General features: G+C 37.1%; 6 protein-coding genes across 7 annotated transcripts; 4 read left to right on the top strand and 2 right to left on the bottom strand.

The window, feature by feature from the left end:
* The first annotated feature begins 37,498 nt into the window (after positions 1-37,498).
* Positions 37,499-39,978, top strand: LOC106657229 (reticulocalbin-2). The gene is made up of 4 exons (XM_014378620.2): positions 37,499-38,109; positions 38,246-38,393; positions 38,464-38,919; positions 39,003-39,978. The coding sequence occupies exons 1-4, from the start codon at positions 37,884-37,886 to the stop codon at positions 39,172-39,174; spliced, it is 1,002 nt and encodes a 333-aa protein (XP_014234106.1). The 5' UTR covers positions 37,499-37,883; the 3' UTR covers positions 39,175-39,978.
* A 926-nt stretch (positions 39,979-40,904) lies between these two features.
* Positions 40,905-42,388, top strand: LOC106657215 (tigger transposable element-derived protein 4-like). The gene is made up of 2 exons (XM_014378597.1): positions 40,905-42,268; positions 42,385-42,388. The coding sequence occupies exons 1-2, from the start codon at positions 40,905-40,907 to the stop codon at positions 42,386-42,388; spliced, it is 1,368 nt and encodes a 455-aa protein (XP_014234083.1).
* A 963-nt stretch (positions 42,389-43,351) lies between these two features.
* On the top strand, positions 43,352-45,697 carry LOC106657234 (chromatin modification-related protein MEAF6). Of its 2 annotated transcripts, XM_014378627.2 has the most exons (4): positions 43,352-43,589; positions 43,901-44,104; positions 44,180-44,216; positions 45,231-45,697. In XM_014378627.2, the coding sequence occupies exons 1-4, from the start codon at positions 43,512-43,514 to the stop codon at positions 45,560-45,562; spliced, it is 651 nt and encodes a 216-aa protein (XP_014234113.1). In that variant the 5' UTR covers positions 43,352-43,511; the 3' UTR covers positions 45,563-45,697. The 2 variants fall into 2 exon arrangements, 1 of the variants encoding a protein (XP_014234113.1); XR_002763465.1 differs by lacking the exons at positions 43,352-43,589; positions 45,231-45,697 and adding an exon at positions 43,632-43,779 and having other exon boundaries at positions 43,863-44,104; positions 44,180-45,109.
* A 1,150-nt stretch (positions 45,698-46,847) lies between these two features.
* LOC106657243 (28S ribosomal protein S15, mitochondrial) lies at positions 46,848-48,221 on the bottom strand. Its single transcript, XM_014378637.2, has 4 exons — positions 47,882-48,221; positions 47,683-47,816; positions 47,219-47,414; positions 46,848-47,143 (listed from the first exon to the last, which is right to left on the bottom strand). Exons 1-4 carry the CDS (start codon positions 48,106-48,108, stop codon positions 46,894-46,896), a joined length of 807 nt encoding a protein of 268 aa, XP_014234123.1. The 5' UTR covers positions 48,109-48,221; the 3' UTR covers positions 46,848-46,893.
* A 198-nt stretch (positions 48,222-48,419) lies between these two features.
* Positions 48,420-66,539, bottom strand: LOC106657216 (midasin-like). The gene is given in 25 exon segments (XM_023459317.1): positions 48,420-48,859; positions 48,932-49,172; positions 49,253-50,226; positions 50,297-52,616; positions 52,691-53,211; positions 53,297-53,724; positions 53,795-54,494; positions 54,574-56,199; positions 56,276-58,310; positions 58,407-58,618; positions 58,700-58,920; positions 59,002-59,149; positions 59,226-59,354; positions 59,430-59,651; positions 59,741-60,159; positions 60,236-60,320; positions 60,322-60,811; positions 60,971-61,939; positions 62,002-62,375; positions 62,450-62,957; positions 63,054-64,428; positions 64,531-65,600; positions 65,698-65,937; positions 66,005-66,231; positions 66,300-66,539. Coding segments are annotated over 25 exon segments (15,795 nt in total). The 5' UTR covers positions 66,378-66,539; the 3' UTR covers positions 48,420-48,676.
* A 3,679-nt stretch (positions 66,540-70,218) lies between these two features.
* Positions 70,219-71,457, top strand: LOC106657242. The gene is made up of 4 exons (XM_014378635.2): positions 70,219-70,355; positions 70,441-70,808; positions 70,889-70,996; positions 71,072-71,457. The coding sequence occupies exons 2-4, from the start codon at positions 70,441-70,443 to the stop codon at positions 71,346-71,348; spliced, it is 753 nt and encodes a 250-aa protein (XP_014234121.1). The 5' UTR covers positions 70,219-70,355; the 3' UTR covers positions 71,349-71,457.
* The last annotated feature ends 329 nt before the right edge of the window (positions 71,458-71,786 follow it).

The raw sequence follows: 71,786 nt of genomic DNA, 5'->3' as shown, positions 1-71,786 counted from the left end.
GAGCTTTGTGGCCCTCTCGTTAGATGGAGCCTTGTAAATCCGCAAGCCATGAAAATATTTACGATTTGTACATATTACGCTTGTTACTTCTCATGGAACTACGGATGGAAACCATCCATAGTTTTGAAAAGACCGACGCACGAGCAGACGGATTTTGACATCCTCATCCAAATTGTTCTCAAGAAAAAATTGTATCCCGAATGAATGGTTTTTATTGTTATTAAATTAAAATCATTATAATTAAGTAACTTCATTAATTAACTTATTTGATGAATATAATTCATTATGAAAAAGAAAAAAAATCATGTATTCAATCAATATAGATTATATATAGATCAATATATATAATAATTCTAAAGGATAAAATTTAACGAATAGTTAAAAAAAAAAAGGAAAAATAGCACGTAACTTATATAGATGCAGCACTGAGCGGTTAGTATCGAGTGTCTGTCGCGCTGCATCTGTCAGTAGTCCTCTTTCGTTCGAGCTAATGAGCAGCCACGCGCGCTAATTATACCTTATGTCTCGGCATACCAACTTAATCTTGGTGATATCAATTATTTACCACCCTCGCCCTCTTCCCACGTATCGCTCTCAATTGATCTACTCTGCCTCTTCGTCATCATAAATATTTCTCTTAATAGTTGATCGAGTTTTAAATTGTCACGATATTTTTGTCAATTCGCATTGTGAACCCAGCGCGTTTTGAGCAAAGAATTTTGTCCAGCTCACATCTCCACGTAATTCGCCGTTCAAATGACCACAGGTATATCGCAAACGTTTCATCCACTATCTGCACGACTTCGTCTCAATTCGACCTTTCTGGCTGGCTTCCATCGACGATCGAGACCCGCTCGGTGTTTGTGTCGAAGCGCGCAAAAACAAAATCATTGCGTGGATATAAAGTCAAAACTCGCGTTAGTCGCTTCCACCTGCGAGTCGTGGGCTCGTATAAACTCGAAAAATCTTGTTCTTCCGCTCGATCGCGCGTTTTTATTGTTATTACGATTCGCTCTAGTATTACGCGAATCCGCATGTATGCCTGTCATCGACACGTTTGCGCAGCGTATACAAAGAAGTTATTGCACGCAGCAATGACGCGGTTGCTCGAAATTTCGACCGAATGAATGAAACGAGATAAATATATCTTCCTCCCAAAAATTTTACAATTCTCGTTGCCATAAAGTTATTTATAAAAAAATATACGAATGAATTTAGCATTAACGCTTCAACTCGTATTTCTGCGGACATCCAAAATGAAACTGATTTCTCGTGATAATAATATTTAAATAAATATATACGATTAACACCGAGGCGCGCGATGTGAGTCAATTATGCAGAAGATACAAAAATATGACTTATTCTGAATATCGAAGGAATGAAAAAGTAGCGCACATACGTCGAGGGGTGAATGACCTCATATTAAACGACTAAAGTTAAAGATTTTTGCTAAGGTGGTTGAAGAAATTTAATCATATTTTTTTAATCGCGAACTAATAATAAGAACGTAAATTTTTCGATTATTTCGTTTTTCATCACTTTTTTCTAACGAAGATGAGCTTTTCATCAGAGAAAACTACAATAGCTACTTACAATACAATTCAGGTGCAAGGACAATGGCTGAAATATAATACAACGTGAAGCCGATGTTGAATAAACTACAATTGCCACTGCTCGATCCGACACTTCAGGAATTTATATTTTTTGCAAATAAAATCAATGGCTTATCTCGATTATCGGCTCGATTTATAATAGGATTTACGATTCTCTCGTTGTATACACTTGCTGGACTGCAGGAAATATCGTAAACGCCGCGTCGCTCGCTTCACTTCCTCCACGAGTTTTCTATAATACTTTTATTTTGTACAGAACAGAAAAAGTAATAGTCATTTATTTATCGTCGCACTCAGTTGGCTTCGAAGATGTGGATATAATGAGGAAAAATCAGTGTACACCTGACGATCTATCGGATTGCTGGGAAGAATCTCGATCGTTGCTCGATTTCAACTTTGTGTCACGTGCGCAACAAGTGTGCCGCTGACGCAGCCAAGTAGCCCATCATCGTCATCGTCGCGATTATTATTATCGATGCTGCTTCGCCATCGTGAGTTGGTAATATTAAACATTTATAAAATCTTCTTATGTATTCGTTGAAAAGCCGGACGCTGTGTATGACACTCGAGATCCACGGGTCTCGTATAACCCCCGTGAATTCTTCCAGTGCCATTGACAGAATCCAAGCTTACGTAAGCGCGTAAGCTGCGTTTAAAGCTCTCTTTGTCTTTCTCTCTTTTGGAGCCGGAGGCATATGAATTCGATCCACGGCGATGATTCTCGGGCTCTGAAATGAATGCACATACTTGTTGTGAAAAAAAAACTTGAGATATAATTCAAACGTATGTATGGTTGTCCGTTGTACCAATTAAAAATCTCCGAGTGATCTCTGACGGAGGAAATTTACTTACGTTGTGTTACGTTGGTCGCACTAAGCGAACAACAGCTAACAACAGTATCGACCAAAATATATTATCAATAATGATGATAGTGTGACAAGAATACAAAAGATCATAACCGTATTGTTCAATTCAAATCAATTACTGAATAAGTTACAGAACTCGTGATCCCACGTCTATTATATTCGTGTGTGTAGAGTGCAGTGCTAATCAAACGCTATAACTATATCTGAACTTGTAGATAGAAATGTTCAAAATTAATACTGGCTAAGATAATAACCATTTGAAACTTTTTAAACTAACCAACAATTACGTTACAAAAAAGTTTTCAAACACTTTGAATACAATAATGCAAGCCTCCGCCGTTAGATGGCGAGTACCTCTTTATCTGTAAATCTGCAAGTGGCAAAGTCAAAATAATTGTATATAAAGTCGACGGCTATACAATTCTATCAGCCAATGGTTCTACGTATGATTTGCACTATTTGCGTCCATGTCCAAGAAAATTTTTCGTTGGTTTGAAACTAACTGTGGCACAAAGTGCAAAAAATAGTATTAAAAAAAATGCTCACAATACAGCTACTACTACGGGCAGCGAATCTTTCATGATTCGACGTACCCGACGCAGGTAGGGGTAAGAAAACAATTGAAATATAATCACGACGCCCGCGAGCGGATGTCACACGCGCACAAAACGCGTCGAAGATAATAAGACACTCGCAGCGTTACGCGGCGTGAAATAAAAAGGCAGCCCCGGAGCCGAACCAAGGCGAAAAATATCCGTGCGTGCACACGGCTTGTGCATCGTGCGAGTCGAGTACAGCAACATTTATACGCATGCACGGCGGTGGCTTTGGTGTATTATATGCGCACGTGAAAAATTCGCACATTCATTACGTCTACTATATACGCAGCTTTTTACATTATAATACGCGAACGTGTGAATGGAGTTATCGCGAGCGCAGGGAGTAAAGGGCGCACACGGAGCAGAGAGGCTCGCTGCGTCGCGAGTCACAATTCCACGATAAGGCCGCGCGCATAATCTAAAAAAAAGTCACTTTATATCGAGGTGTAATAGTTAGTAGGTACCTCGAGCTTGTAAGCGCTATATGCCCAGATTGGTCGCCGATAACGGCCCCGACATCGACGTATGCGTGCGTGTGTGCGAGAGCAGCAGCAGCAGCAGCAGCAGTGCAGGAGAGGAAAACGAAATTCATCGTGTGCGTGCGAGTGCGATATACTTGTATTATACTACGTGCAACATATACCATACATATTTATACATACGTTGCACATGCAGACAAACAGACACGAGGGCAATGCGAGGCACACACACACACACACAACAATCTAAAAAAAAAAGTGAAGAAGTCTGTGTTTCTCGTCGAGGAACGATGAAAATTTCTCATGGACTTCTCCTCGTCGACCGTGCGTACTATATACTCACTCTCTGGCTTGCGCTTTGGAATGCGAGCGAGGGACTGATTGAGGGGTTGCGAACGAACGAGCGAGCGAGCTACGAGCTCTGCACAGACGAGCTGCTCAGCTCGGCTGTACGGCAGGAAGAAAAGTGCACGATGGGAAATATACACGCTCGCTGCACAGGTAGGTAGGTAGCACTTTCGAAACGGCGGAGAGAGAGAGAGAGAGAGAGAGAGAGAAGGAGGTAAAAGAAGGATATAGAAGAATAAAAAGAACACCGATACAAAACTGCCAAGAGAGAGAGAAAGAGAGAGAGAGAGAGAGAGAGAGAAACCAAGAGAGGCGAATAAATGCTTCGCTTGAAGGATTTCTGGTTATAACTCTTCCGGTGTTATGTACTCTCTCTCTAGCTCTCGAGCTCGGCTGCCTTTGGGCTTTGGACGAGCTACTCTATATATACTGTACATTGCCCGTAGCGCTCGCGACTTTGCGCGTCAACGCTCGATATAGATATAGAGTAGATAGTAGTCGCGCGACGACGAATGACTTTTTCATTTTGAGCGATATAATTCAAATAAGAGGATTGCGATTGTAGTACAGCAGCGGCGTCGCGTCAAGCTCAACCGTGTCAGAGAGCCGAGAGTGGAAGGCTAGAGAGAATACTTTTTATTACTATGATTATTATTGTTTTAATATGTCCCCCGATGATGAGAAAATGAGAATTTACATGGGTAGCAGCAGCAACAGCAGCAGCTCTCGATGACTAGAGCTATTTTACGGCTCGTTTAATGGCCGAGTTTTTGCTCGCAGTATAGTAGAAGTAGTGGTAGAGAGAGAGAGAGAGAGAGATTGGACGAGTAGCTGGAGCTCGACAAAGAGAAAATTCCTCTCGACCAAGTCGATTAAAACGCTTCCAACGGAAGAGGAAATAGGAAACAGAAAAAGGAACCCGCGAAAGACAGAGCAAGAGAGGAAGATGCAGTGGAGTAAAAACGGGTATTTTTATTTGATATATTTCACGCGAACGATGCTCGTGCTGCGACTGTTTTTGCTTAGCTCTCATTTACTGTCTCATCGATTTGAGTCACTCATCCCTGCCGCGAAGGAAGAATAATTATAAACTGAATCGTAATCGAATTTACCCCGCGACAGCTTTTCCAAAAATTTGTGTGATAGATCGTGACTTACGGTCTCGTTGTTAACTCGATCCAAGTATAAACGGCGAGTCAAGTTCCTCGAGCTTCGCGTAATTTGAAATAATTAAAAAGATAAGAGAGGGAGAGAGAGAGAGAAAAGCGTGGGTCGAGACTGAAATAATGCGCACCTTCAGCACACATCCAAGATACAAGTCCAGAATAGCAGCACTGCGCGGCGGCGAGCGAGCGAGCGAGCGCGGGGGATGGTAAAAGTGCGCATAGCTTCACGTGAGGAAGCTTACAGCACGCCAAAAAAAAAATAAAAAATAAAAAAAAATAAAAAAAGGACGATGATGAGATCGCGCAAGCGAGCGAACATATATACGCCGACGAGAAAACCTGTTTAAGGAATTACGAGGCCTCGTGGTGTACGTACGTACTATATATATAGCCGCCGCCGCTGCTGCTTCTTGACTTCAAAAGCCACGACCTTCGCGATAATATGTATACATACACATACATACAAACTCGTTCGCTTCTCTCTGTGTATAATGCGATGATCGGCATACATATATATATGAGCTGCAGACACGCGCGCGTACCCACGCAGTTCGCTTTACATACTTATGCTCTGCGTGTCTCTGTGTACGCTGCCTGCGTATGTAAGTTTTAAAGCACCGAACGAATCTCCGATGACCGATCTCCAAAAAATGAGCTACCGATATTTTAAGAGGTATTTCGGCGACGTCGGTGCTTTATAATATATATCGCTTAAACGTATGCATCGAGACTCGTTTACAAAACGCTTGGAAAATCGAACCGATCGCTTCCTTACTCTGTATATCCTTCTTTGCTTACTCCTCTTTTAATTTACATTATTATATAGTTTGAAATCATCGCTACTCCGCTTTGTCTCTCACGGCCCGTGGAAATACATATATATATAAATAAAAGCGAGCATCGCGCGAGTCAAGTTGATCCTCGCAATTGGCATGCGCTCTGAACTGCAACGGATTGGCAACAACAACAACGGCACAACAAAAAAAAACAGAATCGGTTGTACGGTTTTACTTCATCCTTTCGCTTTCCATCTCTCTCTTTTCTCTCGTAATCGATTATTTCTCTTTAGACTTGGATGAGGTTCTCTCTCGCTCTCGGTCGAGCGTGGGAAGAGCTTGATGCACTGCCAGAGCGCATGATGCTCTATATATAACGTCGACTCGATGAAAAACTCGTGCGAGGCGCTGCCAAAGAGCTATGTTTTGTATATATAGTAGGTATAACGTGCAATCCCAAAGCCAAAAAACGTGAGCTTTGAGAAAGAGTAAAGAGAAACAGAACGAATGAGGCTCGATTCTCTCTAAGCCTTGTGTTGTTTGTGTGCCTTCGAGTAAAGAGTTATATACATAAAAAATGGCATTGATGAGAAAGAAATATATCGCATGTAGGGAAAAATTGGCATTTCCGCGAGAAATCGAGACAGAGATCGAGTAAATTTAAGGGCCGATTTGTAGATGGATTATTCGAATGCAGCTGCGCATCGAAATCAGAATTGTTTGCGCGATATCTGTCCAAAGTCAGGGAAATTAAGTTCCGCTCGATTTTCATACGACTCTAGCAAAAAAAAAAAAATAATCACCGCGACTGGGACACAAGATTTGGGCACGTTTTCGAGTATAATGTCTAGACCACAATCGTTGCGCAATAATAATCGTTGCGCTCGCGTGTACGGCTCGAAATATGCGACAACAAAGAAACGTACTTAAAAGCTTCTGAATCGAAGCGTCGATGTATATTGTATACCCCATACAATAGTTGCGCTTGGCCGTGACGGATCAGCTGCAGGCAGGCGCGCGCGAGTGACGCAACGAAACGCGCGGGGCGCGCGCATCATCCTCGAGCGATCGAGCGTCACTCTTATGTATGGACCCGAAAAGCTCTCAGGCCTGAAAATGACTCTATATCGTTCAGAGATATAACAACACAATACGTCGTTTTAACTTGGCGCTCTCGAGTCTAAATGCCCGAGTCAAACTCGACTACATGAGCTACACTAGTGCGGCTAATGCGCGCATACGCGAGTATTATAACGGCATTTTCTCGCGATGATAATTACGCATATACACACAGACACACACACGCACACGTCTAGTAGTATACGCAAGAAAGTCGAGCGCATTTTTCACACCGATCAATGTCACGCTTCGTTCCTGTGAGAGTATATATTGCAGCCTATCTAACGGTCATATATTCCATAGTAATATCGTCGCTGTGTGCCCCTATTGCGCGGAGGGCTTAATTAATCCTTCATAAGCGCAGTACGTGCCACATAGTGGATCGCAGCGATCGATGCTAAACCATTATAAAGCTTATGTAGACAATGGATTATTACTTAAGGGCACAGCAGCAGCAGCAGCAGCAGCAGCAGCAGCAGCAGCAGCACGGCAGCATTGACTCTAAGCTTCACGACTGCTACGCGTACACGCGATTATTTATAAATCCGCCAAAAATCGCCGACGCTTATAAGGGATATTTGCGAGACTCGATTGCGACCAAAGACACCAAGCTTTGTATGTAAGCACACGCGTGTTTCGGAGCGTTCAGCAGACTCGTGTATGTATACAAGTGCGCGCTGAGAGAGAGAGCGAGAGACACAGAGAGGAAGCGATGACACGTTTTTTACACAATGTCAAGAGATAAACGCGGAGCAGTTAAGAGAAGAAAAATAATAAAAAATAAAAATAAAAAAAAATTGTCGGCGTGTATAATACTTCTCTCTGTCTCTCTTTCGTGGCGAGAAGTAGGCTGGGCTGCTGCTGCTGCTGCTGCTGCTGCTGCCGCTGTTGCTTCTCTTTTCCTCGTATTCGCGGAAGATATCCGATAGCGTGTATGCTGCAGTAACAGCAGCAGCAGCAGCAGCCAGAGATTTCGAAAGTCACGCTGGCTGTTACTGCAGCCGCATATATATATATAGTCCCGCGCGCGCACGAGATGCGCTGCAGCGAGCGCGGAATTATTGCCCGAGAAACGTGAGAATCGAGCGAAAGAAGAGAGAGAGAGAGAGGAGCTTAGTGCGCTCGAAGGTCCTGCGAGAAATGGGCCTCTGTGTATATGTATACGAGCGACGCGGGGTGCTGCTGCTGCTGATCTCTGTCGAGCTTTTTCTTAGGCCTGCTGATCTCGCGGCAGCGGCAGCATACATGGATAACAAAAAGAAGAAGAAGGAGAAAAGAAAATCTGCAGTCATCGGCGCGAAGGTGTTGAGATCGATGAGTCACGAGAACAAAAGCCGCAACGGCAGCAGCATCTCGCTCAGCACTACATAACTGCGCCGAGATCGCGCTATATAGCGACGTATTAAAATTCAGTCGTAGCGTCGCGTTTATGCTAATAGCCCCCCCCAAGCGCGGCCCACTATACAACCGCTGCAACGATCATTATAAGTAACTGTCCTTGCGCTCGTAATATAGCTCTGATTTTAGGTAATTTGTCTCTCGACAACAATGACTTCTTCGCGTTCCTCACGCGGAGCCTTTAAACACAATCGCGTGCGTGAATGATTCATTTTCGCGCACCCATCCGTCAGCGATTATGATGATGATGAGCGAGCGAAGATGCTTGGGATTTATTACTATACGCGCGCATGCAATTGCACTTTTACGATCGCAGCGCTGCACCGAGATGTATAGAGTTGCGCTAAAAGGTTTGAGAACGATCGATTTCCAAGTTAACAGACACAGAGAAGATAGAGCGAGCGAGAGAGCGTGGGATCACAATTTTAATCGTTAAATCGAGAGTCGAGATTTTTATACACAACTTATATATCGAATCGTTGGCTCATAAAGTGTCGGTACAGTGTATCAGCGATGAGTCGCTACAGTTCGCACAGAAAAATGTGCGGCAAAGGATTGTCAAGGCGCACCGAAAAACTTGCGAGTCGCGCAATCGAGGACGGAAAGACGATGAAAAAACAAAAAAGTATTTGCTCTCTGAGCCGAACCGATATCCCTTTGTAAATGATCCTCGGAATGACCAAGGTAATTTCATCGAAAGTCGTATAGTTCGAGAAGCTCCAGCCTGGCGGCGGCGTCGTACCTACAGCAATTGCACATGATTTTTTCACACTCTCTCTCTCGTGGCTTGAAGAAAAAGCTGCTGGCTAGCCGCCGCCGTTGATACGCTTTCGTCGTATAACCGAGTCACCGACGTCGTCGTTGTTGCCGGCCGTGAGGCCGCTGGCGTGGAACGATTCTCATGCGCGCCCGCGAGAGAGTCGAGAGAAAATGACTCTCTCTCTCTCTCTCTCCTATATATAGAGATAGATAGAGAAGAGGAAGAGTAAGATATCCTGATGACTTAATGTATATAAGGGAGAGAGAGAGAGAGAGAGAGACGTAATAAACGCGATCGTTGCGCGCCGACGTTGCGCAAAGAACGCGAGAAGAGGAAAGAAAAAAAAGGCCGAGCAGTGCCTCGAGGGGGTGCGCATTTTTATATATAACTTCGTTTATGCCATTTATATAGTTCAACTTGTGGCAAGAGAGATAAAAATCCATTTAGTATGGTTGACAATTATACAAGAGCCGGGGAAACTTTTTCTCAGAGCGAAAAAAGTTTGAAAAATTACGTTACGATCTATGGGTCAAAGTGTATCTAGCCCTATTTAAATATTTACCGGACCTAAGAGTGACACGCGCCATCGGCGTCCAACTTGCTGCCGGTACGTCCAAGATTTTTGCGTCGTTACACGATGACGGGCGTCCGGTAATACAGCAATAATATATACTCGGAGACTCGAGAATCGAAAAAACCGAAAAAATCTCGACAACAGCGGAATCGCTTCGAGCAAATATTGGTTCGCTCTTCGGTGTATACGTATACGCGATCGGTATTATTACGAGACGACGATGGCACAATATATATATAATATTTTCCAGTAAACGCAAGTGTGGCTTGTTTTTTTGTCATACACGCACAAGTCACTTTGTACTCCGAAGAAAGAGAGATAAGCTGTCCACGCGGCGTGCGTACACGAGCGAGCTTTTATTTTTTTCGCGAATGTATACTTTTATTTTTATAACAGAGAGAGATCGCCCCGGACGATGAACTTGAAAAAGCAGCGCCGATCTTGAATGTCACTACGTAACGCGTCATCGTACGAGCTTCCGATTTATCGAGCACGCACCTTGTTTCTCAAATGTTACGAAAATTACGTTCGTAGCTTACGCGATGATGCGTATTTAAGCTTGTTGACGCCGTACGAAAGAGAAATAAATGTCCGCAACAACGTATTATCAGAAATTAATGGCGTTATATACACTCCATCTTTAGCGTCTCTCTCTCTCTCAGCAGCTATCGGTGGAATACATACTATATATATTTTTCATTGAGGTCAGTCACGCGCTTTCAGCCTTCGGGCAACGAGCTAGACTTGAAACGGATATATATATATACATATACATACATAAGCGCGTTGGTCGGTTGGTGTGCACCTCTAGCCGCTGCTCCAAATGTAAACCGCAGCAGCTCTCCACGCTGCTCCGCGTAAACGACTACCGGAGCAACGAACGGAATAAAAAAAAATACATAGGAGAAGAAGAAGAAGGAAAAACTAGCGCGATGTATGTAGGAGCGAGGAGAAAAAGTCTGCACTGTGTAGTCGTATACAGTGGAATGCGCCTGTCTATATACCATACCGATCGAAAGCCGCAGTACACGATTCAGCAGCAACGGTGGCGTCGATCGTCGATATTTTTATTAAGCTCGAGCTGCCGTTGGCTGGCTGGCATTTTTCATCGCTGTACATATGGAACTTGGTTGTGCGGTTCAATATCACGTGTATCGTATACCTGTACTGGTTGCCGATGTGGCAGATGCCTCGTATACACTGTTGCTCTATGCGTTTTCTAGAATAAATAATTTTTGCGAGCCAAGTTCAAAGTAAATTAGAGTTGCGATAGGGGAAAGCGCAGCCATCGTTGTATCAAGAGGTGGGGTAGCACCTAGCCGGCAAAGTATAAAAAAAAAATGATAAAAAAATAATTTAAAAAAAAATTTATTTAAAAAAAAAAATCTCACTTACACGATTATAATAACTAGAATGTAAAAAGGCGCGCGTACGCACGACGATAAAGAAAAAAAAATAAAATAAAAAATGTATATATCGTCGCTTACGCACGTACGTACATAGGCTCGTGACTCAGCTGCTGCAGGCGTGCGCGAGCATTATTGCTAAATTCACTTATCCGCGTGCCGGCACGAGGCTCACGACGCACCAACGAGTACGACGAATTAATAAAAAAAGAGATAAACAGAGCGCGAAGATTCATATAAGGAGCGCCGATGGTCGAAAAGAGATCAACAGCAGCGGCAGGCAGTTGCGAGAGCTGAGGCTAAATGCAAAGTATCCGCTCGCGCAAGGTGAGACAAACGAATTACGATCGCACCTTGCGCTCGAATATACGTATATATAAGGAAATGCGTACGTATGGGTGAAAAAAAAATCGAAGCTGCTGCTGCCACATATGCGTGCGCAATGGCACGCACGGACGCGAATATTTACATCGTGCTGCAGTTCGCGGACTTATGCAACGGCGTACACGCAGCGATGCCGAGTCCTCGGCGGTGGCGCGGTGCAAGTCCCCGCTCCTCTTCCTCCACTGCACCTCCTACTTTGAGACTCGGTACGTCACTGCACGTTCGCAGGTCGTTTTATATATGTATATACGCGTATTTAGCATGCACACACACATGTGTATAATAATAAACACAAACACACTCGGACACTCGGACGACGAGAGCTGTAGATATTATAGCTCTGCCGATGATGTACGCATGCACGTGCGCGGCGGCGGCGACCATGTTCCTCTTCACACACACACACAGCTATTCGTATGTATAATAATAATAATACGGCAGGTGGATTTTTAAGCGGGCCACGCAGTAGGTATGTATATATAATGTAAGAGAGGCTTTTGGCGAGCGCCGCCGTCGCTGCGGCGATCCTCGATCGTTTCTCTCTCTCTCTCTCTCTTTCTTTCTCGGGCCGCGTGTGTACGTGCATGCCGCAGTTTTCTCTCTCTCTCTCTCTCTTAGGCGATCCTTTCGCCAGTTTCCTGCGCGTGGATACACACACGCACACGCACTAACTCACGCGGACAGACGGTATTTTTCGCTCTTACAATTTTGTAGGTCGACGAGTCGAACTAAATATAGCGCGAGTCTCGCTCTGTTATATTTCGCGGAGCTCTATAACTCCGAAACAATAGCCTGCCGATCAGCGGCACTCGTGCAGGATTGCGCTTGGACGCACTTCTTCTTGCGATGTAACAATGAGGCAGCGCGAGCTCGCACACACGTTTTTGTCACATATAAGCACGAGTCGCGCATTAAAAATAATAAAGCCCCGAGCGATAACAAAAAATTCGCGTTCACGCTTACTCGAGGGAGCTAATGTAATAAGTAGATAATAAAAAAAAAAAAACTGACGCGCACGAGAGACGTACAGACAAACCATTGCGGAGAGAGCTATACATTGCGTTGTGTCCCGCGTGTATATATAGGAACGATGAGACGGTCAAAATAGCGATAAGCACCAGCAGCGAGCAGCGGAGCTCAAGAGCCTGAGCCGCATGCATAACGCGCTCTGCTCAACACAATATATAATAATATGTATAAGTACGCGCGCGCGCGCGACTTGACTCACGACTCGATTCGACTCTCTACCTCGCTCAAGTGTTGTCTGTATGCGTACTTATACACGCGTTGAAAAAGAAAAATAAAAAATAAAACGTCGTGGTTATCATCACGAACAAACATACACTCGAACGAACGCGAGACGCGCGCAAATACAAGAGACATCGCACTGGCAAAAAAAAAGAATCGAGTTAACGTAGCTTATACTTGCGCCGAAAATTGCGTATATTCGATTAGTCAAAAGATCGAGCAAAGTTAAATCTACCGTTCTATGCGAGCCCCGGCGCAACGCAAAACAATAAATGTGCAGCTGTATCATTATGAAATTCTTCTCTTCTTTTTCGAGTCTCCAGTGGTAATAGCAGCAGCAGTATGTGTATGCAAGGAAAGACAACTACTATTGGCGAGTCGAGTCGAACGAAGCGAATATAAATATAGCGAGCGCCGAGAGCGATTAAAGCTAAGGAAAATCGTTTTGCCAATTACCTGTTTCATGGAATTCCCCCTTGAGAGCAGTAGTATAGCAGTCGCAGCAGCAGCAGTAGCCGATGTGTATAGCTATGTATAATATAGTAGAAGCAGCGGCGGAGTCCGCTACAGCCGCGAAGATCGGCGATCCAAAAAGTCCTCTCTATATACACTTCTCTCGACTCCTTTCCGGCAGCTTGACTCTGGATGCACGGGCTTAGCTTGGCTTCAAACTTGCAGAGTGTATATACAGGCCTCTCGAATAACGGCAGACAGCAGTGGCACGAACTCGTCGTCGACGACGTCGGTGTACATTTTTTTTTGCGCGTCCGTCTGTAGCCGCTGATGCAGCTATATGTACAGCAGCGATCGCAGTCTGATGTAACGGCGCCACGAATACCTGCCGCGCGCGATTGCAGCCGATTGATGCCGTATGTGTGTGAGTTTGTGTATCTGTGTGTGTGTGTGGACTTCCGCGACGCTCGGTATATACTCTCCCCCTCTCGCACCCGTGTGGCCCCAACGACGACGACGACAGCTATGTGCTGCGATATCGTATATGACTCGACGACGACGACGATGGCATTATGCAAGTGCCTGCGCCGCGAGACAAGCCGCCGCGCGCGCGAGATTATGTGAAATATCCACAGAGAGAGAGAGATAACGCCCGCAACGACAACAACTTTGAAGAATATAGGTGCACGTACACGTACAGCAGCGGCGGCGACGACAGCTCCGAAAATGCGCGTGACTCACGAAACGATCGGTGTTGTATTATTATTTAAAAAAAAAAAAAACTTTGAAAAAGAAGCGAGCAGAGGTAGAGAGAGAGAGAGAGAGATACGAAAGAGTATAGAGTACGTGTGTATGCATATGTATGCCGAGAGAAGAGAGAAGAAGAAGTTAAGGTAAGAAAAGGCAACCGGTTGCTCGGAGCGCCGCTTCTCAACTAACCGAGCAGGCCGGCAGGTCAGACCAGGTAAGAGACAGCCGCTGCCGCAGCCGCCGCTGTAAAAAACCGAGCCAAGCCGAGAGAGAGAGGAGGAGAAGGTGTACGTGGAGGTGTATTATATGGTAGTAGTTGTGGTAGTGGCTGTGCTGTGAGCTAGCTTATATACATGTATACCTATACGCCGGTGATGGTGGTGGTGGTGGCCGGCACCGCTCGAGCTCACTCGGTGCACGAGCCCGTGACTCTCGAGCTTGCCCGTATAATACAGCGAGCATGCAAGCCAGCCATAAGGCTAGCTATCTCTCTCTCTCTCTTCTCTGCTGTGTGCAGCTCCTGTGACTCTCTCTCTCTCTCTCTCTCTCTACCTACCTGCCTGCCTGCCTACCTGTGAGCCAGTATATAGCACTGACAAAGGGAGAGAAGGGCTCGGAATTAGAGAAAGAGAAAGAGAGAGAAGGGGCAGCAGCAGCAGCTCATTCTGCACACAGGAGAATTAGAAAAGAATGTGAAACACAGAGAGAGAGAGAGAGAGAGAGAGAGAGAGAGAGAGAGAGAGAGAGAGAGCCTAACGTAGGTAATGAGAGGTGTGCAGGATGTGTGTGTGTGTGTGTGTGTGTGTGTGTTTCACGTACACTGCACGGAGCTCGCGCGAGCTTCGGAGTCGAGGAGTTGTAGAGAGAGAGAGAGAGGAGGGAAATGCTTATATATACCTGCACACACACACACACAGGTGGGGATCTCACTCTCTCACTCTTTAACATACAAGTTCAAAAGAGAGACAAAGAACAATGTGACTCAACGAGCGCAACAGGCTGCACGTATATACATACATGCAGCACCAACACTAATTCTAGCTCCACAAGTTGTGTGCAGCAACAGCAGCAGCGCGTGCTAGGTATATAAGCTAGCTTGCATTATATACCCCCTTCGCGCGGAGTCGAGCTTAGCTACTACTAGTACTACTACCTACTAGGCTTTTTATCCATGGATGCTGCTGCTACTGCTATTGCTGCTTTTAGAAAAACATTTCTCTCTTTCTCGTGTGCTGCAAGGTGAAAAACCGTTGAGTTATGGTGCCCGTGTAGAGCAGCAATTGTCTTCTTCGTCCGACACGATGTATCGAGAGTCGCTTCTCTTTACCATCCCTTTTTGTTTATTATATCGATAGTTTTTTGCAAAAGCTCGCGCATGGGTCAAACTCGAACTCGAATCGAGCGATACGCGCTGCAGCTCCGTAATAGTATGTGTCGTTGCTAGATTTTAGGGAAGCGATAAAACCTTATACGTTTACTTTCTTTTATTTTCAAACACACATATTCAGCAGCGACGACGAGGAGGAAGAAGCGAAAGGTGAAATTCACGTATAAACATAACACACGCGTGAGTCCGTGTATGGTACGTGACACGAAAGTGGATGATGGCTGCATTAACGTAAATACTTCAGACAGTACACGAGGCTACGAGGCTTCGTCGATTTTGACTCTGCTTATAGAAGACACAAAAAGTTTTCGAGGCTGAGTGCGACCCCCGCGCGAAATTGTATTATTATTAACGAATTACCACATTCTCAACCACATGCCAAGATGCACGCCAAGTTTTCGTCATTTTTTATACTCGCACCGATAAGAAATACATGAGACGATTAGATACTCGAACGTCACGACAACTTCAACGATATGTGCTTTGAATGTCGTTATGAAAAACTTCGAGTTTAAAAAAATGTTTCTGTCTTGGCAGTGGTTATGCTTTGATTCGTTTGTTATTGTATCGATTGGTCCAGATTTTTCAAAATAGAGCAATGCGATTTTCCATTTTAGGCGACTAATCTTCGAGATTTCTCTTATTAGAACTAGCATTTTTCTACGAAAAAAAGTATGTGAAACTACGTTACATCGAGTTATTTTCCAAGCCGCCGCAGCCTCGACTCGACCCGAGACAAAAAATTTTACAAGTAACAAAATTACACTCATACTCGTAACTTTCCAAGCACATTGAAAAAAAATAAATTATAAACCGCGCGCCGAGGCTCGAGGTGCAAAATTTATCGTTGCCGAACCATCTGTATTAACAATTACAGAGCCGCGAAATGATTAATTGTTTTTTTTTATTCATATTTTACGGTTTGAGAAACGATTTCAATAGAATTAGGAAATGAGCAAAAAAGAGAGAGATAGAGGCCAAGAGAAAGTTGTTATTGTTTTCGTATAATATGTAAGCATCTGATGCATTTAAATTCATACAAGACTTGAAATCTTATTGAATAAAATTATACATCGCTAAATGCCTTGATTTCCCTTTACAAACAATGAATAGAATTGTAGCTGTTACAAAATATTTTAAATACTCTAGATGAAATTCACGGTGTCCCACGAGGGTACCAAAATAATTGTTTTCATTTTTATGCTTTAATTATCAACTATTTCGACAAATAAATTGACTGATCCTGGTCAATTAATTTTTTTAAAAAGTATACGTATTAATATGCAATTACGGAATTATTCTAAATTAACATTTGATTAATGTTTGTTTTTATCTTGACCAATTATAGAGTACCCGAGTGATTCGCCGTGTTGCTTATCTGTTACAAAATAATAACACTAGACTTTTCTTCGCAGCTTAGGCATGAAAATAATAATGGCTGTGTCTGCGTCTGTTCTGCATTCGGACAAAAAATGGGAGAAAACAATACGAGAAAGTCGACGGGTATCAGGTGTAATATATGGAACACAGACACTTGTTTGGGGCCTTTGGCCACGGACGCTTATAATTTCACATATTATTGCGCGGTTCGAAGGTGAGGCGTATACTCGAGCCAAAAAAGTCGCAGCTGCTGTATATACGTACAGGTACTACACACAGTCGTAGCAGCCCTGCACGATGATATCTTCACACACGCGTGACGCCGCGCACCGCGCGTAAACTCAAAGTCGACGTCGTTCTTACGTACACGTACTTGTACATTCAATTTGCTTAATAACGATGAAAAAATAAAAAAAAGGCGAAAAGAACTTGTGAAAAGTCACGATCGATTGCTTTTCATCCTATCCGGGAAATTTAGAAATTGGTGTGAAAAAAAAGGCGAGCAAAGTTATAACTGCTTGACTGTACAGTTATATAGCCGCCGCCGCCGACACCTGTTTCCTGTGTTGTTCGGTTGATAATTGACAATGGCCTGGGAAAAACGCGTTACTACTGTCAGAGCTGTGTACTGTAACGCTGTCGAACGCGAGAGGTGAAGAAAAAAAAAAGGATACTTATTGAGCTCTGTATTAATGTCCGCGCGCGGAGGTGTAGCAGCAGCAACAGCAGCGCAGCACTTCAAAAGATCGAGGCCTTTGCTCTCTCGCGTCGGGATCTTTGCAAGTAGATCACGACTCGCGCGCGTCTATGCTGTGTATGTACGGCGGTAGCAGGAAAAAATAGAAAAAGAATAAACGAAATCGAGCCGCGAGCGAGCGAGTATACCGATAATTCATGGTGGCGATCTGTTTTTTTCGAGTAAATTGTAACACCTTCTATGTAGATTTCCATTAAGAGAAGCGTCGCTCGAGGAATAATAACACGAGCACGCGAGTGTTGAATCACTACACACACACGTACAAACACATGCGAAAGTAAACAGAAAATATATACAAACGTGACTTTTTGCTAGCGCGAGTTTGAACTCGCCTTAACTTACTGTATTGATGCTGCATATAGGGTATGGCAGCATCGTATTGTCTATAAGTCGTGACCGCGAAAATCCGCGTCGGGTAAATAAGATAGTTCTCGATATAATATAAAAGTCGTTTAAACCTTACTGCTGAATAAGCACATATAATACTTTTGAGGACGAGCGGAGCATGATGTTTAGCCCGTGTTGCAGCTCAGCTTATGTAGCTGCTTATATATTTATATGGGTCAAAATAATACTTTTTTACAAAACCGTGCGCACGTATGTCACCGATCTTGACGCGCTTTTGGTATGTTATAGTACATGGTAAATAGGTCCCAAAAACAACATTTTATACCCCCTCCCCCCCTCCTACCCCCCACTTGCGGTATAAACGTCCATTTTCGATCTATATTTTTTCTGAGGACATGAAGTGATTAAAAAATCTGAAAAAATTCATAAAACATTTTCACGAAAAGGTTATCTCAAAATCCACATCGATTCAGTGCATAATGGTATCAAATTTGCATATGTGATTTATGTGGAAAAAAATTTACAAGTAATAATTATATGAAAAAGCACATTGATTCAGTACATAATGGTAATACACATCCATGCGATATTTGTCGAAAAAAATTTTCATCGAAAGATTATCTTAAAAATCACATCAAAGTGGTACATATGCGTATTACACATGCATGTGATATTTGCGAAAAGAAATGTTCAACGAAGAGCAATCTCAAAGTCCATATTACTGCGGTGCACGATGGTGTCAAACATACATGCGATACTTGCGGAAAATCATTTTCAACAAAAAATTCTCTTAGAATCCACATTGCAAAGCATATTGGTGTCAAATATGCAATCAGTATACGCCAAAAGACATTTTCGTAGAAGAGTAATGTCGGTGCATAGTGGTACCAAACACACACTTGACGAATGTGGAAAATCCTTCACACAAAAGAATAAACTAAAGGTATAAAAAATAAATGAGTTTGATGATCAAAGATATTCACACGAAAGAAACTTATTAAAATCTAAATTAGTATGTCGCGCATCACTTACTAATTGCGTATTATTGAATGCATAATACACTCGGCAACAAAATTATCGCAACAAAAAAATTCATCGAAATTTTGTCGATTTTCAAATGCTTCTATCTTGGGCTAGATTTATCATATCGACATGCTTTTTTTTTTAATTTCTTGGAAATTTTGTCCTCTTTAAATCCATATAAATTAAGATAAGATTTGAGTTAATGTTGAGTTACCAGTAGTATTTGAGCGTGACCCTAAAAATTACTGAAAAAAAATGACTGTTTGAACGTGTACCAGTACCACAGTGATTTTTTCATCGAAATCTAACATACACCATCGCAAAGTGCTCTTTTTAACGACCTACAGAGCGTTAAAAAAATCGTAGAGAGGTCCTTTTTTTTTAAATGACTCGTTAAAAAGAGCACTTTGCGATGGTGTATGTTAGATTTCGATGAAAAAATCACTGTGGTACTGGTACACGTTCAAACAGTCATTTTTTTTCAGTAATTTTTAGGGTCACGCTCAAATACTACTGGTAACTCAACATTAACTCAAATCTTATCTTAATTTATATGGATTTAAAGAGGACAAAATTTCCAAGAAATTAAAAAAAAAGCATGTCGATACGATAAATCTAGCCCAAGATAAAAGCATTTGAAAATCGACAAAATTTCGATGAATTTTTTTGTTGCGATAATTTTGTTGCCGAGTGTATTTCAATTGTGCCAAAAATTACAATAAACGCTCTAATCTTCATACGATTTTTTTATAAATTATTATCATTATTCACCACTGAAAATCATAACGAAATTGTAAGAAACTAAATACCATATAAATCATAATTTATATTACTACAATAAAAATAGTTTCGATGAAAAAAGTACAACAAAATCACGTAGAAAATGCATTAAAAAAATTAAATATGATTGTAGCAAATCGATGAATGAAATTTAAATTATGAAATACAATGGTGGTAATATTTTTACACTAGAATTAATTTTTTTAAATTATATTTTTAAGAAACACTTAATTCGTAATAATAATAATCTATTAATATTTTACAATGTTCATATAACTCTGCTGTGTCTAAAGCGCAGAGTTAAAATGGGATTTATAAATAAACAATTTTATAAAAAGTAAAATTTAAAAAAAGAACTGCTTTTTCTAGTTGTAAACACTCAAAGTTTACTGTAACGAATTTTTCCTCGTATAATTCAAAAATTATCTTTAAATGTTCATGATATGACAAATGAGTCTGATTTTTCGAAATTAGATCATAATTATATAATTTAGCAATAAACAATAAGTTCGGTGCAAACAGTAATCTATTTAAATTGAGGCCAGAATATTGGTACAGTCATCCTGTTTGATTATGAGCTTTTTAACTTCATCAATAGATAGAGTATTGTAAATTGGTAAGTGCCAAAAAGTTTTTCGTAGGGTATATAATACAAAACATTTGTCGGCAACGACAAATATATAATGTAAAATTAAGACTACTTCTAATGAATTTATTCTATTTTTTTCTGAAAATACGTTTAGTCGGACAACGAAGTGCCAAAATATTCTTATATTTAATAATAAACGAGCGCCTTATGATTCTCAATCATCACAAAATAAAAGCAAGCAAAGCTCGAGCGAAGCAATCGAATTACGAGAACGATATTACTAAACTGGCTCGCAGTACACAAACACACGAACGCCCAATCGTTATAAAAAGTCTTTCTTGGAAGGTGAGTGCTGCAGTGCACGCAATACTGCGGCCGGCGCATCTAAACCGAGCTTTTGTCTCTCTGCGAAGCGCTTCGAAAAATCTCTCGATTGGTTTTTTTAATAAATAGCCGGAAAATTAAGTAATGAACTTTTCGGTATTCTTTTTCGCGCTAAGAACGAGTGCGCAAAATAAATAATTTTGTATACAAAAACGAATGTGTATGCATTTCGAAGAATTATAAAAAAAAAGATCGGCTCAACTTCAAGGAAGCATATAGAGAGAGAGAGAGAGAGAGACTGCTCGAATGCCTCGAACATAGTTCAGTTTTAATTAACAGAAAAAAAGGAAGCACGAGAGATTATTATTTATATTCCTTACGCGAAGACATAGGCGCGCTGGCGCGTATATGTTCGTGTGAGTACATTATGTAGCGGTAACAACAACAACAACAAGAGCATCGCGATAGTAATTCATTAAATTACAATTACCAAGAAAAACCGTAGCCCCGTGCACTAACGCGCACATACACAGTGCACACTCACATAGAACACACACACACGCATAATAATGTCTAAGAGAGGCGCGCTGCAAGTGCAGTGCTGCTGAGCTGCTTGCAAGCCTGCATATAGTATAGAAGTAGAAGAAACAGGAGCAGTGCTGCTTGTATAAGGATTAGTAAGACATGTCTGTTTCGTCTTGGGATATATCGCAGAAGAGCGAGACCCTTTCGTGATGGGCATCGGACAGGCGCGACGACTGCAGCGTAGATTCTTTACTAAGTCTTGGAAGCATCTGTGATGACCTGGTAGTAATGTTCAACGTTTTGTGGCTAGTTTATGGCCAAGGATAAAGTTTCTCGGACCTAAGAGGGCCATTTTAACTGTGTTAACTCTGCTCAAAAGTGTCAACAAATTTGTTTTTTTCTTTAATATTTTTGGCTATATGATGCTCCAAATTTCTGTTTGTCATAAAAAATTCATGCGAATTACCATTTGAACATACTTTCAATAGTTATTATATATTAACCCTTTAACGCCTGAAATGACCATTTTTGGACAACATTTATAGCGATGAATTACACCGACTAGAAATTGTTTGAAAAAATTTTCAGATATCATTTCTCACGTAAAATTTAACTCAAATTTTAACACGGAAAAAAGGTTCGCTCGTGCATCTCACGCATATCAATTTGGTCAATGGCTTGTATAATTTATTGTAAAACAGTTATAATTACGAAATTCAAAATGGCGATCATAAATTTGACTCCCGGAGACCTGTATGTCATAAAATGATTTCGGCAATTTTTAACTCGATAACCATCAACTTTACAAGAAAAAGTTGTAGTATAAAAAGTGTTTAGAATTGATCAAAGAACACGCCTGAATTTTTTCAGAATTTTTGCAGTGATTGTTGGATTTTTAAAAAAATGGTGTTATCCAGAAATCCAAAAATCGCTGCAAAAATTCTGAAAAAATTCAGAAATGTTCTTTGATCAATTCTAAAGACTTTTTATTCTACAACTTTTTCTTGTAAAGTTGATGGTTATCGAGTTAAAAATTGCCGAAATCATTTTATGACATACAGGTCTTCGGGAGCCAAATTTATGATCGCCATTTTGGATTTCGTAATTATAACTGTTTTACAATAAAATATACAAGCCATTGACCATAATTTATATGCGTGAGACGCACGAGCGAACCTTTTTTCCGTGTTGAAATTTGAGTTAAACGAAATATTTTTCTCGAAATTTCATGTTTTTTTATACAAAATTGTTTATAACTTTTTATTTAACAATTTTTTTTAGATTCTGACCCTGGATTCGAAAAGTAAATTAAATTTTACGTGAGAAATGACGTCTGAAAAGTTTTTAAAACAATTTCTAGTCGATGTAATTCATCGCTATAAATGTTGTCCAAAAATGGTCATTTCAGGCGTTAAAGGGTTAAGTATAATATTTTTTTCAAAACCTTGCTTTGACTTATTGCACTTTTTACTTACTCGCACAGCGCGGCACTCGAATCATTGACATTAAATGTTGTTTATCAACACTTATTTATCAACTTTTTAATAGGATTAAAATTTCTAAATTCATACTTAGGTATGTACTTTCAATTAAAAATGATAAATGTACAAAATTCATTGTGCAACATTTATTATTTTGTACATTTATCGAATTTCCCATGTTATTTCGTCAAAATTGCCCTAGTGCGCTTGTACAGAATTTCGCCACTACGCGGCGTGACGGTATCATTCAGTCCTCAATACAATTAGTTTTACTCTGCCACTTGCGGATTTACAGATGGAAGTAATCGCCATCTAGTAAGACTAGACTGAAGCATAACGACAAAATTTGCTTGAAATTTCAAACTTTTATTATGCGTTCAGGATATATTGCAAATTAAATTTATCAGTAGTTAGCGCGATACCTTTTATTTACATTAAAACTGTATATTTTAATAAAATTTTTATAATTATCGGAGCTCACAGAACTTGCGATATGGAACTCCCAATGCTTATAGTAAGTCCGTGTTACTATTGAAATTGCATAGATGACTGATTTTCTAACACATGAAAATCATCAAGTTCTCTTCAGTTTTCAGTTTTTATAATTTATTGCAAAAAACCATATAGTTAAACCTTTCATCAAATTCTCTAAAAAGAATGATTTGACTTATACAATTAGTTTTACTTTGTCACTTGCAGATTTACAGAAACTAGGTACTCGCCATCTAATGGTGGAGGCTCGAAGCTATGTTGTAGGGTTTAAAGTAGTAGAAATAGGTTTTCTTATATCAATGTTGTTAAGTATGTAACACTTCGTCAATGAAAACTAACATCGATATTTATTTTACAACGAAAATTAACATATTTCAAGGTTCTTTGTAGAAAGTAAACACCATTCAGTGTTGTCTAACGAAAATTAGCTCGTTGAACAATATTTTCAAAAAAATTTTTTTGTTCATTTATGAAGACAGTTTTAATAATTAAAAAAACTTAAATTTTCAATAAGCACGAAAAATGTCTAGCAAAGCTCTTGCGTGGTGTTATTTAGTCCAATCAATTTATATATTGCTATAAAAGTACTTAAATGTGTCTAGATAAGAATATTAACTCATGATTTCGATGGGACAAAAACGACGTTTATTCTTTCTTTTTATGGCACGCTAACCTAAAAATCGCAACTTCGCCGCTACTTTTAGGCTTTTGTACCATAAAATATTGTATGCAACTGATACGGATATGCTTTTCCAACGAAACTCGTTACAGCCCTCGCCTTCGGCTCGTGCTGCAACCCCTCGTTTCGCTGAAAAAGTATATCCGTACCCGTTGCATAAAGTACTATTATGCTGTATCTCATAAAACTGTTTGAAGTGTTCCCTAAAAAATACCTATTCCGATGAGAAATTTTTGCTCTATCGATCTAGATTACTTTAAAAAATTGTAAAAATGAAGTTTTTGAGAATTTAAAGGATTACCGAAGATTTTCCCAGAATTTGTAAAAATTTCAGGAAATCTAACTTCGCCGTCAAAAAGCTGAAAAATTTTTTATCAAATTAACTGCATTCAGATACTTATACAGCGAGTTGAAAACTGAACGTTTGGACTAAATAATACCGTGCATGCGTCAGGAGTTTTGACGTAAAATGTCACATCAGCTGAGATCGTTTAACTGCAGATTTTGGACACGCAATTCCATTTTGTATGACTAATTCGTGAAAGTTTTTTTACACCTTCACAGCTCAAACGCGTTAATTATCGGTGTGTATTTGGAAAGGAGCCGGTTATCGTTTGGTTTCTTCCACTTTATAGGTGTTTACGTCATTTTAAAACTCCCTTATAATTTTCACACAATTGTGCTAGGAAAATCGCTCAAAACAAACAAATTCATTTTTATGTATTTCAAAACATTCCAAATGATTATTCTTTAATCATTAGTCCATTATTAATGTCGAGCATTTCTACGTAGATCGTACCTACATCGTAATTTTCTCATGTTTGCGTTTTACCACCAAGAATCCTAAATCTCGAGCTTCCTTCGTCCTGGGTGAAAGAAATACTTGTACAGATCTAGCTTCTTTTCCGAAACTGCTGAATTATAAATTTAATAGCCGAGAAGATCTCGTTCGGTAGATCGCGGGGAAATATCGCACGAATATATGTGCATCGGGGCTATCTCTCTCTGTCTCTCTCTCTCTCTCTCTCTTGGAGTTGAACATCGACACCCCCTCTTGACCGAGCAACAGCAGGAGCATATACAGAAGATATATACAGGCTAGCATCTAGCATATATTACGAGGCAAAAAAAACACACACGAGCTCTCCTGCTGCATGACTTGGCTTGGCTTCACAGCACCACAGCCAGATGAATAAACATAGAATCGGCCCCGCGCGCTCGCGCTGAATTTCCTTATCTTTGGCGCGTGTATATGTGTGTGTGTGTGTGTGTGTGTGTGTGTGTGTGTGTGTGTGTGTTAGCTAGCTAGGCTGCACTTCTTCTTCGTGTGGCGAGGAAAATACGCCTTGAGGAGCACACCGAGCTGCGGAGCTAGCTCCTCTCTTTCTTTCTCTCTCTCTCTCTCTCTCTCTCTCTCTCTCTCTCTCTCTCTCTCTCTCTCGGATGCGCACGGCTGAGTCCTGACTCGCTCTCAAAGGTCAGCGACTCCTAGTTGCGCTGCTGCTGCCTATGTACTCGAGAGCTGCGCTCTACTAACTCGCAACTCCACTGCCATAGGCCAATGCGCGCATTTATATATCTATGTATATACTGCACACAGCCATGCACTGCTTCCTCCTCGACGCCACCGCCGCCGCCGCGGTCGCCCGCGCGCATCTATGAATTGATGAACGAAGCGCGGCGGCGAGCACCGAGGAAGAAAAAAAAATCAAGGGCAAGAGCGCGCGGAGCCGTCAACGCGCGCGTCTCGAGTCTCTAATGCAAAAACGAGCGAATATATATATAAGAAAATGAGAGCTTCGATGCGGCGGTGTTGTAGATGAAAAAAAAGCTCTGCCCTCCTCGCTCTGCGCACCCCGCGCGCTGCCGCTCTTATAGCTTGACCGTATAATATATAAACTATACAGGATATGTAAAAGAAAATATACTTTCTTATACATATAATACACGGCTAGGTATACACCGAGAGGTTGTTGACTGCCGTGCACAGATGCGCGATGTCTATAGATATATATATTATGTAGCCGTATGCTGTATGTATACAGTGGTATACAGTAAAAACCTCCCGAGCCTATGTACAGGCTGCCGTTAAGCTCTGGCTTTGCTCGCGGCGCAAAACATCTCTTCGTGTGTCCAGGATCCTGCGCGCGTCTCGATGCACGTTACGTACTTATCGAGAGAAGATTGTAACCGGGAGCTGTTTTTCGATGAATAATTAGAAAAAGTGAGCTTGCGGTTGAGCTTTTATTCGAACGTCGCGGATAATTAAAGATGCGATTATTTATATGGTATAATTTAAACAATGATTCCCAATAATGAACATTTTCATTGGAAAATTTCATTGATATTAATAAATGATTTCAAAGTAATGAAAAGTAGTGTCACCTACACCTGTTGAAAAAATTGTAAGTCTCCCTGATAGAAATGATCGATAATGTATGGCTATTTTTTGGCTAAGGGGAAAGTTTTTTGAACATATGAGGGCCTTTAGCATAAGCAGCATACGAAGGGATACATCTAATTATATTAAAGCCGTGCTTCTATTTATACAAATATTTTTACCCTGCCACTTGCAGATTTATAGAATCAAGTAACTATCCATCTAGTGGTGAAGGCTCAAAGTAATATTATCGTATCATAAGGCTTGAAAACTGGACTATATTTTGGAAAATAATTAAACTGTAATTTTCACTTTATTCAAAATGCGCTGAATATTAATAACAAAATTAAAACAGAAAAAAGTATTTTATTAAATATTTTAAATTACAAGCTTTTGGGAATCAAGTTATTGTTAAAGTTGAGCGTTTCTACGAGTAGCTTTTAAAGAAAATTTTCACGTGTGCGACGTTTGTGCACGTATACGTGGGTATACCCAGATACATCGCAACGTCTAATTGTAAAGCTCAACGGGGAATTACTCGTAAACAATCGGTGTTGCTGTAGTGCGTGTGGTTATATCAGCGTCGACTGAGATCTGCGAGAGGATCGCAAAGGAAGCTATAGAGATACAAGAAGGAGGGGGGCCCACAGGAACGAGGAGGTGCATCGCCGGCTGACCGTAGGGACAATTATTTTGCGCACGGCCGAGGCTCTTTCCGCAGGTGCATTAACCACCGAGGGGAAGCGTGACGGAAAAGACTCTAGGAAACATAGCTGCGGTCGCGACTGTACCTTCATACGTGTGTTTAGGTGCACATCGGGCGAACGATAGGAGCCCCCCCCCCCTCCTTTTTCCTTCTCGTTTATTTTTCTCTTGGTACCGGCAACGTCATTCTTTTTCACGCTTTATATACCCATTGTTTTCCTGTATCTTTCTTTTCTGCCCTTCAGTTTTGTTACATAATAATTCGTTGTATCTTTTAGATTTTATTTATCTTAAGTATCGATGTGGCAGAGGTACGGTGTAATGTCATATTACACAGAGCTCAATTGTGATGTTTATTTATAGCATCAACTTTAACGTGAACATCATTCAATGATCGATTTTACAAAATTTGAGATTTTAACAATTGTTTATAGAGCGTTGTGTTTTAATCTTCAAAACTTTATTATTCATAGCTTACTGCTCTCTTTTGGACTTGAAAATTCCAACTTTTTTAATGGTAATTTGAAACTAAACTTACGTGTGATTAAAAATTATTATTATAAGTTGAAAAATATAAACTAAAGCTTCTAAATCATTGTTATTTTCTTTTATGAGAAGAAAATAAATTGTGGTTCAGATTTCGTAACTATAAAAATAAAATTATGCTTTCATTTTTTCAGGCGGTCTTATAAACGAGTTTATAAATGGTGTAAATTTTGGATCACTATTGGACCATTTCCAACCCTGGTAGAAATAGTCAAGTGTTGATGTAACTCAAAAAATGATCACTTGAAATGTTATAAAATCTAGCGAATATTAAAATTACTTTAAATTGTTTCGAAAAATTCAGTACAGTTTTCAACCACTTCTAATTCGATAATTTGAGCCTCGTCTGGTTAAAAAAAATTTGAAAAATGAAAATCCACTTTTTGAGGCCCTGGATTTTCATTTTTCAGTGTGTTCTTTAAAAATATATACATAGTTTCAACTGAATTTTTTAGACACTTTTGAAGTGGCTTTGTCCAAATACTTGGTATCCGAATACAGAAATCCATTTCGTTCCCATTTGAATTATTTTAAACGCGGCTCGCGACAGTATAATACAATTATCGATTGCAGTGCTCGATGATCATGCGAGTAAGTAAATGTAGTAGAGAGAATTAAAGTAAAAGTATATATTTTGTAAAAAAAATTATATTTAGAACTAATTTAAGAGATACTTACTGTTAAAGATGAATTTTGGCGTGATTTAGCCCAAAGCGGTGCCTAGTGTGATTACCGAAAATGCCCAAAAATCGAGACAATTTTAGCTAAACGAGTAATGCTTTTAATGCATATCTTAAATTATTTATACTTAATAAAAATTATTTCTAAAATCAAAAAAAAATTTAGATCATAATTTACATGAATATTCTTTTATAGTAACCCATAAAGTTACCTAGAACATTTATTACGAAAATCAAGCTAAACATTCCAGTCGAAAATCCAGCTAAAATGTTTAACAGGGTTCAAATGTACAAATAATTGTGTAAAATTCTTCGAAGGTTACTAAAATATTTGTCGGAATATAAGTATGAGAGGTCAAATTTCGTCTCGCTCTCGCATTTATAAATCGAGAGGTATACATATACGAGTCATTTCACGCTCGAAATGGTCCATTCAATCTGCTCAGGTATAGTCTACGGAGGACCTATAATAATATACACATGCTGTATACAAAATGGTAAAGCTCGTCGCATAGGCAGGGCAAGCCTCGCGGGTATCTAGCTGGTATCTTCTATCTGATAAGGCAGCACAGAAGCGCGCATGCAGCAGCAGGGAGCTCTGTACGACGTCCGTAAAGCTTGTCCGCGCGCGCCAGAGAGAGCAAAGCGACGTTTCGCTTTGGCTTCGTTTTATTTTATTTTCTGTTTTGCCCGCACGAGAGAGAGAGAGGCACACGAGTGCAGACTGTATATATGTGCAGCAGCCCCGCGAGAGCTTAAATGCATCTCGCTCTCGCTTTCTCTGTCCCTTACTGCCGCTATATTATACGTAGGAGCAGCTACCTATATATATGCTGCAAAATAGTACAGCCACGGTAGCCATGAGCTAGGCACGTATGTGTGCTCTATACGACATACATAGTAGTAGATTCTTCTTTCTGCTGTCCTGCGGCCAACTCCGAGTCGCGGCTCTTTACACATTGTATCCTATACGCGGCGCGAATTTCGTGCTGTCGCGCCGTAGCCGTATTCATATAATGGCTATTTTACACACACACACACATTCACAAACACATTATAACTGTACGCGCTGCTAATTAACATTGATGCAATCAACTTTTGCAAAAACGAATTCGACGTTTCGAGAACCAGAGACAGAGAGACGAAAACGTGTCGAGCAAAATAATCAAGCTTCGTTATTGTTCTCGGCTCTATTATCGGAAATTTACCGGTTCTGTGAACGCGTTACACTTGTCCATTCATGGTTACGCTTTTGTTTTATTGACGAAAAATTAAAAAAATAAAATAAAATTACGAAATATTCCGAAGAAGCAGACTCTGACGAATCGTTTTGAAAAACTTTGTACAATGGAATAATCGAACGATACTCGACATGATGATGTTGCAATATATTTCCCTTATAAAAATTTCCTATGGGATCTCGCGAAATTCCTACAAGAGTCCTACAGGATTCCAGTGAGAATTTCGCCGGATCCTATAGGAAATTTTTATAAGTGTTGTTTAATGAAAATTAAAAATTCAGTTTTGTAAGAGCCATGAATTAGATATTATATTAAACCCGCATGTACTCCCTGTATAAAATAAGCCGTTGCCTCAGTGAAGAAGAAACTTGACTATTTTTATGACCATGCTTGTACCATTATTTTTACGTTGCCACTTGCAGATTTACAAATAAAGAGATACTCGCCATCTAATGGTGGAGACTTGAAGTGGTATTACCGATTATTTGAAGTGATTGAAAACTAGTCAAACAGTTTCTCATGTTTGTAACATAACAGAATAGTCACCAAAAACAAGCCCATTAATAGTCATGTATGAATGGTCTTACCGGAGTGAGAATTTTTACGTTGAAATCTACCCTTACTGGAATCCTATAGGACTCCTGCAGGAATTTCGCGGGATCTTATAGGAAATTTTTATAAAGGTAAACACGAAAAGGGGTGGATTCCACTTCTATAACATTTGCATTAACGTTGATTTTTTTCAAATTCTTAGGTTGAAATATTTGTAGATTTCCACGTGGAAATACAGCTGTTTGTTTTTAGTAACATTTTTTAATTTATCTAAAAAAATGTCATTATTAGTGATATTCAAGATTTAGCAGTACACTTAGGTATGAAATGAATATTGAGTCATAGTAATTATTACAAAATAGAAAACATTTATTTTGTAAACAGTTCGATAAAAAACCATTAATGTTACAAAAATACTATCATAATTAGTTAAAATTAACTATTTTATATTTCATCAAAATCTAGTTGGAACAAAATAAAACATAATTTTTTTCTTTTCATGCAAGTCTTTACTGTCATTGTCTCATGCCCTTGATAGATACATTTTTTCCACACTTGACTTTCATCTACAATACTTGTTAAACAATTAACAATATTGGCCTTGACTTATACACTGTCAGAGACAAGTCTCTTGTGTAGACGACTCGCCAATGGTCTTGGCCATCTAGCGGTTGAAATGGAAACTTAAGAAAATAATGACTGTGATGAAAGCCATAGTTATCATTGCATTTGATATTTAAGCTATGCCAACAATAGCATCCAGTACAAGGATAGAAACTGCTCGCTCAGCAGGTGTCAGGCGCGTGGCGTACTTTCAGTAGTATAGTTATTTGAATCCTTGATTCCATGCTGGCATTGGGTCTCTACGCAGGCGCGCACAGGGGGAACGTCACAAGCACAAGTTTGTGCAAACGTATAAATATCTGCTTGTACTACATCTCTCTCTCTCTCTCTCTCTCTCTCTCTCTCTCTCTGCTCTGCTCTCTTATAAACATTTAAGCACAATATATTATCTGCTACAATATCGGCATGGAAAAATCGCTACAGCTCGCAGCTCAAATTTTGCGCTCTCCTCGATTGATAATAATACATTCGCAGATCGGGGGCTCAGATTACGCATTGACGCGTGTATTCATTTATACAAGCGCGAATGTCGTGTCGCGCGCAGCTCACACAAGGGATAGCGCGGCGCGCTCCGATTAATGGGTAATTAATGGACGTACATATACGAGATGTGCAGCTCTGCAGCTAGCTAGGAGGAATCTAACTGCGCAATCTCGCGCCGTGTACTACATTCTATGAGCGAGCCTTGATTGCAGCTGCTCAGTAGCTGCAATCTTAATTAATGAATAATTAATGTAACATCGCTTTAACTCGGTGAAAATTTTTAGCCAACGGAAAACTACGAAAACAGCGACTATCACACAAGTTTATCGTTGTTGTGTGGAGGGAGATGTATATATTAAAAAAAAAAGAATCCACAAGTCAAGCATCAAAAGCGTTATAAGTATAGTACGCGGACGAAGTTATATTTGCACAAGAAAAGACAAAGGGCTGACCTGAAAAAAAATAAAATAAAATAAAAGGAAAAAACTGCCTGCCTGCCAGCCGCGAGCTGCTCTGTACAGCAGCAACGGCAGCTATATAAGTATATGCACGAAGGGGCATAAATACACATGGAAATGGAAATGTCGTGGACTCTCTTTTTCTCGTTCGTACTACCGCGAGCAGCAGCAGCAGCAGCAGTCACCGCCGCTGCATGGGCAGCAGCATAGGAGACACGGTTGGCTGTGCACTTCGTTTCTTCGCTCCGGCGATTTTCTCCCACCCAGATTGTGCACCTTGCCCTTCGCCGCGGCGGTGCACTTGCATACACATACAGTACCTACCAGGTAAAAAGCACTGCAGCACGTATAACAGTGGGTACGTGTGCTGTGGCACCTATATAATCTACAATGCCGGCCAAGATTGCACCGCGCTGCAGTGTGTTTGTGCATCGCGAAGTACGCCGCCGCCATCGTCCTTCTCACCTGCGAACCCTTTTTTCCTATATATAGGTGTATATATGTATATACCTGCAGAGAGAAACATCCTCGAGCGAAGAAGTTCAACTCATGCATGTGCCTGACTCGAATTACCCGTTGCGTATGTATGCAGAGGCTCTGGGTATAGTATACTACTCGCGCGCGACGAGGAGCTACAATATAACATTCACTGCTGCTGTTGCTGTAGTGTGTTCACACTTGCCCAGGATAAATGCTCCCCCGTGTAATTGACATAGCTTGCGAGGCTCGAGACTCGCGAATATCTTACTTTACATTCTCACCGTACACCATTGAGCGCATGAACTGTGCCTACCGCTTATAATAATATAATATACTTGCTGCATGCGCTTGCGCATGTGATGGAATAAAATTAAAAATGTGCGATATAATTTTCAGCCGAGGGAATACTTTTGTCCGATGAGTTTGGACTTGTACAGTTGTGGGTGAGAGATTCGATGAAAGCTCGTCGGAGGAATAATCGATGGATGTTATGTATAGGGCATTTTCAGGAATTGAAAATAGGTATAAGTTGATCCTTGAAGCCACGAAATAAGTTTCCTATAAATAAAACTTTGTGGATGGAGCTCAAAAATCGATTAAAGTAGAAATTCTGGGAGAAGTTAAAAGTGAATTTCTTGACGATGAGGCAACAACATTGAATCTCGACTCGGGACTTGTTGAGAAAAATAGTGAAAAAAGACTTACCAATGCAGTTGACAATTAACGTAGATCCAAAACTAAAACAGATGCGGGGAGTAATACGTTTAATCACGTTTGTGACATATGCAATGAGGGATTTACATACAAACATAGTCTGAAAACTCATGTCGATGCGGTGCATAAAGCTATCAAACATAAATGTGATTTGTGTGACAAGACATTTTCACAAAAATGTTATCTCAAAATCCACGTCGACATTCATAATGGCTTGACACATGCATGCATTATGTGCCCGAAGAAATTCACCCAAAAGTATCATCTCAAAACCCACATCGATTTGGTACATAATGGTACCACACATGCATGCAACATTTGCGGAAAGACATTCACACTGAAGAGTAATCTTAAAACCCACGTCGATGCATTGCATATTGGTATCAAACATACGTGTGATATTTGCGGAAAGTCTTTTACTCACCAATCGTATCTCAAAAGATACATAGATGTAGTGCATAATGGTGCCACACATGCATGTGATATATGCGAAAAGAAATTCGGAAGAAAAGCTAATCTCAAAATCCATGTCGACTCAGTACATAATGGCTTCACACAAGCGTGTGATATTTGTGGAAAGACATTCTCACAGAAGAGTTATCTAAAAATCCACGTCGATTACATACACAACGGTGGAAAGTCTTTTACTCAACAAGGGCATCTCAAAGTTCACATCAAAGCTATGCACAATGGTATCACCCGCACAAGTAGTGTATGCGGCAAGACATTATCAAATAAATTTAATCTCCAAATCCATATCAGTTCAGTGCACAATGGTGTCACTCACTCGTGTGATATACGCAGTAAGAAATGCTCCAATAAGGGAAATCTCAAAAAACACATCGATACAGTACATAATGGTATTACTCATACATGTGATTTATGTGAAAAAAATATAAACACCAATCTGGTCTCATTAATCATGTCAAAACGTCGCATAATGTAATCCATAAATGCGAGACGTGCGGAAAAATATTCGGACACTGAAGAAATCTGAAAGCCCATATTGACATGGCACTATGACCTTATAAATGTATAAATGTATCTGTGAATGCGTCCAAAACCTTGATATACGATCCATTGCAAGAAAAAAGTAATGTAAAAAGTTTTATTCGATGTACGATGAATTACTCCTGTATTAACTTCAAAATAAACCAGTGGCTTGATCAATTCAGTGCATGCTTTATTATTTGATTTATAATTTTGATCTAATCATCTTTTTATCACCCTTTTGTATATCGCGTCGAAAAATAATGTCCATCTTTATAACATCAACGTATCCTACTGAAAACGCAGCTCATTTGAAGAAATTTCACGGGAATTATTACCAAAAGAATAAATGAAGCGAAACGTTAAAAAATGCCGTTTCGTTATGTAATGACCGATGATTTAAAAAAAAAAATTAGTTCCCACCGATTTCTACAGGGAGAATGGATAATTGAACATCCTCTCATAAGCTACAAAAAAGGATTATAATAATGAGCCGGTTGAATTTTTAAGAGCCATTAGAATAATGGCAGTTATACGAACTACCGCTTATACAGAGGGTTGTTACGCGTACCTAACGATTCCAAAGTCGAAAGCATATTCCATCAATAAATTATTCACGACATTTTTGCTTTCATTCGGTATAAAAAAGGGCCTCCTGTTACGTATTCTACTTGTTTTTCCACTTGGTGAAAAATTGGCAAACAATCGCGAACGTCAAAATTTCAAACATCCAGTCCTTGCTTACAAGTTCGATGCATCCCATGTATATGCCGCAGTGATTTTCCCTCGTGTCCGTCCGTAATAAGTATATTATAATGCGAGACTTATACGCACGCGAATTATGCGCGTTAAGCTCGTGCGCGCGGGGGTCAGTCTTGCAGAATGCCGGGCTGTTAGCGCATCGCGCTATGACTAATTACGAGTGCAACAGCAGCAGTAGCAGCAGCAGCAGTAGCTCCAGACTGCGCTCGCGCACGCACGCACACTTGTTGCCGCAGTGCAGTGTCCATCCGTGCGCGCGCGCACACACACATACTGCAGCGCGACTTTATTACCTCAATCCATCTTAAATACGCGTTGCTGCCGCCGCTGTTGTGATTATTATTATTTTTTTTCTGACTCTATATCAGAGGCCTTGGCAGCAGGTAGAGCAGCGGAGCTACTACCCCCTAGCGCATACGTATTCTTTCAATCGTGACGCTACACGGCAGAACTCGTGCCTACCGGACGGACGGACGATCATCGTCGTGATGCTTACACGCGCGAAGGCGGCAAAAGCGGAGCGCGCCGCCACGATCCGAAGCCGATCGCGTACAAACAACGTGTACTTGTATAGATGTATAACACAGTATGTAACGAGTTCCGTGGAAAAATCCTTTTTGCACTAGTTCTGGATACACACCCGTGTGCATCATCATTTTTCCATCGACATAAGGAGAGCTTGCAAATTCGATGATTAATTTCTTACATTTTAGAAGAATAAGTCATTTCGAAATGTTTACATTCTTGATGATAAAATAAAATATTTATTACTTACAAGGAGACAACCTTCGGGTCACGGATCTTTACCAACAATTTTTTGGGGTCTCCAGGAACCTAATACAAAGCTCACTATGCTTAGTTTTATTGAATGGGACTTAGGGTCCATTTTATAAGGGGTTTTCTATTTTCATTAAAAACCTTTGAGATTTCCTATATATCAAGATAGGAGCACTTAAAAAAAATTCACTGATCAAAAGTTTTGAAATTTTTCAAAGAATCTGTCTGAATTTTTTCAGAATTTCTTTGAATCGGTCAATACCTTTTTTTAAAGATTTCTAATTTTCCCAAGAAAAGCATCAGAGTAGGGTCTCTCACTCAGTCAGAGTTGGAACAACTCAGACATAATAAAAATATTTGTCATTGTGTCCAAATCTTGAACGATTGAAACAATTTTAGACTTCCTACGCTGCGAGAAAAACGAAGTTGATCAATAACATTGTTACCTTTCTTTTTTCTATACCGAATTTATTTATAAAACATTTAATCAGTATCATCCGAATCACCGAGTCAAACTCATACGATTACACGTACAAAAATAGTTCCGAATTCTAGTTAAAACAAAATTCTATTAAATAAAATATAACATCTACAGAAACGTTGGTTATACGCGACGATGATTACAGGACAGAAAAAAAAACATACACACACAGACACAGAGCAAAAAGAAAGAAAGAAGCACAAATAGAGGAAGTAGAAAGAAGGAAAGAGAAAGAGAGAGAGAGAGGGAGACACGGAAAGGTAGCAACATCCTGTGTGTCGTGGACAGTACGTAGTACAGCGCACGCGAGAGACGAAAGATATGAGCGCTGCGACCCCCACCCGTTCACGCTCCGCTGATTTAACAGCGTAACGCTGCGATTTCATAAGCATTCCTCCTTTCCGGAGCTTCTCTCTCTCTCTCTCTCTCTCTCTCTCTCTCTCTCTCTCTCTCTCTCTCTCCATAGGGCACGTACATAGCTGAGTATTTCTGACTGCATTATAGGTATATAGGTATGTTTCGAGGTTTTTTCTTGCTTTCCTTTGCTGCCCGGCTCTCTTGTAGTACTCGGGCACTATTCACGTGTATGCCGTATGTGTGCAATAAAATTAAAAATTCAAAGTCGCGATCCCCAGTGCTTTTCGAATATAACACACACACGCACCCACACACACACACATGCAACATAATGTTATGTACGCGTCGCGCTGATACGGACAACTCACGCGTACGTACGCACTCGTTGCAAAAGTTTTTGCTCGATGAGTATTTTACAAGGGTGTGTATGTGTGTTTACACGTTAGTTTTCTCATTTTACCTGCTTACGGGTAAAATAATATCGCATGCATATTAAGCTGGCTTAAAGATTCGCAAGTACGTTTCATTTTCCGCGCACGAGCCATGGTGTTTGATTATTTTTTCTTCGATGCATCGCGCGGTGGAAGCCTAGTAGAGCTGCAGCGAAAAATTACCTCTGCCCGTGGATAAAGCCGCGCGATCTTTTAAATGCCTCGTGCACGATTTAAAAAACTCAACGAGTCTCGCGCGCAGCAGCAGCAGATGCTATCGCAATTATTTACTCGAAATAATGCGCGGCTACCGAACGTGTGTTATATTCCTACACAACCCCAGCTCCTTTTTTGTAAGATATATAAATAATGTATGTAATTCCCCGAGCTTATAAAGTGTTTGTGTGTGTATAAGTACGTCACGCCAGCCAAGCGCGATTTTTCATTAGGATACAGCCCCCGCGCGCCGCGATTTATTCCCTTCTTGTTTATTAGGATTGGCGGCGGACGACCGTTAAAAAACCGGGACGTACCGAGCGCGAGTAGGGCCGCCTTGTAACCGACCCTTATGAGCTGCATTTGACACTCGTTATTATGTTATATACCCTTCTGCACGTCTGATTTTTATATCAATGCAAGGGAAGCAATTTTTTAATTGCATCTACTAATAAAATCCAATTTTTCACTCTATATCTTTTAGCTAAATGCCATGTATCATGTCTTGCATGAGATTTATTTTGTATCAATTAAAAAACGCAGTTTAATTCTCTAAATCATGATCGTTCGTAAAATAAATCAAAATGACATTATCCATCCTGATATTTTACCGCGCGTAATTAGTTGGCTGGTTTTTTGATAAAAGAAATAAAATAGTTTTTATGAACATCGTCACATAAAAGTAAACCAGATCGTTTTTTAAATTGATGCACTATACCAATAATTTGCCGCAGCGTCGACGTGGAAGTATTTTGGTTTTGAATTTTCTCTTGAGTTTGGCTAGACTTTTGATTTTAATTTTATCTGCAGACCGGAAGTTACGTTTTTGCCTGCTTGTACCGACTTTTTTAACGCGAAACATTCTGCCACTATAGTAAAGCCAAACATATATCCATAATTAAACAGACTGCACAAAGCGACGACTTGTACACACGATCGAATTTACAGCTCTCGTAATACAAAAAAAATCATCGTCGTCGTCATTACGATTCTCAGGCCATATAGTAATACGTGTACGCAACGCAACCCTGTGCCGCTGTGCTGGACGTGACGATGCTACTATACGTGAGCTAACAATAGAACGGCAGCAGCAGCGAACCGCCAGCTACGAGTGAGAGAGCGAGTAACCTCAACCTCGCGCGACTGCCTCAGGCGCACACGGTATTTTAAATACCTTATATCGCGATTCAAGTGTTACACCTACTTGTGTATGTCAGTTCGTCTCGGCTGAATATCCGTGTGTGTGGTGCCGCGCGTTGTGTTATCAAACAAGACTCGTATCGTGTGTTACGGCGAAAAAAAATGCAACTGTCGAAGATCTTCTGCTCGCGACTCGGGTGCATCGCCCTGCTGATGTTGTGCTGCAGCTCGCTCGATTACGCGTCCGCGGCCTCGGCGCATATTCACACGCAGCATGGCAAGGGCGGCTCCAAGGAGCGCACCGAGGACGGGGCCTTCAGCCCCCGAGACAGCGGACACTATCAGGACGGCGAGCATCACAACGAGTTCGATCACGAGGCCATACTCGGTTGGTTTTTGTTTATTCGCGCAGCTATTTTAGTAGAGCTTCCCCTCGTCTCACAATTTTTCATTCTCATGTTGATCGTTGATTGTTACTCTGTCATTCGTTACTTTGAATACTTATAATATGCTGTATGTCACAGGTAGCGTTAGAGAAGCAGAGGAGTTTGATAAACTTCCAATTGAAGAATCAAAAAGAAGACTGAAAGTTTTGCTGACTAAAATGGACTTGAATTTGGATCAATTTATTGAACGAAATGAGTTAAAGGCATGGATTTTGAGATCTTTTAAGTAAGTAAACGTTGCATTCATCGATGAATCTTGTTTTGAGTTACAAAGTATATGTTGAAATATATTTCAGAATGCTATCCGACGAGGAATCAAAAGATCGATTAGAAGATGCTGATTCCGATGAAGATGGCAGAGTTACTTGGGATGAAATTCTTCAAGATACTTATGGCACAGATCCTGAAGACTTAGCTATTGAAGATAAAGCAATACAAAATGACAAAGATACATTTGATGTGGCGGATCTCAATCAAGATGGGTACTTGAATCCAATTGAATTTAAAGCATATACTCATCCAGAGGAAGAACCCAGAATGATGGATATCATTATGAAACAAGCAATGGAAGATTATGACAAAGATGGTGACTCCTACGTAAGTTTTCAAGAATTTTTAGGTGCTAGAGCAGAAAGCCACGATAAGGAGTGGTTACTTGTGGAAAAAGAAAAATTTGATAATGAATATGATAAAGATAAAGATGGTAAATTAAACCAAAATGAGATGAAAGCATGGCTTATCCCAAGCAATGAGTAAGTTCTGATGTTTCTTGATAATCATTAGTCATATTGAAAATTTGCTTCAATTTCTCTAAAACTCATCAATAATTTTTCAGAGATATTGCTGATGATGAAGTAGAGCATCTATTTGCTGCATCAGATGATGATCACGATAATCGATTATCATTTGAAGAAATTCTAGAACATCATGATGTCTTTGTTGGCAGTGAGGCTACTGATTATGGAGATCATCTACAAGAAATACACCGTTTTGAGGATGAACTCTGAGATGCAGTCATAAAACCTAAATTTTGGGTGTTCTCCAGTTTTTATAAGATCCCTAGGAAGAAATTGTACATGAAAGCTCTTTTAATATTTTTTGATGCCTATGTGTGTTCTTTTATTTTTCATGGTTTTTTACTTCTCTATGTATAACATTAATAGAACTTGAGTGACATACCATTGAAAAATTGAGAAAGTTAAAAAAAAAATTACTTAAATGCCAAATATTAAAACAACCTCTTGCAGTAAAATTTCATTAATATTGAGTCAGTAATTGATAGTCATTGACTTTTTCATTTTAATAAGATTCTTGACTTTATAAAAAAAACTGTGATGGTTGATGATGTTGATATTTTCATAATTTTTTTAATTCATGACATCTGCTCTGTACAAGCATTTTTCATAGATGATACAATTTTTGTACTATAACTTCACTTATTAAGTCTATGCCCAAGACAAAATCTAGCATATTTTAAAATCTCTTAAAATCCATGACATATCCTACACTTCAATCAACAGAATTTGAAAAGGCTGCTTGTAGTATTTTCAAAGCAACTGACTGAAGAATTTTTAATGATATCTAGTTTTTGTCCATGGCACAGAAATAATATTAGCAACTTGTCAATAGTAAACTTTTAAAATAAGTTCAAGAGTATTTACTGTTTTACAGTTCTGTCTCTTAGTAGTGCCATACTATTATTTTGTGATTGTATTGCTTTTCAGAATAACTAACAACTATACGTAGTATTTGTCAAGTATTAATTACTACTTTGATATGAAAATAAAATTGAAAATTGTGAACACGTCAAACGGAGTCTTTTTAATGTAATTTACTTAATTATGTCATTTAAGTCACTCTAAGTGAAAAATGAATAATTTAAAATGTAAAGAAAGATTTTATATTAAATAATTATATAAAAGATATTGGAATTAACATACGATTTAAATTGTAAACCTATCATACAAATATTTATTTTTTCACAAAAATAGGAAAAAATGTATTTTAAAGTTGGTTTACTACAACTTTGTTTGCACAAGTGAGATTTCTAATGTCAAATTGCGATGGTTCGATGAAAAGCACTTACACGTGAGCACAAAAATAAAAATATTTAGTGAATTATTTTGCTGGTTTATTATTCTATTTTACCTCTTACTCATGAAAATCTGCGATGATTATTGCAAGCAATTATAGAACTGAATCTTATTGAATGATGTATAATTAATAAGTCAAAAAGAGGTAAAAATTTACCAAGTTTAACTTACCATGGAAAACTTCAATTAGCTATAATAAAAAATATAGAAATTGGGAGGACTGTTTTTAATTTTACCTACATCATCTTAATTATAAGTATCATTGAAAATTAGAATCATCCACAAAAAATTAGCAAGAGAAAGTATTTCCGTGAAACAATAATTTTTATATGTAAAAGCACAATTAAAAAGGCATTTTTCTCTGCAAGACTCGTTGAATTGAATTACACAGACTTGTCATTTATCAGCTGTGACAGCTGCGCACGCATATAACATGTGTCAAGCATACGACGACGATTTGAACTGTAAACACTACGAGAAGCTGTAGCAGACGCAGTGTTCTCGCTTAATGGAATCAAACACATTGCACATAGTCCCAATTTCTGTGTTAATTTAAAGTTCCGATCTATGTTTATTGTAATCAAAGTCCGGTTAATGTAATCGCTCGCTTTTTGAAAATCGTCGAGTAAAAATCAAACTTTACAATGCCGAGAAACGATATGAGTTTACTCGAAAAGGGAAACGTGCTGAAACAGTACGATTTACTCGAAAAATGCACGCAGCGTCAAGCAGCAGCGAAGTTAGGAGTCTCGCAGTCACTGCTGAACAAGTTATTAAAAACTCGTCACGAAATCGAGTCGGCCGAGAACAAACATCGCAAGAGAAACAGGTCCGGAAAGGACGAAGATTTGGAAAAAGTCTTGAAGAAATGGTACGTTGAGGTGCTCGACAAAAACGCGCCAGTCAACGGGCCGATGTTGAAATCGAAAGCAGTCAGTATCGCCGAGAAATTGGGCAGATCGGATTTCAAGGTCACGGACGGCTGGTTCTCTCGATGGCTACGCAGGGAAAACATCGCTCTGGGCAAACCTCGCGGGGATCAGCCGCAGACCGAAACCGACAAGAAAAGCGCCGACCAGTGGATCGCAGCGGAATGGCCCGGTATGCGTGAAAATTATGCACCCCGTGACATCTACAATGCTCACGAAACGGGACTGTACTTTCGAGCGATGCCCGAACACACTCGTTGCGATTGCAAGGAGCGCGTGACTCTGCTGTGTTGCGCCAGCATGTCGGGCGAAAAAATCACGCTCCTCGTGATCGGCGAGAAGGCCAACGGTAATTGCTTTGAAAACGTCAGGAAGCTACCCGTGGATTTCGAGACGAATAAAAATGCATGCATGACGCGAGAAATTTTCACCGAGTGGCTGCGAAAATGGAACGAACGATTGGCGATCGAGCGGCGCCGTATTTTACTGCTCGTTAGCAGCCACAAGCCTCACAGCGATCTGCCGAAATTCGACAACATCAAAATTCTTAACTTACCCACGTCGTTCGTTCAGCCCTGCGATCAAGGTATCATTCGAATGTTCAAAGTTCACTACAGGAAAGAGATGCTAAAGCGCACAATAGAGCTCATAGAAAATAACAAAGAGGCGCAGACCAACGATGTCGCTAAAAAAATAACTCTACTCGAGGCGTTGCATTTAGCCAACGAAGCCTGGAATTTGGTCAGTAGTGAGACCATCGTAAATTGCTTCAAAACAGCGGGTTTTTCGCCGCGAGACAGCAGCTGCAGGCAGGTGATGAGCATAACGTGCGCGCCGGGCAACAATGCGTTCGCACCGCCCGAGGGTTTATCAGAGGCTACGTTCAACGATTGGCTCGGCATAGATGAGAATTTTGCGCACAATGAGAGTAATTCGATCGAAGAGGCCGATCAAAATGACGATCGCGAGTTCGAGGACCAAGTCCAAAAAGTGCCAACTAATGAAGAAATGTTGAACGCGCTCAATATCTTGAGAAAAGGCGTGCAACATTACGCGGATTCGTTTGCCGAGCATTATGCGTATGAGAAATTTATTTTGCAACTGATTAAAAGTAATAAAGATAAGAATGAAAATTGACGATTATTGTAAAGTTTAAATTTGAAATTAAATTGTAATAATAAAAGCTTCGTTTTAGGTAATATTACTTTTTAATTTTATAAATAACATTTGCAAAAAACGACGTACTTCTTAATTTTACCTTCACTTTTCGCGCACTTGAAATCAAAACATTCGGCCCGTCATAGGCTGTTTTCACAGTCGTCAGTGACGGTCACAAATCGACCAGCTGATTTGACTGGAGGCCAAACAAAGCGACCGCCCATATACTTTACATGTTAAAGTTAGTTGGTAAAAGTTCTTGTAATTAGTTTAACGTTCGGTAAAAAAATAAACAAAAAATATCTGGAGAAAGCGGAAATCCTTATGTATCGAAATATCGAAGCGGTTTTAGTTAAAGTTTTTAGATTGTAAATAAAAAAACATTGAAATTTCGGCTTTTTTGTCTGTTATATTGTCAATAAACTCTAATAAAATAGTTATTAAAAGTGGTTTTTTGGGTTGCAATACAAACCCTCAAGCGGAGAATTGTTTATTCTTTCAAATTACCAATGAAAAACTAAAAAACAATCGTAATTTCTAAAAATTATGAAAATGATCTCGTAATCGTCTTCCAAACTAAGTCTGCTGTTGGTGGAAAAATAATATTCTTAATTACGATTGTTTTTTAGTTTTTCATTGGTAATTTGAAAGAATAAACAATTCTCCGCTTGAGGGTTTGTATTGCAACCCAAAAAACCACTTTTAATAACTATTTTATTAGAGTTTATTGACAATATAACAGACAAAAAAGCCGAAATTTCAATGTTTTTTTATTTACAATCTAAAAACTTTAACTAAAACCGCTTCGATATTTCGATACATAAGGATTTCCGCTTTCTCCAGATATTTTTTGTTTATTTTTTTACCGAACGTTAAACTAATTACAAGAACTTTTACCAACCAACTTTAACATGTAAAGTATATGGGCGGTCGCTTTGTTTGGCCTCCAGTCAAATCAGCTGGTCGATTTGTGACCGTCACTGACGACTGTGAAAACAGCCTATTGAGTATTGTGAGATGACATTAAGCGGAGTCTTTAGTTTACTGTCTATGCACTGGCTGGTCGTTGCAGACGGATCATAATTCATAACATAATAAACTCCACAGTGAAAATTGTGTGATTGACCAAAACAATCATTTATTTTCTATAAATTCAAACAAATTATGGCTGCAAACGCAAAACAAAGCGTAGATGTTAGGGGCGAATTAGCCGATCTTGTTAAGAGAAAAGCAGAAATAGCCGTAAGTGATGTTTTAAGCAAATTTTGAGCAAGTTTCAGAATAATCTTCCCCCTATTTGTGTGCAAATTCATCAGTAATAAAGTATAAACGATTAAATTTTCATCATTAGACTTGATTTTTCTTGCATATATTGCTCTTTTATTTAATGAATATGATTTAATTACAAATAACTTCCAAATTGAATTTTTAGGTTAGTTTCTCAACTAATATTTTCATTTTTATATAATTCTTGACAGTTTTTTCACCATTCCTTTATCATTTTGCAATTGAAAGAATTATAAGGTTTTGAGTTCTTTCAAAATACTTTTCAGGAAACTTTAGCCAATCTGGAAAGACAAATATATGCCTTTGAAGGTAGTTACTTGGAGGATACGCAACTGTATGGGAATATCATTCGAGGCTGGGATAGATATTTAGCCAGCAACAAAAATACCAACAGTAAATCTGATAAACGAAATAGAAAGTTCAAAGAAGCTGAACGACTATTTTCAAAATCTTCCATCACATCTATAGCCGTGGGTTTCAGTTTTAATAATATTTATTTTAATTAATCATAAATAATTTATTTGTAATTTAAATAATTTTTTCAGGCTGTCAGTGGGTTGGCAGAAAATTCACAGGAAAAAAGTAAGGATGTGAACGGATATTGATAATTCTAGACTCACAGTTACCTGTAGTCATTAATGATTTGACACCTATGACGCTTTTGTTCTATTTGCATAGAACCAATTTAATGCACTTGCATTCTTTTGTATATTTCTCATTGATTGCTTAAACCAAATATTCAGCTTGGTACTTTTGATTTGTTAGGAGTAGAGTTGTAAAAAGTATTCAAGTTTGTCAATGTTTGACAAAATAATATATCTATATAATTTATATGCATGTTAGTAGATATATACAAATACTTTGTTTTTGACTTTATGTTAAACCACAATTTATTGGTGCTTTATAAATATGTCTTCTTGAAACTATGATTTTTCGAATGAATTTTATTTTCTAACAGAATTGCATTGACATAATGGTGGTAGTTAGAATTTAAATTTAAACGAAAGTTTCTGACTCGAAAGATTTTCGTGCTTTTTGAAATCTTAGCATTGGGTATTGTAATTTAACAACCGCACACTATAATCTATGTTAAGATGATTGAACAATCTAATTGTTTATGTTCAAGGCAATGCTTAAGCTGTGTAAAAATTAAAATTTTTAAACCTGTTATCTGGGATATTAACTTAATGTTTTTCTAATTGAATCGGTTGTATCACAAAGAATACAAAGGTTACAATACAGCAATTTAGAAAAATACTCAGTAAATGTCTCAGATAATAGGTTTGAAAGTGTTTATTTTTATCATGGTTTGACATTCCCTTCAAATGATTTATAAATCAAACTTGATGTGAAGAGCTAAGCTATCTCGTACAAAACATTCTTAATTTCATTCTCAAAAATTGTACTTGTAATAATTTTCATAGAAATTTAAAATCAAAAACTATTTTTTAAATAAACTTTCATTAAATTTTAAATCTCCTAGTGTTTAATTTTTTTGTTTCTTATACTTAATAAATATGTAATGTTTGAAATGCATGTATCTATCTAAGATTTTTTAAATTATATTTTGGCTTCTAATGAAAAACCTCATTTTAGTTGATCGGTACAGTGAATCAGAATCTCAAGTTGGAAACAGTGGCAGTGAAGATAATTGTAATTACAATAATTCAAATACAGTATCAACTAGCAATAGCAAAGAAACTGGTAAAAATCACACTTCTGGTCAAGCAGGAGTTTCTCAAAACAATGGACCCCTTAGCAGTAATGAAAATGTTGCATTATCTGCACAATCAAATGGTCCTTTATCTAATGGAAAACTTGATCATACAACACCTGTGAAAGATAGTCACAGCAGCAAAGATACAAACAAAAGTCGCCCTTCCAACAGTGCTAAAAAAAGTGGTAATAAGAGATCTCGTAATAGATAAGTAGGCAAAAATAGTTGAACATCGGTTAATATTTGTTTGTCATTACTAGGAAATGTAAAAAGATCATGAATAGTTCATTTCTTGATTTTTAAATTTTTTATCATAACTTTACCTCTGTCCAAAAACAATAATTTAATGCTTTAAAAGTAATTTTAATATAAAAGGTGGAATTTTATGTTTAATGACCAAAATAAACTAATACTGTAATGAGAAGTTTTTCTCTGAATTTTTATAATCACAATGCTAAATTTTTTTAGCATTTTTAAAGTTCAATTTGCTTTTACCTAATTTTTTTTATGAGTAAAAAAAGTTCTAGGATATAATCACTTTTTGATAATATTCATATATTGGTAATAGAAATGTAATATGTTAATAGTGTACAAATGTTGAATATTTTAAATATTCATCACTTGAAAACTATCATCTGAAAACCAAATTAAGAGTTTTTCTGATGGATTTCTTTCGCATTCTTCAAAATACTCATTAAAATATAGTAAATGTGCTGCGTGTATCTGCTCTTTTTAAAGAATATAATTAAATTTACAAAGAGGAATAGATCTGCAGTCAAATAACAGTCATTCTATTGATTGAAAATGAATTTATATTGTAAAATAATTCAGGCGGCTTTTTTTTTTAATGAACTAAAAACCTTACTAAGTAAATTTGATACATGATTTATTATAGGATTTTCTAAATTCATCTGCATATTTTATAAGTCTTTGATTGAAATGAGACCAAGCAGTATTTGTACTCTTGCTATAATTTGGTTTCGACTTCTCATATTATAAAAACAGAAAACCTTTTTTGATAATTGAATGGATATCTAATACCATTCACATCGACGAAATTTATTCCGCATACGACGAAACTTTGCTATTATACTAAAAACGTTGGTAAATGTTTTTGAAATATCTATATTAGATATATAATAACGTGCAAAATAATATAAAATAAGTGTAAAAATTAATTGTTTTTTGTACTGATAAGAATTGAAAATTATCGTAACTATCTGCTGTTAACAACTTGCAATTTGTTACAATACATAATAAAAAATATGTACTACTACAAACTTTACAAAATTTTGTTGAAAATATTATAAATAGGTGAGAACCATTACAGAAAGTGATAAGTTTTCTATACAGAAAGCCTTATCAAACTAAATTACTGAAATTTAATGTTTCATTATATAAAATATTAAAATTCATTTCCTAATTGGATGCAGACCCATGAAATAAAATTGCGCTGATCAAATGGACAGCGTGATGAAAACAATTAAATAAAACTATTAAAGAAACAAGTATTTTTATTTATTTATAAATCGAAACATTTGATTATTTTTTAATGCTAGCTGCTTGTTTTTGGGCTTCCTCTATCATCTCCTCTGTGATAGTAGGTTCTTTACCACAAGCAATTTCTTCATTTCTAATGAACTGCAATTTTTCTACTTTATCTTTGAAAAATTCTCCTTTTTGTTCTTCAAGTTCATTTTTGTACTCTTCCAATTTTTGTTGTATCATATTATCACAATAATTTTCTAACATGTGAGTTGTAGATGGTTTACGATTTATGTAAGGATTGAACCTATATTCATTTATGATATTATTTAATCATGACATTATTATATGAATTGAAAAAAAGTTTGTTTGTATAACTTACTGTGAAAATGGTTTGTACGTCAGATTTAAATTTTTCAGTATATATTCAAAACGAGGATAATCATGCATTCTTAATTTTCTTAACCATTTTTTTCTTTTTTCAATCATTTCTTTCAAAATTGATTTAGTTCTTTTATCATTTGGATTTATATTTTGAATTTCTTGCAGCCTCAATATATGAACTGTTATCCGACCAACTAAAAAAAAAAAAAAAATTAAAATCACATTAACTTTCATGAGTTAAATTATAAACTTATCTAATTATTAGGTATTTTAATAAGTTTAGCAGTTTTGAAAATCAAGTAAAATAATCCATGCAAAATCTTTTTCAAATTAAAATTCATTATTCAGTAGGAATATTCAATTTAAAAAAAATTTCATATTTATTTATTCATGGATAACTCTGCCAAAAACTACTGGATGATTTACTGTGATCATTCGATATAAAATAACATTATATCCTACTTTTTGTTTCCATTGAGTTAGTATCATACAAATGTCTTTGGAGTAATTGAGTTGCCTTTTGTTTTTCAAGAGTAATCATTTCTTTTCTTCTATTAAATTCTACAGTAAATATTTTCTTGACATTTTCATCAGTTCTAGAAAAAATTTAAAATTAGAATTCAAGTTTCATGACAATAGAAGTAAAATAATATTTACATACTCTTGCTTTAGTTCTTGGGAATATACATATTTCCCAACAAAGTCTGTGGGCTTGACATTAAAATCTACTCCTCCATCACCACTTTTTCTAGGATCAATGCAAGGTATTTTTACAGGCCTTATCCATTCAATAGGTATCTTTTTGGCAGTAGAATAACCTCTTGTCCCTTGAATAATACTTCCAACTAAATTTGCAGAGTTTTTTAATTTACTACGAAATACATTCATTTTGATTTAAATTCACTTCAATTTCATGCAAGATAAAAATGAAAAATTATGTAGAAAATATTTATCGATATTTATGGAGCTTAAAATTGTTCAAGTTCATCACTAACTGAACAGCGAACACTCAGTGTTTTTATTATTATGTCTGCTACAGTTCGCAAGCCGAAAAAATCTTTCTGCTACACTTTAATAGGTTAAGTTAAATAGAGGGAAGGTTTAAATTTCAATGGTTAAAATCGATTTGATGGATCTCTAATAAATCTTCTTTTTTTCCTTTCTAAAAATATTTACTTTTCAAATTTTTCCTTACAGCTAATGATAACAAGTTTTTCATTTTCAGGCTTAAATTAAACACAATAAAGTGTAGGTTTGGGTAACATTAATGACAAAATGCATAAAAATGATAAAATCCTAGATCTCAATTATATCATTCTTGAAATATGACCAAAAATTCAACTTTATTTACAATTATAAATGTATAAATTCATTGGTTAAACGATTCATTCAATTATTTTAAGAAACATACATACTAAACATGCAATAAATTGATTTTTATGTTTTATGATACAATTTACGAGTGATTTATTCCCACAATCTCAAACCATTGCCTCAAAGCATCACTTAAAACTTCAGGCAAAGTATTTATGTCCTTCAAAATCATGTAAAATGGGAATGGAAAACTGTCCATGTAGGGGTTCATTGCTGCTAATCTACCATCTTTGAAAACAGGCATCTTAATATCAAAAATGGATTCCTAAAAAAATTAATTTGTTGATAAATATAAAAGAATAAACCAAGACAAAATTAAAACTATAAAATAATTTACCTTGTTCATGGGACTATCTACAATAATAAAAACTAAGAAAATATCTGCCAATCTAGCTCTTCGAATAGCACATTTAATTCTTTGGATTCCATCCGAAAATACGCCTCGTCCATCTGATATTATGACTAGCAATTTGGCATTATCCAAGGAGCTACTATGACTCTCGAACATATCTACTGTAAAATCGAGCATTTTTGCAATCAAGGTTTGCTTTTGCTCAAATCTCATTTCTTGCATCAATCTAAAAAAGAAATCATAAAGTTTATCCCAACTACTATTTATCTTGTCAAATCAAGTAATTATGCTATGATTTTCATTTACCTAGCACCACTGTGTTCAGTGAATGTATCACCAAGTTGATGCAATATATTTGTCTCTTCTCCAAAGCTTATTATACTCAGTTCTCCAGCTTCCAAATGAGTCAGAGCTTTGCTTATAAGTGAAACAGACTCATATGCCAATACCTTGGAATGATTGTCTACCATACTACTGGAATCGTCTATGGCTAATACAATTTGATAGTTGCGTTTGAATGGTTTAGTACGACGTAGCCAAATTTTATCTTTACGAAATTGACTAGCGATGTACGGAATAATTTTTCGCATATTAATACGTCTACCTGTACGATAATCGCCCTTTAGACTAGTCGCTTGGGAAGGTTCCAAGACTAGCCTGAGTTTTTCTGCCAGATCACAGGCACCAATATGTGTCACTGCACTGACATCATTCCAAGCTGCCAATGCTTCGGCTGTTGATGGTTTCTGAACCCATTGGCTGAGAGTTTTTTCAACTTCTACTCTTCGAGATTCAATTTGTTCAGACGATATGGTTTCCGGTTCGAACGTAATGTTATTGATAAAGAAATTTACTTCATCGCCTCGCGAAACTTTCGTGGTTTCAGTAACTTCACCTTGAATATCAACCTCAGCTGGCGTTTCAAGCTGACTATCATTAGCTTTTTTTTCGTTATCAACTTTTTCTAGATTATCTTTGACAGAAAAATCATCGTCCATTGGTTCGATTTTTTCATCTTCATACACGTCGACATCCATCGCTTCCTCATGTTGTTTTTTAGACGATCTTTCTTCTCTTTCAATATTAGAAACTTTTTCTTTTAACAGTTTTTCCACTGCATTATCTACTTCATAGCAATCGGATTCACTTACTCCTATCACATCTTCAGCTGATTCATTTCGAGCATTAACTATGTTTTTTATTTTTTTCTGTTTAGGCTCATTGCTTTCGGTTAACTCGTAGTCTTCATCGCTTTCACTCATATTTTTTCTTTTCTTTTCCTGTAAAAGAAAAAACGTCATTGAAATTGCTGTAGAAGTTAAACTTATTAATTAAAAAAATATGACTTACGGCATCAGCCTGATCTGTTAGTGTGTGATTATTTAATATGTCCTTTACATCTTGCCAATTTTCAGAATTAGATTCCGAATTAAACTCGAGATTATCGATCGATTCTTTAGAAATTGTATCTCGTAAACTACCTTCCGGTAGTCCTTGAGCTGCTTCGCCACTATGCGGTAAAGATTTGTCTTCTTGATTTTCATCCTCGTCTTTATTTTTTGACTCTGGTTCACCATTTTCTTCTTCTTTTTCAACTTTTTGCGAAGATGGAGTTACTTCAGCATCTGTCATATTCTGGTCTTCATCGATGGTAATTACTTCGTGATTATCAAAATTATCCGAAGATTTTTCCGGATCATGTTTATCATCACCCGAATAATACTTTTCTGACTCAACTTCATAATCAACCACTTCTTCCGTAGTCTCAAAAATGTCCGGCTCATGAGAAACCATATCTCCTCTCATTTTGTCTAAGTCGAAAGGATTTTCTTCGTTCATTGGTTCATCGTCTCTCATTTCTGTCTCATCGATATTTATATTTTCGGGTAAATTAAGTCCTTCTGGTTCGGTTGGAGCTTCCATTTGCCCATGAGAAGGATTCACTTGATCTTCGTCGTACTGCGGTTCCTTCATTTCATTTATTCCTTGTTGTTGGTCTCTTTCAGACGCTTCTATTTCTTCACTTTGACCATGAGAATCTTGCTGAGACTCAGTATTTGACTGTTCTCCATTACCGATTTCTTCAAGTTTTTCCTCATCTTCACCCCAAATTTGTTCGTCGAGCTTGTCAGTTACATCCTCGATCTCATCCGTTTGCTTATCTAAATCTGAAGCTTCATCTTCTTCCTTATCGTCATCTTTTTTATTCACGTCTTGTGATTTTTCCTCAACATTTTCAGAACGTTCGATTCCTTCATTCTTTTCAGTACTATCTTCATCATCTAATTTTTTTCCTTCTTGACCGACCAATGTTGCTTCTTCCAATTGATTTTCATTTTCTACTTGATCAGAAACATCTCTCTGACCTTCGCCATCACCGAGATTCATACCATTCTCGTTTTCTTTTTCCTGTTCACCTTCGTCACTCGATGTAAGATCTAAATCATCTGGAATACAAAATCCGTTGTTGGCAAGATCTAAAAAAACGTTGAGTTGCAAGTGTAAAATTTTACACGTCAATCGTAACGAAGCTGTTTGTTCGTTAATATAAAATTGAGCGAGCAAAAGATACTGTTGGAACAGTGGTAAGCATTTTTGAAGAAGCCTCGTGTAACTGAGAATACTCCTCTGATCGACATTGAACGTCGTTTTTAATAAACTGTTTAAACTTTGATGAATGTCTTTCAGTTTTAATGCTTTGATATCTATTTCTATGGACTTTATTAATTTGTCCCTTAATTTTCCATCAACTTTACTGTTTGCATTATCTCCGTTTTTCTCAGATATCGCTCCTACTATATTTTTGTATTTATTTTGAATGACAATCAAAATCATATTGACTAGTTTTTCTAATTCAATTTCATATTGATCTAAACTATCGGTACTCCACGTGTCCTCCGATTCCAGTGGTTTGTTCAAAGCTGTGACCAGATTATCGAATTCTTTGATTTTGTCGCCAATACTATCTTCCAAAAATTTAATATTATTAAGTAATGGATGGTACGAACCATCATTTGTAATAAACATATTTGAAAATTCGATTATTTTATCTCTGACAGTTTTCAAGCTCTCAAAACTGTTTTTCAAGAATCCGAAATGTCTAGAATTGATTATATTTACTTGGTCTTCCATTTCATTATTTTCACCACATAAGATATACATTTCTGGAAATAATTTATTGAACTCTTCAGCTAAGCTCGAAACAATGTCTGAGCACTCTGTAATGTAACTACTGGCTTTTTTCCATGTAGCGTCTCCTTTTTTACACTCTTCAAAAGGTAGTTCATGAGATGATAAAGTGTAAATGCTACTGACGTCTCTTGAATTCGATTGTTCCGGGCAAGCATGCAGATAGACCAAAAGTTGATCTAAACTAGCTCGAATAGTTATAAGTAACTCGCGTAAGTTGTTGGCGCTATTTCGAATATCTTTTTGTTTCGTGGCGGTATTGTCATCAGGATTTATGAAAGTCAAATCATTGATTTGCGATCGAAGACTAATGAAGTATTTGAGAACAGTGGCCAGATTTTTCTTCTGTTCATTGGCTAAAAGCATGAGGTGGGCAGAGAATCCTTTGCACAATTCTATATTATTTACTCCTAAATCTGTTGCGTTTGTTGAAAGCGATTGAATCAAAGCATTCAGTTTGCTAAGAGAGCCATAATAGTATCTAAAAATTTTAATAAAATATAAATTGCAATTCAATATAATATAATTTTTATAAATGAAACCATCAATACTTACTTTTCGCATCCTATCCATTGGTTTATTGTTTTTTCATCGAGTTTCCCAAATTCAAGCGTATTTTTCAGAGCAGCTTCAAGTTCTAATGGTGGTATGGTAAAGTCGAGCCCTTCTGACTCACTGTTCACATTCACATTCGATACTCCAAAACTCTTGATATCTTCAAAGTAATCAGAAAGAGCTGATTTTTTTCGTTGCAAGATAGACTTAGCTTTCCGTTTTTTTACCGACAAAGGCACTCTTTTACCAATTTTTAGTTCTCGTAATTCTATGCTACTACCTACTTTTTCTTTGATAAATTCTTCAAATTCCATACGTAAACTATAATACGAGGAAGAAGAAATAATTTTTTCGCAAAGCTTTGTAGCCCGAGTCAAGTAGTGATTTTCTGCTCTGGTAATCAAATCACTTTGTACTGTTGGAGCATTGAAAGAATGAGCAGGGATTGAAACGGTGAATTCTTTGGGATCAACTGACGTAATGTGATCATTATCATGTAGATATAAACGATCAAACGTACCCTTTATAATAAAGAAGAACAAATATTAATAAACAACATTTCTACTTTCGATAGATAGATGATTTTAAATGTTGGAAAAAACTTACCTCGTCACCTTCAGAAATTGGCTTCACTATAAGATAAGGTGTCACTGGATCTTTCAAATTAGTTTCATATTCTTTGATGTATTTGTATAAAGTACGATGAGTTTCCTTAACTTTTTCTTTGACTTCCCAATAGCTTTTATCATTCCATCGAGCAATATTAAGAAAAGCTTCTAGTTTATTTTCAATAGGTGCTTTTACAGCATTTAATCTCTTTTGAATGCCTAATGAAAATTGCGAGTAATAATTGTGGACGTTCCACGTGATAGCAAGCAATTCATCCCTTTCGGTACAGGTTTTCGCGAAGTAAGCATGATGATGGAATGTCATAAGTAGTTGTAACCGCGCTTTAAATTCGACCAGAGGCGATTCTTTCATGAAAAGTTCTAATGATTTAATTAATTTGACAGATGTGATAGGTTCCTCCTCGCCTAAAAAATATTATTTAATTATTTTCCGGGTGAATCAGTACAAAATGAAGAGAAATAATAATTTAAATACCTTTCAATTTTTCTTTTTTGATGTAACTGTCGGTCAGGGAATATAAAAAGAACCAATTTTTAGAAGCATTTTCTTGCAATTTTGTTTCAGTGGCTACTAGGCAATCCTTCCAGCAAGCAAGTTCAAGTTTTCGTAACTCTTTTATTTGCCTTATCAGTGCAAATATGAACTCGCTTAATGATGCATCGTGGGGTGCATTTTCCTCCCATTCATGCATTTTCACAAGAAGCAATTCAAAGCCAGTCAAAAATTTGGATACCGCAGACGTAACAGGAAATGAGTAAATTTTTTCAAGCACTACCTTAATTGACTTTAAAGTTGAATGTTGAGACCATTCATTTAATAAATCCGAAACTTTATTGGTGATATTCTCGAGGAGAGGAATGCAATTTTCAATTTCTTTTACATTACTGTCTCTGTAATAATCATACGGCTTCGACGATTTTACGTTATTAAGTGGGTTTAAAACTTCTCCTCGGTTTAAGCGTCTAGCAAATGAAGCTAGTAGATTAATGCTAGTATATAAATTTTCTGTAAGATTGTTGCTCAAAGCTGGAGAAATTTTATTTGAGATTATTGCAAATGTACTATAGCGTTGAAGAAGTGGTTTTTCGTAGTGAACTGCTAATTGGGATGATTTCCTCATTAACCATTCCGAGGTAATATAAAAGTTCACGATATTTGAATGTATCTCGTGAACCTGAAAAAAAAAGATAATTTTTATAACTTTGATGTATTCATATTTAATTTCCGTGCATCTGGCAATTAAAAATTCAAACCTTTTGAATATCAGTATCAGTAAGGAGAGTAACATAGTTATTTTCTTTATTCGGCGAAACACTTTTTTCTAAAGCAGGTGTAAAAGTTTCGTCAATATCTGCCAAATCATCACGATAAGTGGGAAATAGAATTTTAAGTTCCCGATCGATTTGTTCTTCTTCGTCCGATATTTCTGCCATTATATTTTCATCTTCGTGCTTTTCTGTTTCTGCTTTTTGTTGACGCCATGTTGCAACGATTTGATTCAATAGTTCGTTCAATTCAACCCATGTTTTTTTAGTCAACGTTCCTTTGAGAACAATGTAATTTTGAATTTCATACAACCCGGACATGGTGAGACGAAACTGTTCACGCACAGCTAGAAGCTTATTATCAGGCATAACGCTGAATAATACAAGCTCGCGACTTTCTCGCGAAGTGCACAAATTTACGAGCTCCAAAAAGTTTTCTTGACTAGAACCAAAAGTAGGAAAACGAACTAAATTGCATAAGAGAGATTCAAGTTTTTCCGCGCCAAGATTTGTTTCAGACGCAGATATCAAACGATTGCTTTCTTCAATGAGTATTCGTATGCCATGATGAATTCGTGCAAGACCGGTAATTACAGGATAAACCATATCGGGATAACCGAGTAAAAATTGTTCTTCTACTTTGTTCATAAAGCCACGTAACGATGCTAGCCAGATTTCAGCTGCCCGATTGGTCGATTTTGCATTGTCCAAGAATTTCAAATCTCCCTGGAATTCAAGTTGTGATATTGTTTCGCTTAATTGTTTTATATGTTTATCAATAACAGAAAATGAACCAAGAGATTGTCGGAAGTTAGAAAACTCTTTTGATAAAGCGGTAAACTCGGAATTCGAGGGTCTGACTGACTGCCGACTCTGTAATGATTCTTTCTCAATTTTCAATGTTTGTAGATTGCGTTCAATTTCTACAAGTCTTGGATGATGTTTTGCAGAATCAGCCAATCCTAAAATTTTCGAGTATAGCTTGGCAACATACAGGGTACTTTTGGAATCAGATATTTCGTCATCAACGTAGCCCAATTTGATCATTACTTTATATACTGGATCGATGTAGCCAATATTACCAAAAACAAAAGTTTGCAAGAAGCCTAATAAAGTCCAAGCTTTACCCCTAACTGGATTACTTGTATCCTGTTCCAAAGTTTTGGAAATTTTTCTAAGTTCTTCTAAAGGTTTCAAGTACTCGTCTTCGATAATAGGTTTTGACCCAGATTTATCACTTTTAAGATGTTTTTTAAATAAAGTATCGGTGTCGATTTGCTCGCTAGCCGATAAAAAGTTACTGACCAACAAACGCAATGTCTCGACATCATTTGCAATGAAATCAAAGCGTTGCGAATTTATCGACACACTATTTGCCCATAGCATATCGTTTACTGTTTGTAGTTGATGCAAACAAGCTTGATACCTTCCAAGATTGGCTTCAAAGTTCAACGATCCGTGACTACGATGATCTATTTGATTTTTATTTAAAAGAATTTCGGTGACTAGATTTATTAATACGGGACCACTAACGGGATTTTCCAAGCTCATTTCTTCTCGTTCGACGGGAGATTTGATTTGAAGTTCAGTACACTTAGCTTGCCAATGAGTTATCTGAAAATGGGCAACGAAATAACGTTAATTCAAAAATAAAATAACAATTTTTATGAATATTTTTAGCAGTACTTACTTCTTTGTAGTATTTTGTAGCATACGAATTTTCACTGAATTTCGTGAACCAAATAGAAAGTGCGAATATTAGCCGATTTCTTTCTTCAGGCAAATCTTTTTTCGTCTGTATGGCTTTTAATATTGCTAAAAGTTCGGTCGGAACATTTGAAAGTTCTATTTCATGATCTGACAAGTTGAAGAATGGTAGACTATAATCGTTTTCTTCGCTGATAAACTTCTTAAACAATTGTGTTTGAACCATCCCAATGTATAAATTTAGCATATACTCATGAATAGGCCAAAGTTGAATTTTGGCTGTCCATTTGATCAAGTCTTTAGAAGAATTCGTTTTTAAAACACTTGATAATTTATCATCAGAAAAAGTAGAAATATTGAAGTGCTCATCACAGTAATGACCGATTTTGAACAATTTTTCCAAAACATCTTCTTCGAATTCTTCGTTGATGTAAAATTTATGCCAAAGATGAATCAATTCTGATCTTATTTTCAATGCTTCTTCAGTTTGAAGGGTAATGAATTTAGATTCTTCTGATAATGGACCACTGAAGTATTTGTTTTTTGACGGTGAAAAAGATTCTGTAACATATTTAAGCTGAGAATACACGTTTAATGCTGTATTAAATGAGCAAGCTAACGAAGAAACTATTTGCTTTTTGTATAGTTTGCAAACTTTTCGGAATGGATCGTACACTGTCGCTGATTCCTTTTCCACTTGATGAATACTTTCTTTCAACTGTTTAAAATCTTTTTTGTACTTCGGATTGGAAGATCTATCTTCGTAAATTTCGTTAAGGAAAAACACACATTTTTTTAACCATTTGAAATGAACTTTCAGCAACAAAGCAATTTCATCCATATTTACATCAGATATATTCATAAGGTCCGTTTTTTTCATCAGGTTCTTATCTCCTAAATTACAAAATCTTCTATACGATTGTAATTTCTGACGAAGAAGGACATACTTGGTATTATCTAGGACGGTTTTTGTACTTTTTATCATGCCATTGATGCATCGTTTAAACTGATGTAAAATCGTTCCATATTTTGATATTAATAATTGGTCATGTAATTGGAACGTTGTTTCACCCATGCGAGTAGCTTCAGAAAATTGAGCAACAGTTATGAATTCGTCCGATTCTTTGATCGTCAAATTGGCTCTGGTATCGTGATCGGCAATCAGCATATCAAAGAACAGTATGAGGGCCATATTATTAGCTCTTTTAAATAGTTTATTGTCCCAGGGTAAATTAATGTCCAAATTGCTGTCTAACTCGTATCTTGAAACATCAGTGGCAAGAATTTCACTTTTAATACCAAAGTATTTCATACCAGAACATCTTTCGAATAAACTAGAAGCCCATTTTTTTCTCTGCTCTACATCGGCCATAGTAGAGTATTCGTAAAAATTGAGTAAAATATAAGGTACAATTTCCATTAGACCAGTACTCGTTGATTCGACATCGTAAGAAAAAAAGTTGTTGAAAAATTCAGTTTTCAGATTTACTAAACTTTCTGGGTGTTCTTTTGACACACGCAAGTACTCTCGGACGCACCAATCCAGAAGAAAGCCATGATGTTTGATAATAGAAAGTTTTGAATTCTCATACAAGCTATCCAAATTACATGTAGCTACATTCATATCGAAAACGTAGTCACTTGCAGTGCCGACCTCGTACTCACAAATAGTATCTACGATGATTGCAATGAGACGCAAGCGCGTTTCATGATCGAAGATCGACCTGGCGCGTATATAAACGTCCTTGCAAGAGCTCTCGAATGCCTGGACAACTGGGAAAGCACGTCTGAGTTGTTGCACCACCAAAAAAGCGGTATGCAACAGTTGGATAACGTTCAGATTATCGCAGTTCGATATATCTTCGCACATGCGTTTATGCAGCATCATCAGAGCTTCTTGATGGTTGCGTTTGGTAAGTCCGGTTTGATGCAAAAGCGAACGGTAGTCGAGGTCGACGGTATCAGGGCTTTCTTGATTGGGCAACAAGAAAATTTCAACGCCCCTGTTGCGCATAGCCCTGGGAATTAAAATGAAAAATTAAAAAAATATTCATTAATTTAATTGAGTTTGAACGAACATTGGCTTTAAATGGGCTCTTCCAATCGACTGTTACCTTGAAATTTCTCCGTGCTTCGGATCCATAGCAAAGAATAACCGGAAATTTTCATGAGGTTTAACGGTTACGATGTTGCCATCACTGCCAATACCTCGTTCTCCGATACTGAGTACTCCGTTGGGTTCTAACAATCCGTTAAGCCTGTCCAATACTGCAGGACTGCATAAATTGACTTGATCTATCAGCAGCCATGTTCCTTCTTTTAGACACTGAATTACGAAAAATCCGAATCAGTAAAAGCTACATGAAATTCATTTCTTTACAAATTTATGAAATTCAGAGTACTGTACCTTCACTAAAACACTGTCGACCCATTCGAATTTACCACCGGCGTTGAGACATTGATCTTCTTCTACGCATGATTTGAGCTGTCGCAGTTGTACTCTGATAGCTCGTATTTCTGTCAAAAGTAATTTTTCTCGCTTCATTTCAGCGAGCAACATCGATAATCCGTCTATTCTACGAATGAATTGTTCCGTTGCTGCAGACGTGGTGAGCAATTTGCATTCATCTACGTTGAAAATTATGAAAATTCAATAATTGAGTTATTATAAATTTAATCATTATTAAAAATTGAAAATCGAGTTATTACCGTCTAAGAAGCTGCGAACATGTTCAATCAAACTATGGTACTTTTCAATTTGGCCAATGTTTTCTTTCTGAACTTTTGTTTTTAAATGTTTGATCAGTAAAGTCTCTGTTTGCTCAATTAAGTATTCCAAGTGTCGATTATAATCGGTCTAAACGTAAAGGATCGACATTTATTTAAAGTATCCGATCACATATATATTATAAAAATAAGACAAAAAATCATACTTGTTCAAAACCGCCTAATATTTCTGAATTGTCCATATCTGAATTGACTACTATTGACTTCAGTTTCTGACCAGCCATTTGAGCGAGTACGCGTACAACACTACTTTTACCACTTCCAGAGCTTCCAACCTATTAATTAATAGATTATAACAATCGATATTTAAGTAATAGTACATTTGATTAAACATGTTTTATCCATCTTACAAGTATAGACACCCAATTCATTTTAACGCACAGAGCGAGACTTTGCAAAGTAGACATTTGATTTCTAAGCAATAAAAAATTTGAATCAGTGCAATAGGAAGAATCAGTACGCTCAACAGCTATCGATCCAAAATAAACTTTTTCTTCGCTCATATGCACAGTTACCGGTGGTAATAGTGGATAGACATTTATGTCAAATATTTCTTCATATATTTGTTTAGCCTAATGGAAAAATAAAATGAATGATTAATAAAAATAAAAATAAAAATATTCATTTTTCAAAAAATGGAAAAAAAATTGCATCAAAATACCTTGTCTTTATCTTGCCTTGTTCTCATTCTATCGACATAAATTAGTTCAACCGCATTTCCCGGGTTGCAAACGACCGATCCTTCTGTGTTAATATATGCAGTTTCAATCGTTGCTTCACACCATCTGCATATGTCTCTCAGATTCATTTCCCACGGAGCTCCATAAATTCCCCAGTTAACACCGGCTTCGCGAGCCATACGCAAATTAAATTCAGTCATTTTCTCAACTATCATGGAATCGATTTTCGGATATTGCGATGATGCAATAAACTTCAGATCATCGTTGGATAAAGCATCAACGAAAATTTGGGTAAAACGATTTAAAAATGACTTTGGCAAACCACGACGACCGCCACCTTGACGCAAAGGATTCTGACAGGCAAATAATTTAGTTTCTGACCTGACATTGAATGTTTTTCCTAAAATAATTTCATTAGTTAAATCAAGTAATTGTTGGCATAAAAACTGCATTTAAAAGAAACATGTATTATTTACCTAGCTCCGGTATGTAAATTTGTCCTCGGTGATCGAAGCAAGCATTCAGACCTTCCAAAACTGACTGCGAAGCTAGATTCATTTCATTCTAAGAGAATCCATTGGCCTGCCTTCAGAGCTCTCAAAAAGGGTCCGTCTTTCCATGAAAATTCGCCGGCTTTGCCGCCTTCGACTGGCAGATCGGCACCAAATAAGTCCGATATATCGGTTTGATCGCTCAAGTTGATGCGCAAGCAGCTATGTCCCGAAGCCTGAGCAAGAGCAGATACCAAACTAGTTTTGCCAACTCCGGGGCTGCCCTCGAGCAAAATTGGCTTCGACAACTGTAAAGCTCTCAAGAGCTTTGTACAATTTTGCTGCGTCGTCGGTGCTTGGAAGGTGAACGACGTAATGCTCTCCTCGGAGCTGAGTTCGCCTCTTTCAATGTAAAACGGTGATATCCCATAGAGGCCATCGTGATTTGTCTCCGCAGAATCGATATCTACTGAAGTTTCTGAAGTTGATTCGACTAATTTGTCTATTTGCAATTTTATAAAATCGAAAGCATTATTTTCGAAGGTCTTCAGGGTTTTGACGCTGAAATAAGTTACGGAATTAGTTTATTTAATATAATTTGGAAATATAAAAGTATTTTAATTATTAAATTGTACTTTAAATAAATCTAATTGTTGTGTTTATTTTATGGACTTGGGGATTAATTTTCGAGTATTGTAATTTATAATTTGATCGTCATACCTCAGCATGTTATTCATTCCTGAGCCTAAACTGTCAATGAACGTCAAGCAAGCGCCATGAAAATAGGCATCCTTCAAAGTGAGTTTTCTCTTGCCTCTCTCTTTCTCCACACAAGCGTTGACAAATTTCGTCCAAGTAAGTAAATCTCTGATACTAACAGAAAATTTCTTTCCAACATCCGTCGTAGCTAACCACTCTGCGAAATTCAATATGCAGTCGGTCAAATTATCTTTATCCTCGATCTTCTCGCTGAGATTGTGTGCCATTATAGCCTTGAGATCCTGCCGGTCGTGACATCCATCGCACCAAATCTCGGTGAAACGATTTCTCAAGGCAGGAGATAGCTCTTTTTTGCCATAATCTCCGCCCGGATTCATCGTACCGAGGAAAAAGAATTTATCATTAGCTACGATGAAATTTTCCGACTCGTTCGTACAGTCGAAACTTATCCCCTTCTCGGCCAACAAAAGACTGCGCTCGGGTTCCAGTAGCGAGTTTAATCTCTCCAAAACACCGTCGTCCGCGAGAGAAATTTCGTCAGCGAGGAAAAAGTTTCCGCTCTGCATGGCTTGGACCAGAGGTCCGTCGACCCAATCGAACAATCTATCGTCGTCGTTGTGGCCCCTCACGGGACGCAAGTTGCCAAGGAAATCCGACGATTCCGTGTGCATGTGACAATTGACCGTGTACAATTTGCGTCCGCTCATGTGAGCGATTATTTGGCAAACGGTAGTTTTTCCTCCTCCCGTTTCGCCAACTAATAAAACGGGTTCCTTGAACTGATAGGCTTTTCGAACGAGTACGGCCATTCTGCGCATGTGGTAAGTCCAGACCACGTTTTTGAACGACGCTGTTTTGGTCTTTTCTATTTCTTCTAATATAGATCTCGTTACGAACGACGTCTTCTCGTGAAGAGTGAACAAATCATCGGGATTAACGTCACGCTTCAAATGCTTTTTAATGATTTCCCTAGAAATATATCAAATTTTCATGAAGACCGTTACATTATTAAAATTGATTCTTGAGCATACCTAATTTCCTGAGCTTCTTCAGATTTTCGTACTTTAGCCGCGAGAACGAGATAGCCTTCGTCGGCCAAATGTTGGTTCCAATCGTACAATCCCGTGACGTGAGGAGCTTGCCGGTATCGCTCGGCCCAGCGAAATAGGTCTCGGAGAGTAATGAAGCCCCGCTTGCCGGCAAAAGTCGCGGTGTTCTTGCGTTTTACCTGAAGCTCCTGCATTACAGCGATGATTTGCTTGCAATAAGACTCGGGTATGGCGCACCTCTGATGCAAAATGGTCTGAAGCTCCGTGGTCGGTATCTCGTCGAAATGAAGCTCAACGAAGCGATTGCGGAAGGCCCTCGAGAGGACTTTGCGGCCGCCGTAATGACCGGGTGGATTCTGGAGAAGTCATTGATAAAGTTATTGATTTGCATTCAAAACTTAGATGCAACAATTGGAGCGCTCGGCGTTACCTGAGTTGCAAACAGCATAAAGTTTTCGTGAGCTTTCACGGTTTCTTGGGTTTCTGAGATAAATAATTCTCTATTATCATCGAGTAACCTGTTGAGAGCTTCAAGAACGTCACTGGGAGCCAAATTTAATTCATCCAGGATGATCCAGTAACCTTTTCTCATGGCCTTGATGAGTATGCCTTCTTGGAAAATCAGTCGGCCTGATTTGTCGGCGACGTAGCTTCCAACGTACTCTTGAAGATCGGTATGCTCGTGATTGTTGATGCGCAGACAAACGTGACCCGTGGCCCTGGCTAAGTAAGTGATTAAACTGGTTTTACCAACCGAAGTGTCGCCTTGAATAAGAAGTGGCATTTTTCCAATGGACACAACTCGTACGACATCTTTAAAATTACGCAGAACGGACGGTGTTAAAACGTAGTTTTGAGAGGGTAGCAGTTCTGGTTCGTTACTTCCTTGAACTATCCAATAACCTTCGATGTTTAGATACTTTTCCCCAGATATTGACCTAACGGAAGGAAAAAGTATTTTCATCAATTGTTCGTTTCTATTCGCTCGATGTTACATAAAAAAAAGTAAAGTTGAATATCGATGCACAACTTACTGAGGTTTTGGAATGGGTACAGCAACAACAGCTTTGGCAGATTTTTTATCCAAGATAGCGTCGTCGATCATTTTTTTAACAATGGGATAAGATTTGTGATCGAGTTGCGTGAGGAAGCTCAAGCACAAAGCTTCATAGAGCGATCTGAGCACGGTAATGCATGGATTAGCTGCTGCCACGCTCAGTGCTCTGCACAAAGTTCTCAAACTGTACACAGGCTTGTGAGCCGTGCCGTCGAACAAATAATGTGTAGCTTCACTTCTTACGCTCTGATAAAATTTGACGATAGCTGTATGCTTGTTGATTGGTAAGTGCAGCTCGTTCAGGTAATCATTTACTAGTAATAGAAGGTCGGAGCTTTCTTCGAGCTCGTCCACATAGAATTCGGTAAAACGATTGCGTAGGCCAACGGGTAGTTCCTTCTTTCCCACATCGGTAGCAGGATTCATGCAAGCAAAAATAGTAAAGTCCGGGTGACGTTTGATCGGTTCTCGATCGCCACGTTCTAATAATGATAGAGAACCACAAGCTCCTTCTAGTAGACCAGATAAACACTCTAATGTGTCGGCGTTAGCCAAATTTATTTCATCAAGAAGTATCCAATAGCCTTCTTTTAGAGCTTTGACGAGACAGCCTTCAATGAATGATAAGGCAATAGAGTGCTTAGAATTAACTTGAGATAATAGTTTATCTAATTTTGACGAGAGTTTCAGCCATTTCATGAGTGTTGTATGACTAGGATCACATTTTGTTTCAGTAATCATTCCATGATTGTTGGCAGAACCATTGATAGTATTTTTTAATCGTCTTAAAGCTGCATCTGTACTATGTTTCATCAGTATTACAAGATTGTTCCATTGTGCTTTTTCAAAACAAGTTTCAATATGAGATAAGAATTTCTGATTTGGTTCCGTAGCAAAATATGATCTAAAGAGATCCTCAAATTCTTGCCGAATTGGTATAATAAGAACACGTAAATCCACTGGTCTGTATCCTCCAAGCAAATCAGAACTTTCACTTTGTTGGTTCATGTTAATGACCAATAATTTATGTCCTGTACTTTGGGCAATATACTGAATGCTGCTATTTTTTCCAGTACCTGTTTCTCCAACAAGTAAGACTGGTTCTCGTTGTGCTATACTTGTAGCAATACGCTCTATGAGTCGAGCTGATGGTTTTGTAAACGAATATCTAGGGATCGACTGATTGATTGCTAAAAGTGAAGTTTCTTTCTTATTGATTTTTCCTCTTCCAAAAAGAAAAACATTTGGTGAAGGAGTTAGATTAGCTGCATGAGTTAGTATGAAATACTTTGCCTGATATTCAATTATACCTAGTTTATTAGCAATGGCCACAGCAACTTTCAATCTTTGAGCTACAAGCAATAATTATTAATTTACACCAAAAAATAATGAATGTTGACTAAGATACAAATTATTTAATAAGTAATATGATATATAATGAACATTGTACATACCTTGAGTTGTAAGTGAGCAACAGAAAATATCTATAGCATCTTGAAGTAATTTCAAAGCAGACTCATTAGATGATACTTCAAAATCAGCTGATGCTCTCAAACACCATTTTTTCAAATCTCTAGTTGAAATGAGCCTTCCAGTTTTGAAAATTGTTTTCAAATTATTATCTCCACTTTTATCGATTTCATGATTTCCCATTGAAAATAAAAGGAAAACTTCAACAATTTTTTTAGCGCAAGTACTCAGTACAGGAAATAATGTTTTTACAACTGTTATCAATTCTTCTTGAGATAAAGGTTCCATGTTCACAACAAACCAATGTTTCTCTAATAGTCTTACTGCATTGCATGATTTTTTTTGAAATCCAGAACTAGTTGGAACTAATCGTTGGGTAAAAAATAATTGAAATCCACTTTTGGCATAAATTGTGTCACGATAGCCAGGTACTGATAACGTTCCAGTTTCCATTAAATTGCCAAGAATACTAGCAACATCTAACGCAGCGCTGTCAATATCCTCTAATAATAGCCACTTTCCATCAATCACTGCCTGAGTCAATACACCTGGTTGCCAAGTAAATTCTCCAGGTATATCGCTACATTTGTAAGTTCCTAAAAGCATTTTAGAATCTGTTTGATCCCCCAATTGTACTTTAATAAAGTCTGATGGTCCATGTCCAGTAATTTCAGCTAAATACTCTATAATTGCAGTCTTTCCACATCCAACTGGACCTTGCAAACAAATACATTTTCTAGATACCACTGCAATAGCGAGACTGCGAAGATTTTCTTTCATGGATTGAACAGGTACTAGATCATTGACTGATTTGGTCATGTCTTTATTAAAAATAGGTAAAAGAACCCCAGCAACTGATACCACAGATGAACAGTGATTTTCAAATTGCTCTGGTTCTGACAATGTTTGTTTTACATCAAACATTGATTTAACATTCTCTTGGTCATCACTCAAAAATTGGAACTGATCAGCGTTATTAATTAAAGCTTTAATACAGTTATTTCTTTGCGATTCAGACATTTCTAATACTATAGCTACACATTTTATAGCAGTCCTGAAACAATACAAATTATTGAAAAAATTATCCATTATTTTATTGAGAAAAAAAAAATACAAACACAAATGTATAAAAACTATAAAAGAATTCTTACCATTTAAGTTTTATATCATCGTGTCCTAAGTATTTATAAAATTTAGACCAATGAAATTTATATTTGAAATATTCTGGAAAAGCTAGTAAAATATTATATGTAGCCTCAACAATTTCACTGTCTGAAACTTTTCTAGGCCTTGATTGACTCATTTGCCTTTTAATTTTTCTAGGTTCATTAGTACCTTTGGATAATTTTTCAAAAGGTGCTGGATATTTATTAAAATAATCTAACGCAAAACTGAGAAGACATAGTATACATCAAGATGTGTAATTATTTCATTTCAAATAATGCATTTTATACTCACATTAATACATCAGGATGTATCAATATTAGTTTTCCTATAATGACACAATTAATTCTATGTAACGGATCGCCATCATAATTATGAGATTGATCTCTAGTTGTACTCATTGTTAATAAACTAAGTAAAGACTGCGAGAAGCACTCTGCTACATCTTTGGAGTATTCAGGATTCATTAGAAATGTACATAGAGAATCCAGAATTTCAGTCTCAATTTCTGGAGTTAATGTCTAAAATATTGCACAAATAAAAACGATCAATTTGAGTAAACATGTATTTTAAAGTCATTTGTATTTACCTTTAACTTTAGTATATTATTGAAATTTTGCTTGTAGACCTCGCGTCGAGCGCAAAAAATGCCTAAATTTTCTAGCATTTTAACGACACAGTAAAAATCTCTTGATGTAGGCAAACAATTATTACTGATAACAAAAAAACATTGAACAAAACACTGTTGAACTAGTTCAGTTAGTACGTAGGATCCCGCTTTTTTACAAATATATTTACAAAGTCGACCGTAGCCATAATATAACCTCAATAATATGTCATCGGCACCGGCAGCCGATCGAACTGCCGGATATTTAAAATTGCTACAATGAAATAGGCCTTTAAAACAGTTTCAACCCCCGGACCGTTGGTAAACAACCTACAAACATAACTTTTCCTGCAAGTTTTCACTTAGGGTCACTTGCAATAAAAAGTTCGCGAGGGGTAGAACATATGAATGAGGGTAAAAAACCACATGTTCTTCCAAAAATCGAATTTTGACGAATTTAAACTTCCACTCGCCATATGTTTGTTAATAATTAATATTTTTTTAGGAAATTTTCAAACAGCGTTTTATAACTATTCTACAAAGTTATAAACTTGCTCCGAAACCTTATTATTTACAACAAAATGGAAAATTTTTTGAAAGATTTTTAAACGAAACATGACTTTTTTCAATTGCCTAAGTGGTGATATACATTTTCGATAATGAAATTTTGCATAGTACTGTATTTTAAAGTACGATAGTTAAAGACGTTTTTTGTAAAGGTTCGACTTATTTTGTTCATTAGCTGAGAGGTAACAGCATTTTGAAACTCGTGTCTCGTACGCAGTGTCGTGGCGAATACTTCATCCTTCACAATGCAGCAAAACATTTTTAATCGGTGTATCTACATGTTCTTTGGTAAAATTTCTCACTGAATTCGAAATTTGCATATTGCAATACCGAAAATTGTGCTTGAAATTGTTTAAACAATTTTTTTAAACAAATAGTTGAAGTTTATGCTTTTTGACCTAAAAACTCTCTTAAAAATTAATTGGACTATTCTGAGAGAAAAGATCTTTTGATATTTTTATCCATCACAGTTTTCGAGTTATGCAACATTTCATGTTGCAAAAGACTATATAAATGCTCTGAAAAATTAAATAATACAACAATCGACTTTTTCAATTAGATTTAATTCATTTTTTGTTTACGTGTACAAAATTGTTGAAAACAATTGAATTAACGAGCTAGCATAATATTCATTAATCTCTAATATTTGTATGATATAAGCCTGAAACTATAAACCTTAGTAACGAAAAATCTTCCGAATGATTAATTAGAATTTGAATTTACCTCTTTTATTCTCTTCGTCAGTCATTCACTGTCAGTGGGCTGATGCCGTGCGTCGAGATATTGCGCGCGCAATGCCGGTACCGTTACTTGTAACTATAAAGCTTTCCGCTACACGCCGACACGCTGTCGTCGTCAGTGTTCAGTGTTCTCTCAGCCACGCACGTGTTTTAAAAGAGTTTAATCTTAAAGTATCACACCAAGATATTTAAAAATGGAAGTCATCCCTTTCGAGGTCATATATATCGAAGAAGACTATCACGAGTGCGATGAAAACTGCATTCACGTAGAAGATGAGTTACCCATTGGTCCAGATCCATTACAATTGTGATTACTTGGAATATCGAACATTATAAAATAATAATGAATTTCCAGTATTAAGGAGATCTGTATCCCACAGAAAAATTTGTTCAATTTATATCTTTTTTTCCAAATCGAACAACAAAATGATTGGATTTGGAAAAAAAGATATAAATAAAACAAATTTTTTCGACTTTGTAGGTTAGTAAGTGGGGTACAGACCTCCTAGTATTATTGCAATAGATACTCAATATCATTCAAATGATTCTATTTTTATTGTACATATGTAAAAAGAAAGTATTTTAAATAAAATGTCTTAAAACTATTGAACTATTTTTTTTCTCAGAATTGTACAAAGCAGGTGAAAGGAAAATTTTTTACCACTTGACAAGAACATGCCAGAATCATTTTACGGTTAAAGTTAATTCTCTGAAAAATTTCCAAATTTCTTGTGAACAATGGTATTCAATTTAGTTTATACATCTTTTATATTAAACTGTCATTTTCAGATATTACAAAAAATTTAGTCAATTTTTAATGACGCCTTGATTTTTTGAATTAAGCCTTACAAGTTCAGAATTCATCTTAAATAAAAAAAAAGATACAAAGAAGTATTATTCTTTGCTCCTGCGATAACAGAAAGTACAAAAATCACTGTTGATTTTTTCTAAAAATGTCATTATTTGGTAAGTATTTTAATGCTGTGATGTGATGGACTAAAATTCCAAATTTTACAGATCTGCTTTTCAAAAAGGACTAATGCCAAAAATAAGTATTCGATCAATCATGTAAAAATGACTGCATGAATTATAAATATTTCTTAGATGAAGTTTGTCATCAGGATACTAAGAAAGATTATTTATTTAGTTTTCATGAAGAATCTGTGATCTTAATAAAGTATTAATCTCATATTTTATCGAAAATGCATCTAATGAAACATCAAGGTTTGAATACAGTCCTAGTTATCAATATTTGACTCATATGTTTCCTATATAGAAAAGCAATAGAAAACAGTTACTAATTACATTAACTGTTATATGTCGCTTAATATTTATTTTTTTCAGTTCCTAGTAATATACTTAACTTACGATGCAGTTGAACTAAAAGAGAATTGATTAGGAAGCTGAATTGGTAATGTATTGTTGACTTGCCAGAGCAAGCGCGAGCGTGCTCCTCGATTATAAAATATAGCAATAGTATAGTAAGTGGCAAAGAACATCCAAAAAGGATCTTATACATTTGTGTGTAAATATTAAAAAAAAAATGATTTTTGGTTTGGGATCTATAAAAAATATTGTTGAATGTGTTTCATTTATTTTAGTATTGGTGCTCTTGCTTACGGGTCAGATCTAAGTAGTATCTCTTATAAATTTTCTAATTTTTCAAAATTATCATCTCTTGTTGGTTATTAATGATATTTTTCATTTTACTATTCTCTTCTCATTTTTCTAATATTAACACAAAATAAACTCAATTTAAAAACATGTATTATATGTAAATACTACTATAAGCGTATACTATCTAAATAAAATGAAATTTATATACATGGACTCGTTTTGAAATTAATTCAATACTTCCAAATGACCACTATTTATTTACAAAATATATAATTTCAATAATATGTTTCAACACAAAAAGTTCTTGCATGAAAAGAAAAATGTACCACAAAAATCAAATCAAATAGATATGATTCAAAGATGAAAAATGGTAAGACAAGTAATGTCTGAGTTTGTGGAATATTTATCATAGCAGGCATTTATAAGAAAAAATAGAAATTGTTACATTTTTCAGAAAAAATGCCAAGATGGTGGCAATGGTTTTTTTTCATTTATCTAAAAATAATTAGATATCAGTGGATATGGAAATCCACATTGAATTGCACATGAAAAGAGGTAGATTCCCTCAGTGAACTTTTATGAGAAATTTTTTCATTTCCGGATATGCAGATATTAAGCTCATTTATATGCACATTGGTTGGATTATATAACTTTTGAGTTAATCATGGTAAAATATTAATTTCAAAATTTTTTAATTAAAAATTGATGAATTGATTGATTTGGTTTTTACCCACATTAAAGTATAATTAACGTGATACACAGAATAATTTGGAGTAACTTTGTTTCAATTTTGAATTTACTATAATTCATTCATTCAAAAATTATAGCAATAAGTTATAATAATTTGACTTGATATACATTTTAATTACCAATACTCTTTTCACAGTGTCTCTTGTATACACCACAAGCCAATCATTCTATTAATTCAAGCCTACTACCCCCTCCCAGGAGATTTTCCAAAACTGATGAAAATAAATCATAAATACTGTTACTTTTTCTATGTCTCAACTCATATGTATTATTTCAGTCAACTAACGCTCAACGAAATCTCTCACTAAATATCAACCTATTAAGTTTTGAATATTAAAAGAACATCTTTATCAACCAATTCGAAGTAATCCATTGATAATTTATAATTAATTTTATTTATGATCATAAAATATAATAGGCTAAATGTTTTCATTGATATTTGTGTATAGATGTTGGAAACCGATAAAATTTCGAAGTCAAGTAAACGTCGACGAACTTCTTGGGATATGGAGGAAGAGCAAAGTAGAACTTTGTATTTACGATTTCCACATCCTATCAAAAGTAAGGATGAAATAAAGAGCCTCTTTTTTGGGAAATTTAAAATCAAGCTTCCACAAAAGACAACCAGGCATTGTCATGTGATTTTCTCAACTGTAAGGGATAAAATTGCAAATTTGAAGGCAATCAAAAAGACATTCATCAATGAAAAACACATATTGGTTGCCCCATCGAAGTTAGCTGATAGGCAAGAAATGAAAAAAGCTAAATTGAGAATGCTTGCTTTAAGAAAAAAAGAAAAACTTGAATTAGAAAAACAGTACGTATTTGTATTTAACCTTTATGAAAATAGTTTTTTGGATGTTTTCAAATGCACTAATTTCAAAACTTGTTAATTAGTTTGCTAGTTTCTAACATTCCAAACGGAGTAGAAGCTTCAGAAGTGAAAGCTGCACTTACAGGAGCAGTAGCAATAACTTTTATGAATGATCTGAAAGATGGAAAAAGGTGAATTATATTATTTACAAGATATAACGATTTACAATCAAAATAATACTGAGTATATTTTTAAATAAAATTTAGGCAAGCTCAAGTACAAATGGAAACAAAAGAATTATGTTCACAATTTTTAACTAGACAAATTCCATGGCCTACTTTGAATGGAGAATGTGTCGTCATATCTTTACCAAGATTACCAAAAAATCGTTTTATTCCTAAAGAAGAAGAGAAAATGGATAATCCAGTTATTAAAGAATTTACACAAGATCATGATACAAAACAATCATCTGACTACAAAGTTACAGAGTCAGAGACTCGTAAAGAAACTGTTTCAACTGATTTTGAGCTCAATAACAAATGAAAGTGTTGATTAATTGATATTGTAAAGTAAGTTTTGAATAGAATATTAATTTTAGGGGTTGAAAAGAGTGTTACGCATTTAAAATATAGAATATTTGTTTTTAGTTTAATTCTATATTCAACTCAATACGTTTACTTTTTTTCACTTTGCTTTTACAAAGTTTTATACCGCTGTACATCTCCAAGAGATGCTAGAAATACAGATTGCGTTAATTATTAATGAAAATCTATTAAATCTATATATTATTTGTTAATTCTGATAAAATAAAAATATGTTTTGATAAAAGAATTGAAAAAGTATTTTGAGTTAATGATTGATTACTCATACGAACAAGATTAATCCAAGATTAAATTTATTCTTGTTGTTTTATAATGTAAAAACTGTAATACATAATGTAAATGGGTAAGGCTCAGAATTTTTTAAATAAACCTGCGCTCG

Source organism: Trichogramma pretiosum, unplaced genomic scaffold, assembly GCF_000599845.2.
Source record: "Trichogramma pretiosum strain Unisexual culture from Peru unplaced genomic scaffold, Tpre_2.0 scaffold66, whole genome shotgun sequence".
In the NCBI taxonomy this organism is placed as follows: Eukaryota; Metazoa; Arthropoda; class Insecta; order Hymenoptera; family Trichogrammatidae; genus Trichogramma; species Trichogramma pretiosum.
The sequence above is the reverse complement of the archived record's forward strand: the minus strand, read 5'-3'. Positions and strand labels throughout refer to the sequence as shown.

Bases quoted from the DNA above. Each gene is read 5' to 3' on its own strand.
- LOC106657229 (XM_014378620.2), top strand. From the start codon at position 37,884: ATGCAACTGTCGAAGATCTTCTGCTCGCGACTCGGGTGCATCGCCCTG. The intron at 38,394-38,463 runs GTAAGTAAACGT...AATATATTTCAG, and splicing joins TGGATTTTGAGATCTTTTAA to AATGCTATCCGACGAGGAAT. The intron at 38,920-39,002 runs GTAAGTTCTGAT...ATAATTTTTCAG, and splicing joins TGGCTTATCCCAAGCAATGA to AGATATTGCTGATGATGAAG.
- LOC106657215 (XM_014378597.1), top strand. From the start codon at position 40,905: ATGCCGAGAAACGATATGAGTTTACTCGAAAAGGGAAACGTGCTGAAA.
- LOC106657234 (XM_014378627.2), top strand. From the start codon at position 43,512: ATGGCTGCAAACGCAAAACAAAGCGTAGATGTTAGGGGCGAATTAGCC. The intron at 43,590-43,900 runs GTAAGTGATGTT...AATACTTTTCAG, and splicing joins AGAGAAAAGCAGAAATAGCC to GAAACTTTAGCCAATCTGGA. The intron at 44,217-45,230 runs GTAAGGATGTGA...ACCTCATTTTAG, and splicing joins AGAAAATTCACAGGAAAAAA to TTGATCGGTACAGTGAATCA.
- LOC106657243 (XM_014378637.2), bottom strand. From the start codon at position 48,108: ATGAATGTATTTCGTAGTAAATTAAAAAACTCTGCAAATTTAGTTGGA. The intron at 47,817-47,881 runs GTATGTAAATAT...AATTTTTTCTAG, and splicing joins TCCCAAGAACTAAAGCAAGA to AACTGATGAAAATGTCAAGA. The intron at 47,144-47,218 runs GTAAGTTATACA...AAATGAATATAG, and splicing joins ACGTACAAACCATTTTCACA to GTTCAATCCTTACATAAATC.
- LOC106657242 (XM_014378635.2), top strand. From the start codon at position 70,441: ATGTTGGAAACCGATAAAATTTCGAAGTCAAGTAAACGTCGACGAACT. The intron at 70,809-70,888 runs GTACGTATTTGT...CTTGTTAATTAG, and splicing joins AAACTTGAATTAGAAAAACA to TTTGCTAGTTTCTAACATTC. The intron at 70,997-71,071 runs GTGAATTATATT...AATAAAATTTAG, and splicing joins GATCTGAAAGATGGAAAAAG to GCAAGCTCAAGTACAAATGG.